The 72,089-nt window shown below is 37.3% G+C and overlaps 1 protein-coding gene across 1 annotated transcript; it reads left to right on the top strand.

Annotated features, from left to right (window-relative positions):
• The first annotated feature begins 26,085 nt into the window (after positions 1 to 26,085).
• LOC149777509 (small integral membrane protein 14-like) lies at positions 26,086 to 52,523 on the top strand. The gene is made up of 5 exons (XM_089942091.1): positions 26,086 to 26,166; positions 36,360 to 36,463; positions 42,787 to 42,835; positions 45,402 to 45,547; positions 49,428 to 52,523. The coding sequence occupies exons 2-5, from the start codon at positions 36,392 to 36,394 to the stop codon at positions 49,467 to 49,469; spliced, it is 309 nt and encodes a 102-aa protein (XP_089798217.1). The 5' UTR covers positions 26,086 to 26,166; positions 36,360 to 36,391; the 3' UTR covers positions 49,470 to 52,523.
• The last annotated feature ends 19,566 nt before the right edge of the window (positions 52,524 to 72,089 follow it).

Genomic DNA, 72,089 nt, shown 5'->3' with positions numbered 1-72,089 from the left:
TGAAAGGACGTCCATAAAGCATATTCACTGCTAGCCTCTAGGAGGCCAAAATAATATCAAGCGCATGCCTTAAATGTATATACATCGCAAGCCTTTGTTATGTATATTTAATCTGTTTTGTTTGCTAGGAAGTTTTTCTCCATGATTCAATGTTAAGTAAAAGTTATTTTTGGACTTAATCTTCTCCAAAATCAAGTTCACCAGGAACCTGGCTAAAGACAATGATGTTTTTGTTTTGTAAACATAATCAATACTTTAAAAGTGGTTATTGATTAAGATCATTATCTTGGTCTGTGTAAAGGACATTATGTTTACAATGTTCTTTATTATAATTTTAGTATCAGACCTGGTCTAATTATAGCTTGGATTGTTCTGGAAATGAACGTTTGTTCTACATTCTTTTGTGCCTTAATTTTTTATATGATCTTTTTAACTTGAGAAATTATTCATTCCTGAAATAAATGTCGTAATGTTGTTTTCAGTATTTAATTTGGGCTGGAATTTATTTATTTAAATTATTTATTCACTGGAAATACATAGTGATCATCAATAATATTCTTGTACAAACAATAATACGGACAACAACAAGCAGTCGTCCTCATTTCAGGCACATCTACACTTTGACAAACATGGTAAGAATTCGACATTATCGTCGTCATGATTATAATAAAAGAAAAACGCTTGCTTCAACATTAAGTATACAAATAACAACATCCGAGCAAGGCTCATACATTATTGTGCCATTACTTTGACGATTTCAATAACTTGCATTGTTAGCATGTCTGTATCAAGTGGCATGGCACCTGATTAGCTTAAGTTAGACCACTTTACGAAAGAATGGTACGGCTGGTAGAAACAATTACGGACCTGTTAGTATGCTAATCATTGTGTCGAAGATTCTAGAAAGAGCAACTTGAAAACTTAACAAAAATAACTTATTTTATGGACTACATATAGGTCTTATTAGAATGTAATTTATTGATACACTTTTATACACTTTTAATCCATCGTTTTGATCATAAAATGGTCGAAAAGAAATAATGTTTCTACACTAAAATGATCATATTTGTCTTATAAAAGGCTTTGATACAGTAAATACTGATACATTGTGTACAAATATATTACGATTAGGAGCTACGTCTGTTGATACGATTAGGAGCTACGTCTATTGATACGATTAGGAGCTACGTCTATTGATATGATTATGAGCTAAGTCTATTGATACGATTAGCAGCTACGTCTATTGATACGACTAGGAGCTAAGTTTATTGATTGGTTTCAATCGTATCGAAGAAATAAGCAACACATTCTCAGCATTAACGATATATAATCCAGACTTTGGATAATATTCTGGTGTGCCACAGGGTACTATTATTGGACCTTTTCTTTTCTGTGTTATGTGAATAATACAGTGACCAGCATAGCTCTAATTGTGTTTTTCTTACATGCAGGTAACAGTGCTATCATACTTTCACATCACAATCCTGATTACCTTTCAGGAAAACGTGGGAAAGAACTAGGCTTGCAATCATTTTGCTCACTGTCAAACAACTACCATTAGACTTCAGAGGGTATGAACTTGATAGCGTGTGGATAAAACAAATGGAGGGATAAATAAAAAAGTTTAGAATAAATCCTGCGCATATATTTGTACAATTTTAAAAAAGAAAATTTTATGAGAAAGGTCCATATTAGATGACAAAAGATTTGGAAAATTAATGACCATCAATATTTTGTCATTGTGAGCATTACATTTAATTATGTTACACCATGTGTTATTTCTGGCGACATCATGAGTGAGTAGAACCTATCGACCAATTTTATCAATGACGTATCAGATATAGATCTTTTCAAATCGGCTCTTACATCAAACTTAGTAAAATAAAGCAAATGAAGAGAGCAGATTTTAATTATATCTTACAATAATGAAAAAGTTGTAGTGATATTATGACATTATGAAATCAGTTTTTGTAAGCTTATTTGAACATGTATATTTCATTCGTAATGCACTCTGAACTCAAATCTTAATCCCTCAAGGCGATATTAGATATAAATTTGTATAAAACATTGACGGATCATGCTTGGTGGATAATGTATTTGTATCTTTGTATTGCAAGTGTTTATTATGTATGCATTTATGTACTGTGTTAATGCTACTTGTGTTATTTGCTAATCCTATCCTTCCAAATGTATAATGTGTGTGTGTGTGTGTGTGTGTGTGTGTGTGTGATTTGGGTTTTTCAACGTAGCTTTTTTCATTTCTTTTGTCAAATCACTCCAATGTCTACAGAGTGGCAGTTTATAGTGATGTCTAGCACTGGGGATCATGCCGCACACTTGTAACATCATGTCCGACCCAGTCACATTATCCTGGCACTTGGCCGACCAGTCCTAACACTAACCTCTAAATGCTGAGCACCAAGAGAGGCAACTGCTGGTACCGTCTTTATAAGAATATGGTATTACTCGGCAGGGGTTCGAACCCTCGACCCCCGCATCCGATGCGCACGCTGTAACCACTCAGGGCACCAGAGTGGACCACTATGATAATAATAATAATAATAATAATAACAATAATAATAATAATAATAATAAGAAGAAGAAGAAGAAGAAGAAAAAGAAGAACAAGAACAAGAATGCAATTATTATTTTATTTTCATAATTATTATTATTTTTATTATTATTATTGGCACGACTGCGTTCGAACACCGAAGTGATGTCGGTGCTCATCAGGGAGATGCTCTTCGCTGATGACGCGGCTCTTGTGACCCACACCAAGGATACCCTCCAGAGACTGGGAGACCGTTTCGTTGATGCCTGCAAGCAGTTCGGGCTAACCAGCAGCCTGAAAAAGACAAACGTCAGCGCGCACGATGCCACCACTGCCACATCCATCAAAATCGACGGTGTCACCCTGGAAGCAGTCAACAATTTTACTTACCTGGGAACAACCATCAGCAGCACTCTCTTGCCCGATGTGGAGCTGGACAGATAGCTTGGAAAGACAGACACCATCATGGCCCGACTAACAAAGAGGTTGTGGAAAAACAACGCGCTGACAGAGCACACTAAGATCCAAGCCTATTAAGCCTGCGTTCTCAGCACCCTCCTATATGGAAGTGAGACCTGGAGCACATAGAGGAGGCAAGAGCGCTAGCTCAACTCCTTCCATATACAGTGCCTAAAACGTATCCTGAAAATCGGCTGGCAAGACCGCGAAACCCCCCCCCCCCCCAGTTCATATACACACAGCAAGATCCTGCAGCGTGCATGTATCCCCAGCATATACTACCTGCTGAGCAAACACCGCCTTCGATGGCTGGGATACGTCCGATGCATGGAGGATGTGAGGCTGCCAAAGGACATCCTGTATGGATACCTGACCTTTGGCACCATATGAGTCGGCCGCCCCTTACTCCGTTTCAAGGTTGTATGCAAGAAGGACATGCAGGCATGCGACATTTCACCCGACGGCTGGGAAGTGCAGGCCGAGGACTGAGGCACCTGGAGACTGATGCTTCGCAAGGGCACATCAGTCGCTGATGTAAGGAGAGGCCAGCTAGCAGCAGAGAAGCGTGACAGAAAGAAAAGTGTGGCAGCAGCCCCAATAGGGACTATCACTCGCGCATTTGCTTGAACTGCCACAGCAGACGATGTCAAACACCCAGAGACAGACGAAACTCCAAGGGCGCTAATCGCATGATCTCCTGAGACTAAGTCGTCATTGATGATGAGGAGGAGGAGGAGGAAGAGGAGGATGAGGATGATTATTATTATTATTATTATTATTATTATTATTATTAGGCCTTGTGCAAAATTGCAATAGTTTACTTAATTTTATTGAGAAATGATGCAAATACTAATAAAGAAAAAAGGGCAAATGCAGTCAAAATATTGTATGTATGTATGTATCTATGTATGTACCTATGTATGGATGTATGTATGCATCCATGCATGTATGCACGCACGCATGCATCCATGCATGTATGCATGCTTGTATGTACGTACACACGCACGTACGTACGTGCGTACGCATGTATGAATGAAGGTATTGATGCTTTTGTTAGACTAATGTAAGTAGTGAAGGGGGATACCCTACGTACAATGGGAATTAGCATTACAGAACCCCTTGGGACAATCTACGTACAATGGAAATTTAACATGGCGAAAAATCGTGGGTCAATCTACGTACAAGGGGAATTTAACATGGGAATAAATCGTGGGACAATCTACGTACAAGGGGAATTTAACATGGGAATAAATCGTGGGACAATCTACGTACAAGGGGAATTTAACATGGGAATAAATCGTGGGTCACTTTACGTACAAGGGGAATTTAACATGGGATCTTTTTTTTTTAAATTTTAAAAAAAGGGGTAGGCAATTGAAAGGCTATCTCTTTTCGAGAAATATGGGGGCCCTGAAAAGGGCCTTTGGGTTTTCTTCTTCTTCTAATTTCTTCTTTTTCTCCACCAAGTTCTTATTTTATCTCCTACACTCTTCTTCCCTTTCTTTTTTTTCTTCTCCTCCTCTTCTTTCTTCCTCTTCTCATTTTCTTCTTCTTTTTCAATTTTTTCGTTCCATTTTGTGACGATCGTGGATAAATACCTATGTATCTATAATCAGCTGAAATTCCTATGAAATCCCACTATCTATTTATAGCTCCAACTTGTGGGTTTTTCCTTTGGAAAATCCCACTATCTTTTTATAGCCTCAGCTTGAGTGACGTTCCTGTTTATGAATTCTAGTATATATGTATAGTTACAAAATGTGGAAATCCCCAAGTCGATATTTATAGTCTCGAAATTTCCAGCGTCAGTGACGTCACTGTACTGAACACTAGGGATAAATATCAACAGTGTTGCAAGTGGCTGACCTGAATAAGCGCTACTGTAGGTAGGTAGGTAGAGTGTATCTGATAGGGATAAAGTGAGTTTTATACGGACAAACAGAGACCAATAGACACACACAACGTACGCGCGCAGACACACACACACACACACACAAACACACAAACACACACACAACGTACGCGCGCCGACATACTCACACACACACACACACACATACTCACACACACACACACACACAGAAACACACAACGTACGCGCGCAGACATACTCACACACACACATAAACACACACACTATAAAATAGATAAAATTAGTAACTACTTACAATATCAACTTCTGTGACGATCGTGGATAAATACCTATGTATCTATAATCAGCTGAAATTCCTATGAAATCCCACTATCTATTTATAGCTCCAACTTGTGGGTTTTTCCTTTGGAAAATCCCACTATCTTTTTATAGCCTCAGCTTGAGTGACGTTCCTGTTTATGAATTCTAGTATATATGTATAGCTACAAAATGTGGAAATCCCCAAGTCGATATTTATAGTCTCGAAATTTCCAGCGTCAGTGACGTCACTGTACTGAACACTAGGGATAAATATCAACAGTGTTGCAAGTGGCTGACCTGAATACGCGCTACTGTAGGTAGGTAGGTAGAGTGTATCTGATAGGGATAAAGTGAGTTTTATACGGACAAACAGAGACCAATAGACACACACAACGTACGCGCGCAGACACACACACACACACACACAAACACACAAACACACACACAACGTACGCGCGCCGACATACTCACACACACACACACATACTCACACACACACACACACACAGAAACACACAACGTACGCGCGCAGACATACTCACACACACACATAAACACACACACTATAAAATAGATAAAATTAGTAACTACTTACAATATCAACTTCTGTGACGATCGTGGATAAATACCTATGTATCTATAATCAGCTGAAATTCCTATGAAATCCCACTATCTATTTATAGCTCCAACTTGTGGGTTTTTCCTTTGGAAAATCCCACTATCTTTTTATAGCCTCAGCTTGAGTGACGTTCCTGTTTATGAATTCTAGTATATATGTATAGCTACAAAATGTGGAAATCCCCAAGTCGATATTTATAGTCTCGAAATTTCCAGCGTCAGTGACGTCACTGTACTGAACACTAGGGATAAATATCAACAGTGTTGCAAGTGGCTGACCTGAATGCACGCTACTGCAGGTAGGTAGGTAGAGTGTATCTGATAGGGATAAAGTGAGTTTTATACGGACAAATAGAGACCAATACACACACCCACACAACGTACGCGCGCAGACATACGCACACACACACACATACACACATACACATACAGAGGGAAGAGGAAAAAACAAACCCCAAATATACTATCAACACAGAAGGGAGATGATACAAACCCCAAATAAACTATCCACACAAACGTACGCGAACGCATACAAACCCCAAATATACTATCAACACAGAAGGGAGATGATACAAACCCCAAATAAACTATCCACACAAACGTACGCGAACGCATACAAACTCCAAATATACTATCAACACAGAGTGAAGAAGTAAAAGTTTTTTGAAAGCACCTAAGCCCTCACCTGCAATGACCAACTCTGCCAAACACCTACACCCCACCCACCCCCACTCCCAACACTACAAAACCCATTTAACCCGTTATTTTATGGCATCAGTGTGTGATTTAGGAAACATCAAGACACAAAATAATGGAGGAATAGACTGACTATTGTTTACCGACTTGCATGCCTAAAGAGCGTGCGTGAAGGAAAACATCCTTCCATTTCAATTCTAACTAAAACATGATCCAGAGGGATAGAGATAGGTGAAAGGGCACAATTTCATAAAGTGTGAGTAGAAAACAAAACACGCCATCCTTATTATACAATGTCAAGACCAAGAGACACTTACGTGTTCTTTCTGGTCTATTCTCTTTTAGAAGGTAGTATGAAATTTCACATCAGGGCCAACGCATCGGCTCACATTGTCAATTTTTCCATTTCCATGTCTTTACTGGCACAAGTTCTTCATCATCTTCAATTTCTTCTTCTTCTGAATCCCTCTTCTCTGTTTCGTCTTGTTTTTGTTTATTCTCTTTTCTCGTAGGGCACTCTGAATTCCAGTGTCCTTCCTCCTGACAACGATATTAGGTATCTTGACTTTTGTCTCTCTTTCTTAGACGAAGCAGGTATTCTGGAGACAAATACCCATTTACCTTTGCAGATATAGCAAACTTCATTAGCACTTACACACTTTCGTATGACTCTTATCAAATCAACGACCAAAAGAGTAAGTTTTGTTGCCACTTTCGCATGTGAATTATGCTTTCGTATGACTTTTAGCAAATATTTGACCAGCAGGTCGATCTGTGCTGACTCTTCCATCTTTGATCGTTTGAGAGCGAAATGAATACTCTGACGCTAAGACACTCTCCTTATATACAGAGACCTGCTGCGTATGAAACCTAGTCAAATGTAATTTTGCAATAAGATGAAACGATTTCATTGAGGAAGTAAAAGGCAATGATGTACCGTATCGCCTCACACAAAACCTGAAGTGTTGGTTCAAATCCGTGTCAGCGATTTCGAAGACGACATAACTGGGCTTTAATCAATGCTCTCCATTTCTGCCACAAAACCACGAGTCCTGATTCACGCCAAAAGAAATTTCGTTCGGTCCATAAAAAATAGTATCACATCCGAGAAACGCAAAAACGAACTTCCAGAAAACTGAGAACGACAGCTTACACCTACAACGTGAAATGTATGAGTTCAAGTAGTGCGTAAAACTTAGTCAAATTAAATTTTTATAGTCAAGACGAAACGATCTCTTTTCGAAGAAGAAAGCAGACACCAAGCGACAATATCGATCCGTGTCACACAACACTTTTCAAAATGTATATGATCAGAGGTTTGTTCTAGCGATCTGCACGGTTAAATTAAATGTTGATGTATTTTGCAATAAGACGGACAATGGTCGCCCATGGAACCATTGTTCGTGCATTAGTTTAATTTTTTAAAATATTTTTTTTATATAAATCGCCTATAGGATAGACCCAGTAAAGCATGGCCATTCTCGTCACTGTGTGAATAGCTGCTCAAGTCAATTTGAAGTGAACGCGGTAAGAAAATAAGTATAGCCAATGAAATGGCTTACAACGGGTGATGCATTGTTTTGTTCTAGGACTGTGTGGCATAATAATCCCTATGTTCTTGCGTTGTTACCATTACAGTGCAGACAGACTGAAATGTGAACTTACAAGCCCTCTTTGTGTGTGTGTGTTGTACCATTTCTTCTTACCACATCAAAAGACTGAGCGTCACAGTATTGGTTCGCGTTTTCAAGCTGACCATTTTTTTTAAATCTCACTTAAACATTTTAACATAAACACTCACACTCACATCGGTAGAGTCAGAACAGACGTGTTACAGTACTGAGGGGCATGTTATCTTTTTTTTTCAAACTAATAAATTTGGGGTTTATATGAAGTAAAGAACCGAAAGTACAGTGAAACTCAAGGATGATGACCCAATCTGTCTGTCTATTGATGCGTGTATTTACTTAAGAAGAAATATGACCTCTAAAACACAAAGAGATACGGCAAGCATGATTAGAATGAACATAACGATGTTTTCCTTCACGTCCGTGTAATTTAGAGTTTCAATCCTCTTTGAAAACAAACTGGGTCTCCTTTTGTAGGGCTTGAAATAATAAAAAACCTGAAAAAATCTTAAGCACTTTGCTATAGATAATTTCATCAACAGACTAAACAACATAAATGCCGTTACAACACTAGAAAGCCTTAAATCTTCTATCAAAAAGAAATGTATCAAAAAATTAAAGATTAACGATAACTAACCAATGAAACCGAATTTAACAAAGGCAGTGACATGTGAAGAAATGTCTCTCACTTTGGAAAGGTAGGCGAATGTACTCTGTCATGCACCATCAACTTGAAAAAAAATTATAAACAGAGAGAAACCTGAATTCAAAATTCAGTTGTTTTTTTTCTTCAAAATTGTTTCGTTTCTTTTTTCTTTTTTTGGAACAAATCTAAGCACTAATATAGAGTGGAAAAGGGAAAATGCACATACAAGCTTTGATATTTCTGAAAAAATGAGGGAATATTCCTAACGTTCATAACCACCTATGGACTTGGACTTGTCTGTGACTTATCCACAAAACAAGATGTACATATTTCTGGTCAAGCTGCAAGTGTGTGCGTGTTTTTGAAAATGGTAAAAATGGGATATACAATTTTCTCGTGATACTTATAAAGTGAAGAGTCTGTGCAAGTGTCAAAAGCCAAAGTCATATAAGTTTTGTATTTTGTACGGCTTGTAAAGATTTCCACTTTAGAAAATGTGAAGTATCACAAGTTATTATCACAAACAGAAGTGGAACATAGGGGTTTGCAAGAAAGAAAATAACCCAGACAGTTGGTGTCATCAAGAGTGCTAGAGACGGTACCCGAACTTGCTTGCTTGCTTACTTGAATTAAAGTGATTTTCGCCCTAATGGAGCATATATCACTGGTTTAATAACGCACCGCGTGATTTTTAATTACTCCTAGGGAAGGAAAGAGAGCCTCATCTCCCAGGCTTTTATGTACTCACAGACTACTTTTAAATTTAGCCACTCAGGTGTAGGACTAACTAGTCCTTAACAACCTGACTGAAAGGCTTTAAACATGAGTGGGAATAGTCTCACCACACACTCATATTTCTGTCCGAGCGTGGTAAAGGAGGAAAAAGGTGCTCAAAAAGACAGCCATGGGTGTTAAGTACTCAACAAAACGCTAGCCCGTACTTATTTCAAATCAAGTCCCGTTTTTGCTAATGGACAGTAAAAAGTACCAATAATGTGTTAACCACTTGTGCAATTAGTTCAAATCTAACGAGTCTGTTAAATTTCCTACTTCCTAACATATCTATCTAATATTAGTACTTAGTGTACATAAAAATAGCCATACTGATCTTATTTAAATTATTATGTCTAAGAGACATATACCAGTTTGGTCACTGTTAGGTTTAAAAAGTTAAATTTGTTGCGGTGTTCCAATGGGTCAAGTTTGTTTCGAGAATAGTTTAGTCAAGGAGGGATACCAAGCCAAATATGGTTCCCTATTTAATAAAAAGCAATCTTTTGGAGCCCTAAAAAAGTTTGTTTTTTCTATTAGAAGGTAACACGTCTCTCTTTTGCTTTCACGTTCTTTCCTGCACTCCTAGTCTCATGATTCTTGATATCAGGAAATGCGTAGCCATGATGGACGGCAATGTAAGCAGCGGCTTCTACCAGTTGACTGAGGGGGTATCCAGTGTAGGTTTGTCTGTAGAATTGGGGAAGAACTCTGACCCTAATCCCCATTGAGAAGGTCTTGGTTTAAAGGTGTCTAGAGATTTGTAGGCAACGTATTGTAAAGCTCTAATAAACTGCCCTGATTTGTTGACGTCATACAATGCTTGATCTAGTCCCATTTCGGTGTACTTCTCAACGAGGGTCAGCGTCCCCCTCTTCCTCCTCAACCGCCTCAATTTCCTCTTCTGGTTCTGATACTAATTCTTTAGTTGAGGTAGATAGTTTTAAATCCGCTGCTATGGCGTCTGTCGCTGTTATTGTTGTTGTGGTTGTTCTTTCAGCTGAGATTGCCTGTAGTATCGGAGTGAGAAAAGAACGTTGTTGTTGTTGTAGGGTTTAACGCCATTTTTCAGCACGCGATAGGCTATACATGGCGGCCAGCATTAATGGTGGAGGAAGAACCCGGGAAAAACCCGGAAAGAACCACCGACCCACGAGAAGCTACTGGCAAGTTTTCTCACATACCCACATTAGCCGAATCCGAGACTCGAACCCACGCAGACAAAGGTGAGATGACAGTGATCCGTAACGGAGAGCGCTTTAGACCACTCGGCCACTCTGGGCCCCAGAAAAGAACGTAGTGCCTCCGATAATTACATTTGAGTTTGCCATACCGTTTGTCTAACATAATTGGCCCTTTGTTTTGCCACCACTCTTTCCGGGTCAGGTTGTTTGTTAGGTATAGTCGGCTGTTGACTAGATGTTATTTGTGTTCTCGAGGTGGGTGGAGTGCTAACTGGCTAGGTCTGCATTTCTTGCTCCCGCTACTGTTGCGTATATTTCTTCCCTCCACACCGAGTTCTGGGCCTAATTCTTTTAATTTCGTTGTACCCTAACTTACATTATCCATATTATCACCAACAAAAAAAACAAAAACGCACAAACCTAAAAGAAACACTCACTCACTTTTTTACAGAACATTACTATTTTTAAAATTTTGATAAGCGACGGAAACGAAGGACTTAGAGTCGCACTTTCTAACCAAGATAAAGAAATCATGTGCTGATAGACTCACTTCTGTATTTTTTCTTCTAACTGACTAACATATCATAGGCAATGGAATGTTATTTCTTTTCGAGAGTATGGGGTAGCCCTGAAATTTTTTTTTTGGAACTTGAAGCTATGGCGATCGCTTAGGTTATAAGATGGCGGCCTCCTCTGATGAGAGGCTTTCTCATAGGATAAGGTCTGCTTCTTCGGAAAAGAGAAGAAGAACTCTTTGGTGTCGATACAACTGTTGACAAAGCCTCTGTTAGGTTCATGCTGCTGCTGTTGCTGCTCTCTCTGCTGTTTATGAAGTCTGTACTTCTCCATCCATTCTTCTTTCTCCTTCTTGAATTCCTCCTTGAAGAGCTCTTCTTTCAGGTCTTCAGTGACTTTTAGCATTCTCACATTTTCTATCTCTTCTGGCTTCGGTATCAGACTGTGTCTGACCCTATGTAAATTCACGTAGGCTTCGTTTAGCTTAGCTAGTTTGGAGCACATCTTCGTAGGAGGATGAGTTAACAATGGATGGGCAGACTGGAAACTTCCCCGGTTCTTAAAGTCAAAGCGCGGACGTGAAGGAAAACATTACTACACGGTTTTCTAGCCGGAACGTTCAAATAGTGTTATGGGAGGGATAGAGAGAAGTCAAAGAGCATGAATCAAGATTCCTATAGCCAAATAAACCACAAAGGCATTTTTTTCTTCAAAACACAACATTTTTTATTCATACTAACAAACAACTCTAACATTTTTTTAACAATAATCCAACACTATAACATCAAACATTTTTTTCAAATACCAAACATTTTTTTTCAATTCACACTCTACTTTAAACAGGGCTGACAACGTTGTGAATGAAATTGTGATTTCCACTGTCGGAAGTCATTAGGCCATTGATGGACACTACGTTTTCTAGTTAGAGACAAAAGATAAGCATACTGGTCACAAAACCATCGATGTACTTTCACATCGTTTCTAGAAGAATGACGAGCATCAAAATGAGTCACTAAATGTTCTAAAGAATAGCCCAGGCTGCAATCATGCAGAAAAAACACACACAGTACTGTCCACACACCAAGGAATATGTGCCTTGTTATTTCACATTATTGAATCGTGTGGTCTATGCATTTCTTCTCATAAAGTCAATGATATCGTCTTCCAAAGGGGGCAGTCCATAGGAATCAAAGTATTCCACACATCCTTCTTGAGGAAAGTGACGGCTACCCAGTGGGTTCCTGGGAGATGACTGTCGTCCGTGTTGATCACATAAGCTTGATGGTTTTGAGGTGTGCAATGAGGGAGTTCATCTTTAGCACAGACGACAAGATTCCAAGAAGCAGTGTACAAACTGTGGTTCAAAAGGTAATAAAGTTCTCAGGTATCCATTTTTTTTTTTTTTTTTCTTCTTCACAGGTAATGATAAGTGGTCAATTCGATCCTGACTTTTTGCTTGAAAATGTCTGACGAATAAACGGTTATTCGTTCTGTTTCCTCACTCTGATTCAGGAGAGCTTCGATGCGATGGATCTCTTGTGTGGTTAATGGTGGACAAGAATGTTCACGCAAGTCTTTATACCACTGGTGCAACACGTCTTTGTTCGAGATGAGACTCCAAGCTTCGTCCAGATACTCGTCCAATTTTTCTTCTTGACTTAACATCAGGCATTTATCGTGTTGAATTTGACTGGGATGATCGTTTTGACATCCATAACAATTTTTCTTGATCAATTCCTTAATTTTTTTCTGTCAAGACTATAGCATAACAGGAAACTAAATGTGGTTCTTGTTCTGGCCATCTAGACTTCATCATGATGACTTCTTCGTCTTTGTCTTGGGATTCTCCTTCCTCAGGGATCTTCACATTCCATGTCCAAAGAATCCCTACTATACAAACATTGATAAAAATCCTCCATGACTTCTAATAGTCTAGAATGACTTCTCTCAAACTGTTGGTTTATATCGTATTGTCCAATTCAGCATACAGGATGACGTTCACCGTATTATCTGCGCGTAGATTTTCTGCAAACTGAAATTCCACACGCATCTGGCCGGATTTTATAGGGTGGAAATGTCCCTCCTCGCTGTCTTGACTTACAATTCGTTAGAGAACCGTTTTCGAAAATGGAGTTTCACTGTAACTTTCCCTTTGGAGAATGGAATATTTTGTCCCAGATCTCCTTTTATAGCAATGTTGACAGTGTCTAAATACGACTTACTGACGGGCAAATAGTGAGGATGTACAAATTCACGGTGTACGTGATAGGTGTTTGCACCTTCCTGGTCATTGTTTGTGGTACTATCCACTTTGAAAGGAATGACACGCAGTAACGGAACAGAGGTGTGTCCCACCACGTTGTACTCCACCACATCGGAATACACAAAGATCAAATTAAGTCCTTGGTTCAGTTCTACCGGGTTTCCAAAAGCTCTGTAAAAATCCATATTACTTTTGATCTTGGGGCTCATATTGTTTGCGACCATTTCTGCATGTCCGCCCAAAATTTCAAACAAACTACCATTGAACCTGAGGGACAATGTGTCCGTATCTTGAAATTTGATCACGAGACGATGAGCCACTTTATTGTACTCAATCTTCACACTTTTTTTGGCTCTGTTCAGTGCTTTGCCAAAGGCTAAGTTGAACCTGTCCGCAATAGTGTCCACCAAATGTTCACCACTAAAATAATAACCTGAAGGAATTTTCAAGGTGTAGATAATGAAGGCTGGATTGCTGGCTGGTCTTGTGTCCCCTAAAAACCCTATTTTGTTGATTTCTTCCTCCAATAGGGCATTCAGGATTTCCACCTCGAAAGTGTCTTGCTTTTCGGTGATGTTTTTGATTTGTGTTGGGTGAATGATTTCCACTAAAGCCACTTCCCAATGGGCTTCGTGATCTAACTGGATGGTCTGAGGTAATTTGACCGTGTAACAGCATAACGTGTTCTTGGGAAACACCTCCATGGAACTGTCACTGGGTAAGGTTAAGTAAAATTGGTTCTTATTGCTCATAATTCCAGAGTTTTGTGGCTCTCCGAGGCGATACTGGAAGTTAGAGGAGTGTCTCCGCCCAAAATGGGGTTGTTGTTGGAGTGGTGACTGGCACTGACACTGGACACAAGGTTCCCGTGGTTCCCGTTCGAGGAGAATTTCAGGGAGGGATTAGGAAGCAGGTAACCGATGTAACTGCTCAATACAATGGTCCACAAGTGTTTGTCTCCTTGTTGCAAACTCAAATTGGCAATGGCTGCACCGATGACACAATACACCACGAAGGTTTGGCAGAAAAACACGATTTGCGTTTTAGGCACACGTTTTCCATACCACACCCACAAGGGTTGTGTTTGTAAATCTTGCAGAGAAGAATTGGGTGAAGGAGTGATCGCAGTAGCTGAATCTGTGTGAAAGGGCATGATGGTCACTTCTTTTTATAGTGCGAAGCGTCGATGCAAGAATGAAAACTGGGTGGATATCCTTTCCAACGTACTTTGACTTCTTTGACACGTCGTTTGCCCACTTTACGGTTTCTGCGTTTGACAATGCCTTTGATGTCGTACACGTCGTCTTTTTTGGTGACACGACTTGATTTGAAATAAGTACGGGCTAGCGTTTTGTTGAGTACTTAACACCCATGGCTGTCTTTTTGAGCACCTTTTTCCTCCTTTACAACGCTCGGACAGAAATATGAGTGTGTGGTGAGACTATTCCCACTCATGTTTAAAGCCTTTCAGTCAGGTTGTTAAGGACTAGTTAGTCCTACACCTGAGTGGCTAAATTTAAAAGTAGTCTGTGAGTACATAAAAGCCTGGATGAGGCTCTCTTTCCTTCCCTAGGAGTAATTAAAAATCACGCGGTGCGTTATTAAACCAGTGATATATGCTCCATTAGGGCGAAAATCACTTTAATTCAAGTAAGCAAGCAAGCAAGTTCGGGTACCGTCTCTAGCACTCTTGATGACACCAACTGTCTGGGTTATTTTCTTTCTTGCAAGCCCCTATGTTCCACTTCTGTTTGTGATAATAACTTGTGATACTTCACATTTTCTAAAGTGGAAATCTTTACAAGCCGTACAAAATACAAAACTTATATGACTTTGGCTTTTGACACTTGCACAGACTCTTCACTTTATAAGTATCACGAGAAAATTGTATATCCCATTTTTACCATTTTCAAAAACACGCACACACTTGCAGCTTGACCAGAAATATGTACATCTTGTTTTGTGGATAAGTCACAGACAAGTCCAAGTCCATAGGTGGTTATGAACGTTAGGAATATTCCCTCATTTTTTCAGAAATATCAAAGCTTGTATGTGCATTTTCCCTTTTCCACTCTATATTAGTGCTTAGATTTGTTCCAAAAAAAGAAAAAAGAAACGAAACAATTTTGAAGAAAAAAAACAACTGAATTTTGAATTCAGGTTTCTCTCTGTTTATAATTTTTTTTCAAGTTGATGGTGCATGACAGAGTACATTCGCCTACCTTTCCAAAGTGAGAGACATTTCTTCACATGTCACTGCCTTTGTTAAATTCGGTTTCATTGGTTAGTTATCGTTAATCTTTAATTTTTTGATACATTTCTTTTTGATAGAAGATTTAAGGCTTTCTAGTGTTGTAACGGCATTTATGTTGTTTAGTCTGTTGATGAAATTATCTATAGCAAAGTGCTTAAGATTTTTTCAGGTTTTTTATTATTTCAAGCCCTACAAAAGGAGACCCAGTTTGTTTTCAAAGAGGATTGAAACTCTAAATTACACGGACGTGAAGGAAAACATCGTTATGTTCATTCTAATCATGCTTGCCGTATCTCTTTGTGTTTTAGAGGTCATATTTCTTCTTAAGTAAATACACGCATCAATAGACAGACAGATTGGGTCATCATCCTTGAGTTTCACTGTACTTTCGGTTCTTTACTTCATACAAACCCCAAATTTATTAGTTTGAAAAAAAAAGATAACATGCCCCTCAGTACTGTAACACGTCTGTTCTGACTCTACCGATGTGAGTGTGAGTGTTTATGTTAAAATGTTTAAGTGAGATTTAAAAAAAATGGTCAGCTTGAAAACGCGAACCAATACTGTGACGCTCAGTCTTTTGATGTGGTAAGAAGAAATGGTACAACACACACACACAAAGAGGGCTTGTAAGTTCACATTTCAGTCTGTCTGCACTGTAATGGTAACAACGCAAGAACATAGGGATTATTATGCCACACAGTCCTAGAACAAAACAATGCATCACCCGTTGTAAGCCATTTCATTGGCTATACTTATTTTCTTACCGCGTTCACTTCAAATTGACTTGAGCAGCTATTCACACAGTGACGAGAATGGCCATGCTTTACTGGGTCTATCCTATAGGCGATTTATATAAAAAAAATATTTTAAAAAATTAAACTAATGCACGAACAATGGTTCCATGGGCGACCATTGTCCGTCTTATTGCAAAATACATCAACATTTAATTTAACCGTGCAGATCGCTAGAACAAACCTCTGATCATATACATTTTGAAAAGTGTTGTGTGACACGGATCGATATTGTCGCTTGGTGTCTGCTTTCTTCTTCGAAAAGAGATCGTTTCGTCTTGACTATAAAAATTTAATTTGACTAAGTTTTACGCACTACTTGAACTCATACATTTCACGTTGTAGGTGTAAGCCGTCGTTCTCAGTTTTCTGGAAGTTCGTTTTTGCGTTTCTCGGATGTGATACTATTTTTTATGGACCGAACGAAATTTCTTTTGGCGTGAATCAGGACTCGTGGTTTTGTGGCAGAAATGGAGAGCATTGATTAAAGCCCAGTTATGTCGTCTTCGAAATCGCTGACACGGATTTGAACTAACACTTCAGGTTTTGTGTGAGGCGATACGGTACATCATTGCCTTTTACTTCCTCAATGAAATCGTTTCATCTTATTGCAAAATTACATTTGACTAGGTTTCATACGCAGCAGGTCTCTGTATATAAGGAGAGTGTCTTAGCGTCAGAGTATTCATTTCGCTCTCAAACGATCAAAGATGGAAGAGTCAGCACAGATCGACCTGCTGGTCAAATATTTGCTAAAAGTCATACGAAAGCATAATTCACATGCGAAAGTGGCAACAAAACTTACTCTTTTGGTCGTTGATTTGATAAGAGTCATACGAAAGTGTGTAAGTGCTAATGAAGTTTGCTATATCTGCAAAGGTAAATGGGTATTTGTCTCCAGAATACCTGCTTCGTCTAAGAAAGAGAGACAAAAGTCAAGATACCTAATATCGTTGTCAGGAGGAAGGACACTGGAATTCAGAGTGCCCTACGAGAAAAGAGAATAAACAAAAACAAGACGAAACAGAGAAGAGGGATTCAGAAGAAGAAGAAATTGAAGATGATGAAGAACTTGTGCCAGTAAAGACATGGAAATGGAAAAATTGACAATGTGAGCCGATGCGTTGGCCCTGATGTGAAATTTCATACTACCTTCTAAAAGAGAATAGACCAGAAAGAACACGTAAGTGTCTCTTGGTCTTGACATTGTATAATAAGGATGGCGTGTTTTGTTTTCTACTCACACTTTATGAAATTGTGCCCTTTCACCTATCTCTATCCCTCTGGATCATGTTTTAGTTAGAATTGAAATGGAAGGATGTTTTCCTTCACGCACGCTCTTTAGGCATGCAAGTCGGTAAACAATAGTCAGTCTATTCCTCCATTATTTTGTGTCTTGATGTTTCCTAAATCACACACTGATGCCATAAAATAACGGGTTAAATGGGTTTTGTAGTGTTGGGAGTGGGGGTGGGTGGGGTGTAGGTGTTTGGCAGAGTTGGTCATTGCAGGTGAGGGCTTAGGTGCTTTCAAAAAACTTTTACTTCTTCACTCTGTGTTGATAGTATATTTGGAGTTTGTATGCGTTCGCGTACGTTTGTGTGGATAGTTTATTTGGGGTTTGTATCATCTCCCTTCTGTGTTGATAGTATATTTGGGGTTTGTATGCGTTCGCGTACGTTTGTGTGGATAGTTTATTTGGGGTTTGTATCATCTCCCTTCTGTGTTGATAGTATATTTGGGGTTTGTTTTTTCCTCTTCCCTCTGTATGTGTATGTGTGTATGTGTGTGTGTGTGCGTATGTCTGCGCGCGTACGTTGTGTGGGTGTGTGTATTGGTCTCTATTTGTCCGTATAAAACTCACTTTATCCCTATCAGATACACTCTACCTACCTACCTGCAGTAGCGTGCATTCAGGTCAGCCACTTGCAACACTGTTGATATTTATCCCTAGTGTTCAGTACAGTGACGTCACTGACGCTGGAAATTTCGAGACTATAAATATCGACTTGGGGATTTCCACATTTTGTAGCTATACATATATACTAGAATTCATAAACAGGAACGTCACTCAAGCTGAGGCTATAAAAAGATAGTGGGATTTTCCAAAGGAAAAACCCACAAGTTGGAGCTATAAATAGATAGTGGGATTTCATAGGAATTTCAGCTGATTATAGATACATAGGTATTTATCCACGATCGTCACAGAAGTTGATATTGTAAGTAGTTACTAATTTTATCTATTTTATAGTGTGTGTGTTTATGTGTGTGTGTGAGTATGTCTGCGCGCGTACGTTGTGTGTTTCTGTGTGTGTGTGTGTGTGTGTGTGTGAGTATGTGTGTGTGTGTGTGTGTGTGAGTATGTCGGCGCGCGTACGTTGTGTGTGTGTTTGTGTGTTTGTGTGTGTGTGTCTGCGCGCGTACCTTGTGTGTGTCTATTGGTCTCTGTTTGTCCGTATAAAACTCACTTTATCCCTATCAGATACACTCTACCTACCTACCTACAGTAGCGCGTATTCAGGTCAGCCACTTGCAACACTGTTGATATTTATCCCTAGTGTTCAGTACAGTGACGTCACTGACGCTGGAAATTTCGAGACTATAAATATCGACTTGGGGATTTCCACATTTTGTAGCTATACATATATACTAGAATTCATAAACAGGAACGTCACTCAAGCTGAGGCTATAAAAAGATAGTGGGATTTTCCAAAGGAAAAACCCACAAGTTGGAGCTATAAATAGATAGTGGGATTTCATAGGAATTTCAGCTGATTATAGATACATAGGTATTTATCCACGATCGTCACAAAATGGAACGAAAAAATTGAAAAAGAAGAAGAAAATGAGAAGAGGAAGAAAGAAGAGGAGGAGAAGAAAAAAAAGAAAGGGAAGAAGAGTGTAGGAGATAAAATAAGAACTTGGTGGAGAAAAAGAAGAAATTAGAAGAAGAAGAAAACCCAAAGGCCCTTTTCAGGGCCCCCATATTTCTCGAAAAGAGATAGCCTTTCAATTGCCTACCCCTTTTTTTAAAATTTAAAAAAAATAAGATCCCATGTTAAATTCCCCTTGTACGTAAAGTGACCCACGATTTATTCCCATGTTAAATTCCCCTTGTACGTAGATTGTCCCACGATTTATTCCCATGTTAAATTCCCCTTGTACGTAGATTGTCCCACGATTTATTCCCATGTTAAATTCCCTTTGTACGTAGATTGACCCACGATTTTTCGCCATGTTAAATTTCCATTGTACGTAGATTGTCCCAAGGGGTTCTGTAATGCTAATTCCCATTGTACGTAGGGTATCCCCCTTCACTACTAATGTATAATTTATCTTTATCCTGCATATTGTATTAAAAAATATTTTGTATAAAAACTAAAATTGAAACTGCGTTAAATCCGAACGATATATGACTTTAATTACCGACAATACCATATATCAATATTATTCGTCCATATTCTAGTGGTGTTATCTCGTTATTAGGATGAAATATATTTTAACAATCTTTGTTTAAAGCACCGTATTTTATTTTATTGGTCTAAGTAGATTTATAAATTTGGTATTTTAATTTTGTACGCTATGTTAACAGTACTAGAAAAACGCATGCTTGAGGATGAAACTGGATTCCTTGTATTATATTTCTCTATATTTAATGTATTATTTTCTCAACCTGCATTTTAAATATGAGTCATGCATCAGGTGCATCGATTCATTCATTAAGTTCCAAGGTTTAGTTGTATTATTAACACGAGTAAACATCATTTGATCCGACAAGGACATGAGTGTTAGTGAGAGGCCATGCTCACATAAATCTTGTTTAGCTAGTGTAGCCATTGTACCCGTGTTTACTTATAGAGTGTTTAGAGTGATTTAAGAATGCCAGGATGATTCATTCAATCCTCACATTACATTCTGTCTGATGCGTTTAGCATGCTATATCAGATAATCATCATTACGAATAATCATGGATTGTTAGTAATATCCCAAATATTAGAATCTATGCTAAAAATAATTCATTTCTTTAATTTAATCATTCGTTGGAATTACAGTGCTCAAAATATTTAAAGACTATTTGGATATTTAATAGCTGTCAAGGAAATACTGTTGTTTCATTACGGAGTTAATGTGAGTTCATTTAACGATATTTTGGAATTATAACATAGTAATTCTTCTGTTTTGTTGATACGTTACTGCAATACATACTCTTGTTCGGAATACCATTGGAACTCATTCGGATTACTTGATACTCCTGGTATTCTTAGAACATTTAGAACTTTGGTATTTCATTGGCCATAGTGTAAACTTAAATCTTTTTCATCGTATATTTGGGAAATAAATTATATATTCAGTTATACAAACCTTGTTTTTTTTGTTCTTTCTTGCTATTTATTTAAAAACGAGGGAGTGGTAACACCGGTCAAGTCAATACAATATCATATGTCAATCTCATACGTTTTTATTCTGCTAATCTGGTGGGCCTCGTAATAATTATGATAAGAACATCATAACATAAAGAAAATGGCTCTGCTATCTCTATTGAATGATAAAATATATTTTATTTTAAATTTGCTTAAAGAAACGCATGTTAGTTATTCCTTGAATTCATAATGTATTATTTACTTATATGCAAATTAAAAACAGTGAATTGTGTGATGCCGTTATAAATATACATCATATTATCACGTCTTTTTAATGATTTGTTTGATTATTACGCATTTAATTAATTTATAGCAAACAATACAGTGAGATCATCAGACCATCACTGTTTGCAAAACCTGTTTGATCAATTAAAGTAAACGTGTTGTCATGTGCCGATTTAAGGAATTCTAGAATACAAAATTTAGATTTGGCTTTGAATAACTTAGTGATCATTGGTTACGTGGGATTGTAATTATGTCATATATGCATTAATTAATACAATCTCTTTACAGTAAGCAAACTTTCAATGGATTAAATATGAGCTTTAGATTAATTAACATTTGCAATATTTTTAAGTTCGGAATGAAAATACAATAAATTGTTTGACTGTTTATGGATGGTACTCGCAATATAAAAATTATAAGATAATACTAAATACGTTTAAATTAATTAATTAATTAATTTGTATTACTGATGAATAAATCTTTGTACAAGATTTATTTCCTAAATATAATGAGAAGAAGATTTGCATGAGACATCGATAAAATCTATGGGTCAATTTATATGCATTACTGTTTGATAGTCTTGAATATCGGACATAAAGCTACAAGCTTTATTGTAAATTTTGAGCGGTTTTAGAAATTCTAAATGCAATAGTATTTGTGTATTGTGTTATAATTTCGGCTACAAATTGAAAAAGAGTTGAAAATACATCGGTTTACATTCTCCTACTATGCTTATGAAAACAGCAATAGCTACTAAAATAAATCAGGTGTGCATGTTGTATTCTTTTTCTTATAATATTTCATATGATCCAAATCAGCCTGGCATTAATCTGAATCCGGCCTTAATTTGGTCCCAATCAGCTATAGTCATTATGGTCCGAATTAGCCAGCATTTGCATAAGGCAGGTCAGATATAGAAATAATGGTGTGCCTGACAATATTAGAATGTCTTTCACATCTTAATGAAAGATATAATTATGGCGTAATATGTAGGAGGATAGTATAGTTGTCTCTCTCATCCATAAAATTCAGAGTTACTTCAAATGTAACATAAGATTTTCACAGCTATCTATGGCAGAATGACTACTACTGTGACTGGAGGAATTGTGACTGACATTTCAAGGCGACCATTATTGTTACTGATATCTGTATATCTCAACGAAGGATTGAAAAGATGATAGCTAATACAATTGCTGAGTAAAACAGTTGTTTATCAACCTGTTGCAACTACATATGTCCAATCGGTGCTCCAGTGACACAGTACATCACAATGACCTGACAGAAAATGACTTGCTGATGCCGAGACTACTCAGGCCATAGCAGACACGGTCCACCAATGTTCTCGGAACAAAATGAAGTCGGACAACCGAAATCGGCCCATTCCACTGATATATTATTATCTTCTCTTCACCCACCAGTCGGCAGTTGGATGTCCGCACGGTAAGAGTGGCAACAATGCATAAATTGTCGGTATTGATATGGAAATCCCAACATAAAAGAGAAGCAAAGCTAAAAATGCTAGAAATACAGTATATCAGTAATTCAATTCGGGAAAACTTTTAGCCAAAAAACTTAAATTTACTACATTTTCTTAAACAGGAGCGCAAGGCCACCCGCGCCTGCTAACGATCAACAGGAAAATTGTATTTATTGCCGCATTTGTTAGTTCCGCTTTACTAATACTTTACCATGTGGTAATCCTATCAAAACCATCCCTGCCGATTAAAAAGGTTAATCTCCTAATACTGTTTGTTGAGGGATTAGATTAGGGGTGAGCAATACATAAAGAACTCAGACCCAAGTAAACGTGTTTACCTACACAATTGTATTAATCTTAATTTGCAATCAACTATCATATAGTTTATTAAAGGACATTAATAAGGCATGTACCAACTCCTACCCTCAATTATAAACAAAGGTCAATCACACAATACAAGCTATATACAGATAACATTTAAAAGTCCAGAATTATGTTGCAATTTACAGCCACAACAGAAAAAAACATATAATCATCCAACGTCACAACCACTGTACCCGAGTGAAAATCCCACTGTATTGTCGTTTAACGTTAAGAGAGTAAGCTTTGTTATCTTGATTGAAGACAGAATTATTTTGCTCACATTTACTGTGTGAATATATATATTACGTGTATGATTTGTTATACTGAATTAAGACAGAATTATATTACTTAGATTGATGGTGCGAATGTACACCAAGCACCACAGAACATACACAGTAAAGACCTGGCGTTATCTGAGAAGTCTGCTACTTTCAACCTCTTAATCGACTTTGGGGTGTCAACTCGTTTATCATAAAATAAAAGGAAAGTTTGTTCTGAGTCAATCAATGAAGAATAATTATCCATTGGGTAATAATACTGGAGTTTTCCACCCACCAGATTCACCAACATTCATTCGATAGTTTCTATTTGAGATGAAGGAGTATTGTAAAAATTTTAACACCGACGACTAACAGAAATGAAATTAAAGGAAATCCGTTGCAAAAAATGAGTATATTTCGCAGATCATGCATGCGAGTGCTGTACGAATAGCTTTATGTAAATTTATACACGGCAGCCTTGCGAACTGTCTTCGTGGTGAGGTACACAACTATAGTGCCAGTAGTGTTTTTTCAGGTAAGGTGCTCTGCAACCGTGCAAATAGTGTCGATCTTGATGTTTAGGAAAATATCCTCCGCACCACACCAACTGTTATTTATTGCTTTTATTTACTGCTTTTGTAGTTCTTTAAGGAATGAGCTCAGAGTCTGTCTAAAATTCTCATGACACGCTAAATTACCGCCAAACACCCCAAAACATATCTCAAACACCTTCAACAATCCATAATACGTATATATAATTAAGTAAAAGCAACACCCCACCCCATCCTTGATGATTTTTATTTTTTTCTTGACAAAATTAGTTTACTTACTGCATTGTCTAATTACTGAGTGAGATCGGTAAAGTTTTTTTTCTTTCCATTTGTAGGCAATCGGGAACGAAATCTTCCGGTCTTATTAAAGGCCAAGCAAGATATTTTATAATATTAGAAATGTACAGAAATTACTCCTTTTATTAAAAGGAAATTATATATAAATACAGAAATTACTCCTTTTATTAAAAGGAAATTATATATAAATACATTTAATGTTCACGTCCGACAAATTTACGATAACTTATTGAAATATTTTAACCTCTCTCTCTCTCTCTCTCTCTCATGTTAGATAATGACGCAAGTATTCCTGAAAATTAAATGTGAAAAAATTCAAAGTAAATCATTTTTATACGATAATGAGTTCGAAAGCCGTTATGAATAACTTGAGACATTAATACAAGAAACGCACACCAACTTGCAGCAATACAGAAGCCTACACTTCAAAATTTTGTGTTCGAATCGAATCGGTAAAACATTAAAAACAAAAACTGTACCAAAAATAATAAGTCCCTTTTGAAAATTTACGTTGACTCGAAGCCTAAATAAACTTCAGATTTGATAAACAAACTTTACAGAGTCACAGAGCTGCACTTCATGGATTACATAAGTTCTCTACAAAACACACGAAATTATGAATTTGACCAAGGAAGAACGCATCTACCGCGTACATGCCACAGTCTGGTGCTGCAAGTTTGAAGAAGAAATAGACGAACCCTCCCAAACTTTCTAGTGGATTCAAAACGTAGGTACAATTTGAAATTCATATCATCAAAAAAGAGAAATTTCATCACTAAAGCCAATGAACAGCATGGCAAGTAGTGAATGGGGGGCGATATATGGACAACGGGACTTTCATGTTAAAGGTATCGTGGCCCTATACGGACACAACTTATACGAACAATGGGACATCCATGTTAAAAAGTGCCGCGGCCCTATACGGACAAGAACAGGAGTGGGACATTATACGGACAAGGGAAATTTAACATAGGGAATGTATAGTGACAATGTATTTGGCCTGTCTACGGACAATATGAATTAGAGAGGGGTGACCTCACGGTACTGAACACTAGGGAAACCATGACAAAAATGTTGCAAGGGACCGACCTCAATCGGGCAGAGCATTGTTGCAAGGGACTTGGTTAGAGACAGGGTTAGAGACATAGACAGAGGCATAGACATACATATATTTATCGACATAAATATATCAAGCACCTATACAATCGACTAAACATTTTAGGCAAGAGAGAATGGACATCTTTTCGAGACAGTGGAGGGGCCCTGAAAAAGGCCTTTGGTTTTATTTGATTAACACTATTCAGTTAGCATAGAGTGTATTACACGGGTCTTCTTATCGTTCTCAAGCTTCGCTTGACATCTGGACCATAGATTAAGACTCACTTCATACAGCCTTGTCTCTCCACATAGATCCTTCGTTTCCTAACGCCGTGTCTCTGATCTTGGAAACTGTCCATGATACTTTGAGGTCGATCCCTCTAATCTCCATTTGTATATGCGGCCGACACAAGTATTTAATTGTCCTCGTAAATGAAACTTTCAAATCGCAACAGCATCAGGACACTGCATTTTTATCCAAAAATGGTTTGTTTCTCCATACGTTTGTCCACTCGGGACAAATTACTCTTTAATTGTGCCATTTGATTTTATTCTTAAGATTACATGGCACAGTTAATTGTTGGAGATGTATCTGTATACTTGTATGTATGATATATATGTTCTTTAATGTTTATAATATTTTTACTTTATAATTATATTTTAATTTAGAGGTATGGACTTTGTAGTTTGAAATAAAGAATTTTTCTTATCTTATTCCGTGGCCATTCTCGGCCTCATGAACCTAGCTTGCACCTTAAACATTTCTTCATCTTTTTCGACAGACGTTTATAAAATGTTCAATTAAATACAAGCGTCTCTATAACTTATTCTTATGATACGGGCACTTCTTAAGTCATTACGTGTCTCTTGTTTTGTAAACATAGCAGGAAGTGCTGCTCACTCCAAGACGTATTCATCCAGGTAAGTAAATGATTTAAGTGTTTGCTCTTTAAAAGTGTATGTGCCTCAAAAAATACAAGTTTGCAGGCTTTCTCACAGGCAGTACTTTTCCACTTCAATGTTTTGCACGAATAAGTTGTCTGCCAGATGGGCTGGCTGTGATAAGCAATAAAGTTATGTAAGGTTACTGCGTTTTCTAACATTACATGTTTGGATGTTCGTGTGTTTTAGCATAGAAGACCAAAAATGATATCTTTAAAAACTGTCGGCAATACGAATTAGCTTAACAAGGTGGGAGGGTTTGGCATAGCCATATTCACGTCAAGTATCCAGGGTTTTAATGCACTTAATCATTTACTTGCACAGAGATTATTCCACGGTGTACGAATCGTGCCAAATGTGTTCGAATTCGCGCAGTTGGGGTGGTAAAAAATGTCAGAATATCGGAGTACTTTGAAATGTCAAAATATTAGATTGGTAAGAAATGTCAGAATATTTGGGTGATAAGAAATATTGGAGAAAAAAAAAATGTAGGCAATGGCGTTTGTAGGCAAGTGGGTGCTATATAAATATTCATCCATTTATGAATGCCTTTCAAAACATTTTTACAAATCATAACTTGCCTCATAGAATGAATTATAATCACACATCTGCCATGATAGCATAACTATCATGGCAGATGCATGATTATTATGACAGTGATATAATTTCAATGACCTTTGGTTAGTCTGGCAATGTAAGACATCCATCCTGATATTTATGATGTTGGGGTGCAATGCATTACTACCAGCACAAACTGTTGTGTAGTGCCTCCCCTAAAGACCAAATTTTTAAGAATATCTCACAAACTTGGCAGTCCATATTGACACCATTTCCCAGATTACAGTATATGGGCTGTTTCACAAATATTTCAGTTGGTTTGAAATTCTAAAACATGTAACTGTAGCCAAAGAATGCTGAAATCAATTGAAATAGGGGTAGGTTTTTGTAATAAAATAGAATGCACACCAGTGGACTGCTGTGTTTTGTTTAACAAACATACCCCTGTAATTTGCTTTTGGTACTTTTTGATCTTTTTTGGTTTAATATTTTTTTTTATTTGCATTTGTATAGATACATAAATAGATTGTTCAACATTTCATATGAATAATCAACATTTCATATGAATATTTATTTACAGTACATTTAATCAATGATTTTGGAAAATTTAGCATTTTAAAAATTGGACATTTTCCCATCCATGCTATTGTCTGTTAAAGACCCATTGTTGTACTGATCATGGATGTCCTCATCATGGCTCATAGTGGATGAATTAAGTTTGATTGTCCCCCCCCCCTTTCCATCTTGCAAGTTCTAACAGTGTGATTATGTAACAGTGGACATCTACATTGTGTTGAACATAACTACAGTATACAGTATAGAATACTCTTTTTAAGCTGTACACATTGCTTTTTTAATATTTGAAGACCCTCACTAAAGCACATGTATTACTATAGATGAATGATATATTTCCAGACAAAGAATCTCATGAGAAAATTTAGGTGTTTAATTTGATTTTAATAACCATGACTAAGAGACTGAGTGAACGATTAAGTTAAAAATAAAGAAAACATAACATGTAAGTATTAGCATTTGGAAGAAGATGGAAATGACATTGAAGCAATATGGAACACAACAGTTCAACTAATAAAATACAGAAAACAAGAAACATGCAATGATTATTTGTACTGATTACATTAGCCCTTTTACTTTACTCTTTAGCACAATGAAATACAGGTGCCTGTTTGCTAGTACAGCCTCTGTATAATTGGTAGGGTACAAACTATCCCCCTAGGATAAAATCTCAACAGCAATATTAAAGAAAGTATATAATCCCCACTCTCACTCTAAGTTTAGCCCTTTTAAAACTTTTTAGACCATGGCAAATATACGTTTTTGTGTCAGCTTGAGCCCTTCGAAAATTTGTGTTGGCTTCCAGTAGATAAAAGACTTATAGTGAGCAGGTTACATGTTAGGTATAAATAGATATGAGATTAAGATGCCTAATGATTGTTTTGATCTAAAGACTAATCACACTTAAATGTGCTTTGCCACCTTGCTTAAATAAGTACAGAGTTTACTATATTTGACCATTATTGTTGTATTTTGAAAGCTAAGCCATAATTGTATTTGATAAACATGACATTCCTTAATTAAAAAAAATGTGAGATACATTGATGAGCTGTTAGATGTTTTCTTTTTTTCCCCTTGCCCATTTCCCAATAGGCTTGTATATTTGTGATGGCATAAAAACTTAGACTGGGGGAGGGGATAATGTCCTATCCTTAATTTTTCTGGGATAATTTTGTCCTTTGTCCATAGTTGGTATTATATGTTCTTCCAGTTCATTTGATAAGTACATGTTGTACAATATCTTTTTTATGAACTATTAGTAAAATATTCTGTTCGTAATAATTAAAGTTTCTAGTATTCCACTAACCTGTTAAATTTTACCCAATTATTGTTTTTGCTAGTGACTTCTTTTCATATGCTACATGGGGGCTGAAGTTGGCAACAGGACATAAAAAAAAATATGACTTCACACTGACTATTAGATCAATAGAATAATCTGCACACTACCTGTTGACCTGTATATTTATAATATGGCCTAAAACTGTTATAAAATATTAAAATAATGATACCATAGGTGATGATTGAAATACAAGCTGCTGTCTTAAGCAAATTAAGTTGTGATTGAACTTCTAGTTACTAGTATTATTGTTTTCATTAAATAGTCTTTATTTTGTGTTTGTCTTGTGTTGTTACATACTGTCAGTGTGATACACATGCAAGTGCAATTATTGCAGTATTACTTTTAATCTTTTCAGTTTATCTATTTAGCTGTTTAGATTGCAGTAAGAAAGTTAAAATCCCAGCCTCCCTCCTGAAACCATCCCAAACATTTTTTTTTAGCCCCTATCCTCATTGTAGTTTAAAGTCCAGATTAGTTTTTCACAAAAATAATATCATAATATGACCAGTCGTCAGCCATTGACCCAGGTATATTAAGTGCTCTGTCGGGGCCCCGAGTGGCCGAGTGGTCTAAAGCACTCACCGTTATGGATCACTGCCATCTCACCATGTGAGTTCGAGTCTCAGGCTCGGCTTACGTGGGTACGTGAGAAAGCCTGCCAGTAGCTTCTCGTGGGTTGGTGGTTCTTCCCGGGGTTTTCCAGGGTTCTTCCTCCACCAATTATACAGGCCGCCATGTATAGCCTATCTTGTGCTGAAAAATGGCGTTAAACCCTACAACAACAACAACAACATAAGTGCTCTGTCATGAATGACCACCTGCTAAACATGACCAGCAACCATGGTTTAACACAAAATAAGTAATTCAGCACTAATTCAATGACCACATCACAATAAGATAAACATCACTGACCTTTATTTAATCCTTTGGAAGGGTCAGCAGGTAGTATGCAGATTATTCTAAGCAACACTGCTGTGAATGACCACACTACAGAAATGTAGATAAACTTGCTGGCCTTTTTATTTAATCCTTTGTAAACATGACCACTTGTGAGTTTGTTCCCAACAAAACAAAAGCGAAGTTTGGCTAACAGGTTTCTAAAACCTGCTAGTCACATATATGTATTAAATGGTAAAGACTATACCAGACTAAATTACATCACTAACAATCATTGTAGTGCCATAGTCATGTAAATGCCTATTGTAATTAATTATTTGTTCTTCAAAGCAGTGAAAGATGTACATAGTGTATTGTTTCCTTATCTTTTGCAAAAACTGCAAACCATGATGATGACATGATTAGAAATTTTAATGACACCAGTGTAGCTAGTCTTCAGATATAAATGTGAATTTTTGTATGAACCATGGATAAAGTTACAAAATTGCATTTTCTCTTTTATTGGGTCAATATATGATGCCACATTGTTCTTATTGACAAACACAATTATATCCTGCGTATATCATTTTATATTTTTAATGCTGTTAAACAGAAAACAATTCTGGTAAAAAAAGAACAGTTCTGGTAAAAAAATGTTTCCACCTCTTGCACCTGAAAGTATTCAACTCAACATTTTCCTTTATATCACTTATATAAATTGTCATAAGTTTTGTAGAGCCCATACCGTATTTACCGCATATGTTGGGACACGATAAAATAATTATTTTTTTTCCTGTCCCAGAACTTATGGTGAAACATTTTTTTCACTTTGGTCATATGTCCCAAGACTTAAGAAACGAAATAGATTTGTATTGCATTTGTGCTCCCCCCCCCCCCCAACTGCACGTCGCAATAAAATAGATAAATAAAACGCTTAATTGATAATAAAATGAAAGAAACTAACCTTGTGTTGTTATCATTTATTCCTTTTTTCAACATGAGCATTAAAGAATAAAACATTTACACAAAATCCATATAAGTAGCATAGGCTTCCATACTGTAGCGTATATCAATTATGTCCGATGCCACACACCATGTTGTTCATTGACATGAACACTGAGAAACAATTGTGTGTGGTTGTGCTCAGAGGTCTGAACATGTTATCCGACTGAAAACTGCAGCCAACAAAATCACATACAAGAGGGAAATAGTCAACTGATATCTTGAAGACGCCATTCACGCATGACACGGTGTTGGGTGCAAAATAATCAAGATTGAATTATATCCAGGTCTACTGTATGACAATATCCCGCAAAAATAAAAAATCATCATTTGAAAACACATTCACTTGAGTGCAAGTGACAGTCTTTTCACCAGCTAGGGTTACATAATTATCCTTACTATAACAAGCACACATAAGCCCAGGTGGTGAATAAACGCGACTGGCAGCAAGCAGTTAACTCCTTCTTTGAACTTACCGACAGGACATCAGAGACAAAAGGTTATTTTTTATTACAAAGCAGGCGATCTCAGAAGCCGACCCCGGTTACTTTATTTTGTAAAGGATATCAATACAAAGGTTATTTTATTGCAAAGAAAGCCGACATCAGAAGTTGACTGTGGATTCTGTGAAGTGAGCCGACTTTTTTTTTTTTTTTGATTATACAAAGACGGCCGAGATATGGAAGCATCCTTGGGTTCTTTTCAACTGTATTCACGGGAATTTTGAAAATAAATTGAAACAATGGAACAAATTTTAAAGTGACACAATATAGTGCTTTGTGCACATATGTCGATGACCCAGCGTCACCCAGAATATTTGGAGAAAATAAAATCATGTGATGAATTCGTTAAGGCCAGAAGAGAACTATACTGTATGCCAGTATCTTGTAAATAAAAATCATTATTTTAAAACACATTCACTTGAGTGCAAATGACAATCTTTTCGCCAGCGTGGGTTACATAAATATCATTAATATTTACCCGCAGACATCAGTGCACCTTTGTATTAATTATTACTAAAGATGCCAAGCACATATTAGCCCTGCTGGTAAATAAACACAACTGGCAGCCAGCAGTAAACTTCTTTGAACTTGCCAACAGGACATCAAAGACAAAGGTTGTTTTTGTTACAACGCAAGCAGACGTAGGAAGCCGACTTTGGACTCGGAAGCCGACTTTGGACTCGGAAGCCGAAATTTTTTAAAAATATATCAATACAAAGGTTATTTTATTGTAAAGCAAGCTGACCTCAGATGCTGACTACTGGATTCTTTTAAGTATGCCGATTTATTTTTTTAGCTTTGAATATACGAAGACGGCCGAAATATGGAAGCTAACTTTGGTTCCTTTTCAACAGTATTCACAAAACGTTTGACAATAAAGTAAAACAATGGAACAGTTTTTAAAGTTGCACAATATAGTGCTTCGTGCGCGAACATCGATGACCCAGCATCATCCAGAAGATTTGGAGAAAATAAAATCACGTGATGAATTCGTGATGGCCAGAAGAGAAACAGATCATTCGCCGACAATATGATCATTAACATGGATGAAACTCTAGTGTACTTTGATCGCATTCCTGGATGGACTGACGATAAGATGGGCATCAAAAGCGTGAGAATTAGCAAGACTAGTGCAGATTTGAACAAAATCTTCCTTTTGTTCTTGCAGTTTCCACTTCAGGTGGTGTGTTGCCTCCAACAATTTTTCACGGTATGAGAAAGTTAAAAAAGTATTCATGTACCAAAATAATAGAGCGTACATGTGCAGGAGAAGGGTTGTGTTGATGAGATGCTGCTGCAGTGGATTAAAGAGTTTTATCTCAAGTACAGTTTTATATTTAAAAAATAAAATTTCAGTTGGATTGCAATTTCCGACATGTAATTTTCGAATGATTTAAAAGGTGTCCCACAACTTACGACTCGAAAAAAACAATGTGTCCCAGAACATACAGTGCACAAAAAAATTACTTTTAAAATTAATTTATTGTGTCCCAACAAATACGGTGTCCCAACATATGCGGTAAATACGGTAGTCATGGAAAGTGAGATATTGCAGTCACTTTTTTGATGATAGCAATGGTGATATCAACAATATAATAAAGTTTTATTTATGTAAATTAATTTGTTATTATTTATTAAAACCATTGGTATATTCTCATTGCACTTGGTATGATTCATTTTGAAACTTAGACTGTGTCACAAGTCATTCTACAACACTATTGCTGCTGTGATTTTAAACTCATGGTCACTCAGAGCATTTTTAGTTTTTAGTTAAGGCTTTTGCTCATATTCCTAATTCTCTCTCATAAATTTTCTTTACATCCCGTCTATGACCTGCACTCACACCAATTGGATCTCAAGCTCAAAGTGACTCATTGTTGCTGAAAATTTGCCATAAGGTTTTGTATTAAGCTTTTAATTTATTTTGACCTAAAATAATAATATGCTTGTTTCTGATTTCATACTAGAAGAAAATGGTTATGTCAGTTGGAATAAGATTTTTCAACTTCTCAGTATTTCTTAGCAAAAAGATGATGTCCTACAGTATCTAAGTTTATATCTGCACTATATATAATTACTGAAATAATTTGCATGCATCTGATATGACTTCAGTAGTATAAATTTGAAGCAGATCACCATTATTGTATTTAATTGAAAGATAGTCATAATTGAGTCATACTCTTTTGACTTAGTTAAGTAAAAATAATGGGAGGAATATGAAGCATGTACAGAACATAATGTTTAGTACAAACGAAATGAAATTCAGACCGACCCAACCTTATGAAAGTTATGAATTCTTTTCCCTGTGTTTTTATCATTTGAAAAATGTATTTGAGTGGCAGACAAAAAATTATGGCAGCATCATTCAGGAAAACAGAAATGGGGCTATATTTACTGGTCTGTTTTCTATTGTCAGTCTGTTTGCACATATTTGTTGTCACCACTCCTAAACTACTTTTAGGAATGCCATAGAATATCAGTTTATATGACGAGTACATGTTGCACAATACTTTGTTACCAAATGGTATTCCAATATTGTTTTTGTAATAATTTAAGTTTCTACTATTTGACTTGTTACATTTTTACCCAATTATCCTTTATACTACTGACTTGTTTCATATGCTGTGTGAGAGCTGAAACACAGATAGCGACAGAACATTAAAAAAATATGACTTCACACTGCCTAGTAGATCAAGTAACGTTCCTTCTATTTTTGGTTTATTATAAGCTCTAAAACTGTTATAAAATACCAAAATAATGATACCATAGATGATTATTGTGATGATGATTAAATAATCATCTTTTGAAATCCAGCTGAAATATGAACTATTATGCAAATTAAGTTGTGAAAGAACTATTAATGTTTTAATTCAATAGTCTCTATTTTGTGTATGTTATATGTGGTTACATGTTGTCATTTGTATGTTATATGTAGTTACATGTTGTCATTTGTATGTTATATGTAGTTACATGTTGTCATTTGTATGTTATATGTGGTTACATGTTGTCATTGTGGTATGCATACAGGTGCAATTATTGCAGCAATACTGTTCAGTTTATTATGCTGTTTAGACTGCATTAAGAAAGGTAAAATACCAGCCTCCCTCCTCAAAGAATCCCGAACAATTTTGTTAGTCCCTAACCTCATTGTTGTTCAAAGTCCAGATTAGTTTTTCCAAAATATAATACAATAAAAAAGGATGTGTTTAGAACAACCTTCGCTATGAACTTGTAATTTTTGACCACAGTCATCATGCACTGATTAGTTTCTCATGCACACTGTCATTAATGACCACCTGCTGAATATGACCAACAACCATGGTTTTACACAAAATACGTAATTCAACACTAATTGAATAGCCTCATAGCAAAAACTGAGATAAAACATCACTGACCTTTATTTAATCCTTTGTAACTTCCTTGAAGGGTCAGCAGGTAGTGTGCAGATTATTTTAAACAGTACTGCTGTGAATGATCACGCCACAATAACTTAGATAAACACGCTGCCCTTTTTATTTAATCCTTTGTAAACATGTCACTTGTGAGTTTGTTCTGAACAAAACAAAAGTTGAGTTTGGCTACCAGTTTTCTAAAACCTATAGGTCATGCATGTGGCATTAAATGGTAAGGACTATACCAAACGTGACTAAAAATCATTGTACTACCATAGTCATATAAACTCTTATGTTTAGTCATTTGTTCTTCACAGGGAGCAGTGAAAGATGTACATAGTAAAAATTCAATGTTTTTGTATTGTTTCTTTATCTTTTCATTTATTTAGGCCTAATATAATAATATACTTGTTTTCGATTTCATGTTGAAAGAACTATTTAGATTCGGTTGGAATAAAAAAAAAATCACCAATCACAGCTGCCACAGTGGCATTCTTAAAAATCTTTCTATTGCTACTCCTCCTGAACAGAGACTCATATTTATAGATGTCTGGTTAATTCCAAATGATCTCATGTCTGGTATGGCTACCATAATGGCCATCTTGAAAATCTTGTTATTGCTACTAATTCTGAACCAACATCAACCTGCTGATCCTCAGGAATTTCATTTAATATTGCCGTAAGCTTTTCACCAAAAGTTTCCTATATGAAAGTGGTAGTGATCTGCTCTCCAATGTTGCCACAAAGAGGCAAGGGAGCAGCATGTGGCTCAGTGCATAGCATGCAAGACCTGTAACCTAATAGGTTTTAGTTTGAATCCAAAACATTGGACCAACCTGGGTCAGCTACCATGGTATATCCTTGGAAAAAGCACTTGCCTCCAATTGCCTTGGCCCTGAATTACCTATTGTGTTGCTGTGCCATAAGACATGAAGAAGAAAAAAACAAATTCACCACAGAGGCCATCTTGAAAATGTTGTCACTACTTCTGAATGGATGGTCATAACACATGGTTTTACTAAAAGACTTGTGATGTCTGGTTGGTTTTAATGGTGCTATTCAGACAATCAATATGCCTGTCCCAGTGGCCATCTTTAAATTCTTGTCACCACTATTCATCCTGAATGAATGGTCATATTAGTGTTGGTTTTTCACTGAAAGACTTTGAATAATGTCATGTTGGCCATAAATAAAATGGTGCCAATCCAACTTTTAATAAGACTGCTACAATGGTCATCTTGAAAATCTTCTTGTCACTACATTTATAAGATGGCTAGCCATATCAACATTGTGTTTTCTCCAATAGACTTCTTAACAATATCTACTGGGTACTAAAATGGTGCCAATCTGATGTTGAATGTGGCTTCCATGGCATCCGTCTTGAAAATCTTACCTATCCTCCAAAACGGAATGTCGTAACAGAATGGGGTTTGCACCAGATGACTTCTTTTTTTAATACCTTGTTTGGCCTAAAAAAGTTGACGTCCGCTATAATTTGAAACTTTCTTAATCACTGAATAATAACAACGATGGTTTCAACACTCTGCAGTTAAAAGGAAGAAACATTCTTTTATTAAATTCCAGGAATTTCTGTTCAGCCAGTAGAGCATCACTACCTATGAGAAACTTCTATTCTTTTTGGCCTTGCATTTCCAAAACATGTTTATGAATTTTTTTAGAGACAAAATTTGTTTTGTGACATGCTTGCTCAACAGCAGCCTCCCATACTTCATTTTTATGGTAGAATTAGGCAGTGTGCCCTCATTTTCTTCTATAATTACAAGATTTGCAGAATAGTATATAATAAGGTGTACAGTTTATCCCATTTCTCTACTACATCATGTAACATTTTTACTTGAATGTCCTTTTTGCATGCTTTTTTTCTTTGTTTATGAATTTCAATTGACACTCTTGAATATATTTTTTCAGATTTGCACTCGGGCAATAATCAAGCAGTAACCATGGCAGACGGATTTGATCCATGTGAATGTGTATGGAACCATGAAAATGCAATGCAGAGGCTCATTAATCTGGTAAGAAATCGGGCGATGTAGATTAATATGGTGAAGAAATACATTTTGAAAATAATTTTGGCAAAACTAACTTCGCTTGACTAATTTTTAACTATTTTCCCCATTTTTGAGGCACCTGAGATTTGACTATTTGTCTTCCAGACAGGACTACTTTTCCTGCATGTGAGTTGGTCAGATTTGATCCGTGAGCAATTACTAACTGGAGAAGACTAGGGACTTAGAAATCTGGAAAAGGAATGCTATGCTGAAAGAAAATGTACACGTCATGTAAATAATGTTCCGAAGCAAAAGCAACTTTTATTGGTACTGTCATTGACTGTCACAACATTAAGTCATGTTGCTAGCCAGTTTGGGTTTGTCTTGTGACTCCGTTATTTCCATGACAGTCACATTTTGGTGGCAATTAAGTAATGCTATATTGCAATCCAGTGAATGAATTTGCATCAAGTCTTCTTTCAGGTCTACCTTTTAATATTTTATTTCTTTTAGAACTTTCTTTTGTGTCCTTTTGGGGTGCTTTTTTGTGAATCTCTTTGGAGATATCTAAACTTAATCAGCACTGTATAGCCAGTATTGTGCTGGTAATGGTTCATCCAAATTATGGATAATTGATAAATACTAAAAGTGGGAGAGAAAGATGGTAAAGACTTCATCCAAGTGTTAAGCACAGAACTTTCAGTTTTCACAGCAATCCAAATTTTGACTTTAAGGTACTTTACTTTACAACTTCTTGAGTCAGTGGTTCTTCCAGAGTTCTTCCACCATATATACTGGCTGCTGTGTATAGCCCATCTTGTGCTGAAAAAGGGGTTTTAAAATCCCACAAAATCTACAATACACACTTGCATTCCAGGGTGAAAATGGGACAAATCCAAAGCATCTTTATTTGGAGCAGAAATGGAGTAAAAATATCAGAATTGAACTTATCTTGCATGGTTCAGGAGGTCATCAGACTTTCAGCCTTTGGTTCATTGTGGCAGTTCATTCGGGGCATGATCAGTTTACATGCTTGTTGACTTCATGAATCGGGTGAAATAGTAGTTGAATTTTTATGATATGAATTAATATCAAGAAATAATTACCCAAACTATATTTTAAATATTGTGTTCTTTAATGTTGAATGATACTTAAAAGTTGCTTGACTTAATATTAGTTCTTTCTTCTGTTGGGACTTAGTTTTATGTGTCACATAATGTGATTTAACCAATGAAAAATGTTTTGTTACAAAGACTGGGTAAAAATATCATGATGTACATTACATGTATGGCTCTTCCTTTTTTGTCTATGTGTGCTACATATAATATTTCAAAATGTTACTGTAATTTACATGTGCACACAGTTGACACTGTGGCCCCAGGGAAATGGGTAATTTTTTTTTACCAATCATGGACCTTCTTGCTGGGGCCCTTGGGAAATGGGTGAAATTTGTACCCCATTTAGGCCTCTGGGAAATGGGCGGAATTTATGCCCCTGATACAGGTGATTGAGGTGTCAGCAAGAAAAATGGTGCTTTTTTAAAATTTTCATGTGGTGGTTTTTGGGGTGATAGCGAACAGATGGAAAGACAAACAGACTATGTCTGCTTCAATATTTCTGTATCCCTATATTGGATGCTCAAGCCTGGGTATCAAAAACACAGTGATGGCAACAGTTCTAGTTTTGACCAGCATCAAGGATAAGGCAGAGAAGCTTGACACATTTATTCTTCTTGGTGTGTTAAATTTTGGTCAATGTTCATGAAATTCTGCTTGGACGACAATGAGTTTCAGTCATCTGGTGTAAATGGGCTTGGAGAATTGTTGTCCATTGACTGATTAATAAGCATGGAGTTTCGTCTGTATTGATTTACTTTCTATTATGTATTCATTGACAATTCAGACTGACATTCATGTAGAAATGGTATTGGTGTAACACAATAGTTACAACCTTGCTTGTGAACCAGCCTTCTGCTAACATGCTACAAAAATACATGAAAGTTGCATAAATATGTAGCAGTGCTGTAGTGATTTCAAATTTTAAAGAACGAAGAATGCCATCATAAATTCATTCATCTTTTTGGAAGTATCTGAAGGATGTAATTATGAATAGAAAGAAAAGAATGATTGTACTTGGTACATTTACATTTTTGGGTCATATATCTGATCAATATCTTGAACAAAGACCCTGGCTGCATTTGACTTGATTATTGATATTTAGGATCTACTGTATTTTAAATTGCGTTTAAAAATTAATAGATCACCATGTCACCACAGTATATATGTATTGATCTGTGGAGATCAGGAGAGTTTTGGGTTTGTTGTAAAAATAAATTATGTATAGAGAGGTACATGTACATATAAAAATGAAAGTAGTTATGCCAGGTGAAGTTTTGTTATTGTCATGTACATGCAGAGTTTCAGATGGTTTTGCACCTGGACAATAGTACTAAGGCTTGTTTAGAATTCAACACAGTTCTAAAAATCTCAGAGCATGATAGTGATAGCATTTCGGTGGATGACTTCTATTGAAAATTAATTCTTTTTGATGGATGACTTCTATTGAAAATTAATTATTTTTGGTGGATGACTTCTATTGAAAATTAATTCTTTTTGGTGCCTGTAATACAGAATATGTTATTGTGAATTAGATGCAATTTGTCACCATTTTGCCTAAATAAATTCAAATACATATTCAGTCTTGTATTATATTCAGTTTACCATTTAATTCTTAGAAAGTATTTAAAAAAAACAGGACTTGTTCATTACATGACTTAGAGGATACATTCTTTCAGAGTATAAAAAACATGACTCCTTCTTTACCTAGAGGATACATTCTTGCAAGGTATAAAAAACAGGACTCATTCATTACCTAGAGGATACATTCTTACAAAGTATAAAAAAACTAGACTTCTTTATTACCTAGAAGATACATTATTAATGTAACTTGTATCAATTATTTCGTTCTTAAGACATATTTTACCATACATATGTTTCAGCTGACATTAGCTATTAACCTGTTCGTTTCGAATATTAAACTTAAAATAATCTACTGAAGTCGACTAATTATGGTGATTACTTATAAGTATTATTAAAATTTTCTCACAAAATTTAATTATATCTGCCATACTTATAAAATTGTTGTTTGAGTAAAACTCATGTTGGCTCAAGACATTTACTTCTTTAGTTAACATTTTAAAAAATAATATTCATTTTAAAATTTGAATGGAATATAAATATTATTTAGAATCCCAATATGATGAAAATGAAATTCAAAATAATATGTATTGATTTTTGAGGCATGGAATTTTGTTATACTGATGAATGATTTTCCCTGATAATGGGAAAAAATGTGTGCATGTTAAATGCTTGACTTTTTAGGTTTACAGACATCTGTTTTACATTGTAGCATATGTGTGTCATTAGCATGGAAATATTAATTAATATCATGTTGGACAGACACAGCATATGTAGTTATTAAAACAAAGCACTTCATTATGTCAATCACCAAAACAACTGAAGCTGTGACCTAGTATATAACAGCTGACAACATTGCAACATTTTGACATAATGCTTTTTGATTATGCATTATGACCATAATGTACAGTAATACTGACATTAAGTTTTGTTGTTATGCAACATTGTCATAAAAAAGAATTATCTTCTTTATTGATGCAATTTTTTTATACATTTCTAAAAAATCAATTTCTTATCAATTAATTAAGGACGCTGCAGTGCACATCATCAGTTGAGATGCCATTTTCATACCAACTGCTTTGTAAACTATTGCCATTGGTGAGCAACTGCCTTGCTTTTAAAGTGTACTGCCATTGGTGAGCAACTGCCTTGCTTGTAAAGTGTACTGCCATTGGTCAGCACCTGCCTTGCTTGTAAAGTGTACTGCTATTGGTGAGCAACTGCCATTGGTCAGCAACTGCCTTGCTTGTAAAGTGTACTGACATTGGTCAGCACCTGCCTTGCTTGTAAAGTGTACTGCTATTGGTCAGCAGGTGATGATTCAGGGAATCAGAAGCAAGTTAATCATACTGGCTAGTGGCAGTAGTTTACACTGCATCAAACCCACACATGGGCTGTATTGATTCAGGAAGATATTGTAATATTGGTCAACCTGTCTACACTCCCGACCAGTAAATAGGTCAAAAGTGTAAATAATTAGCTGTTATCCAAGGCTAATGTTTCTCTGAAGGACTATTATATGATTTTTCTACTGTTCATAAACCAGAAGAACATATGGGATGGTCTTTATCCATCTATTAGCACTAGTTTGCTATTACTCCTGCTCCTAAACTACTCAGAAGATCACCTTGAAACTTTACACACATGGACATCCGATATAGCCACCACATTAGTCACCTTGAAAATATTTTTATCCCTATTTCTTCTGAATGGATGGTCATATCAACATGAGGTTCTCACTAAAAGACTTATTATAAATCTTTGTTCCTAACTGAAAATTGTGCCAATTAGACATCCTGAAAATCTTGATATTGTTATCATTATTCCTTCTAAATGAATGGTTGTATCAGCATTAGGTTTTACTTGAATACTTCTTATGATGTCTATTTGGTCCTAAATGAAACAGTGCTGATCTGTCATCCAGTATGGCCACCACAGCAGTCTCTTGAAAATCTTGATATCTCTACTCCTGTGATGGAAATTCATGTGTTCATGGGATTTCACTAAAAGACTTCTTAAATACCTATGGTACCAATCTGAGGTCCAATATGGAAAGTCTTTTATCACTACTCCTCCTGAACGGAAAGTCAAATTAACATGGTATTTTTGCCAGAAGAATTATGATGTCTACTTCAAAATGAAAATGGTGCCAGTCTGATGTTTAATATAGCTGCCACTGTGGCCATCTTGAAAATATTATTAGTACTTCTCGTGAGTGAATGGTCATGAAGTATAAGGTTTTCACAACAGACTTCTTTTAATGTATTAAAAATTCTAAATTAAAATGGTTTTGATCTGAAAATCAGTATGTGACCATCTTGAAAATTTTGTTTTCTATCTCTTAAATAAAATGTTTTTTTGACATTAGGTTATTATCAGAAGAGGTCCTAATTAATGGCTGTCTTGAAAATATTGTTATCTCTACTCCTCACAAATGGATGGTATATCAATTTCATGTTTTAACCATTAGACTTCTAATGCTACCTAGCGAGGCCAGAATGAAAATGGTGCAAGTCATATGTCCAGTATATATAGCCTATAATGTGCAGTAAAATGGCATTTAACCCAAAACAACAGTAATATAATTTCAGACCAGATTGTTGGTCTCTTTACACTGTCAGCTTATTGGCATTTCAAATCAAACAGATGCTCGCAGTATGACAGACTGCTCACTGTCCTTTTTTGGTTTCTAGAGCAGTCCATTTCAGTAAAAACTGTGTCACCTATGTCAGATATGTGCAGGATTTAGTTTTAATATTTTTAAAAAAAAATTGCATAAATATATAGGATGAACTCTTGAATACATGTGCTTAAGTAGGTGTAACTCCTAAATTTATGGAATTAAGTTTTCAAAGATGGTCAATTAAATTACATCTAGTTGCTTGAAAACAAAGACTCTCCCATGCAGATAGGGTGACTGTGTTACTAAAGAAACTCCAGTTTGATTCAGAACACCAACAAGTTAACAGTGGTATGGACCCCATTGTGACAATCAGATTATAAATTATCAATTGATGAATTAAAACGTTTGTGCATGTTTTATAACATTAGTGATTTTTGTTTTTATAATCAGTAATGTGGTATAAATAAGGAGGAAGGTGTGCTAGTACTCTAATTAAAAGAAAAAAAGTCTAATCTTGAATTTCTTGAATTGGTTTTTTTTCATTAGAGCATCAGTCCCTTCAAGGTACTCTAGTTTTTTTGTTTTTGGTGTGGGGATTCTTTGTAAATTGTTTCTGTCAATATTTCAACTTCTCCAGCTAGATGAATCTAAATTGGCAATCCCTCACAATGACTGCAGTTACGTCCACATCTGGCCTTGTATGACCATTCACTTTGCCTAATTCTAAATCAATCAAAATACCAAAAGAACACTGCTATTTTTTGTACTAGTTCCATCTAATACTAAATGGGAATAAAATGGTTACTGTTCCACGAGCATGAATGTGTAAAATCTATATACTGTGTACCTCAATATTATTGCATACTTTAACTTGAAATGATTTAATGGGTATGTTTAAACTTTTTTTTAGAATGTTTGGTATGCACTGACTTGTATATATTACTATAATTATTATTATTATTGTTATTATTATTTTGTAGTTGTTGTTGCATGCTCAGTTTTACAAGTTGCCATTTTTATATTTACAGCTGAGGAGCTCACAGGATGCCTGCACAGACACAAACTGTTTCAATGAATGTGAGTATTGTTTCTTTTTGTTTGCCTCTATTTTTAATAAAGTAGTACATGATGGAGTATGTTCATTTTTTCTGACTTGCTTTCTGGAAAAAGTTGATGGCATTGAACTGTTGAAGTGAGGCGTATCTTGCCATATCTTTTATTATTGATTTCCTTCTTGGACTTTCATACATACTATTCAATGACCAAATTAATTCTTACGTTTTTTTATCACCTGAGCAGTGCTGACTGAACTAGTTTCATTTCTCTGCATTAATCACACATCACCAGTCATTTGTCTATATTACAGTGTACATACTCAGAAGTCTGTATTTCTGTACAGGTTTTGATCCAAAACTCACTTTAAAGGCCTACATGATGAAGATCTTTGATGAGTTTATTGATGAATATTAGTGAGGCCTTGTGACTGGTTTGTTGAACCTGTTACGTTTAAAGTTTGTCTTTCTGATCAGCTTTTCATCTAATTCAGCATAAGTTTTTATCATCAAAATCGTGGGTGAGTTTGATCATGTGCAACATCAGCATATAACTGAGGGTTTCTCATGCTAACTTTGGTGAGCAATATCAGGCCGTTTTGGGGCCTCTCCTCATTTAAAAAAAAAAAAGAAAGGGTATTCCAATGTAGTAAAAGGACTTGTACACTTTTTGGTAAAATCTTAATTCATAGAAAATCTCTTGATAATTTAAAACTTAAGTGTCTTTACATATTAAATGAATTGAACATGTTGAAAGATCTTGTATTTGTAATGTGGAATATTAACTGTATCACTGTTACCAAATTGTTTATTACTGGTATTTCACTCACAATCCTTTCTTTATTGAAAATTCGTTTACTCAACTGACATGAAGGTAATATCCTACTATAAATCGTCATTCAAACATTAATGTGCTACATAAATACAAGCTTTTACATACTATAATATACTCACATACAAGTCAGATTCAACCAAAAAATGTACATTCCCATATCTGCCATTGGTAAGTTTGTAAAAGCCATGTAAGTAAAACTTTCACTTATATCTTAATTGCATGTTTTACCTTGAAATCTAAATTACCTATTGTTTTCCTTTTTGTATAACTAATACAAGAATCTGATCAGCTACTGTGAAATCTCAAGATTGAGGCCTTGAAAATTTGAAATCTCCATGAATCCTGATATACAGGTATTTTTCTTGTCCCAGAATTTTGCTTCCTTTAACAAAGTTAAGAATGAAATGCTGGAGTAATAAACTTATTTAAAATTGATATGTTTTACGTAACATCGAGTCCATAGCTATCCACAAAAAAATGTATACATGATGTGTAGGTTGGAGTGCGTATTTTGTGCTTGTCGTAGTTGAATCTATATCCCCAAGTAAGGTTCATTACATTGAAATGTATGGGAGAGGAATATCCCCATGCATGGGTCATTACATTGAAATGCATGGGAGAGGAATATCCCCATGCATGGGTCATTACATTGAAATGTATGGGAGAGGTATATCCCCATGTATGGGTCATTACATTGAAATATATGGGAGAGATATATCCCCATGCATGGGTCATTACATTGAAATGTATGGGAGAGGAAGATCTCCATGTATGGGTCATTACATTGAAATGTATGGCAGAAAAAGATCTCCATGGTTAGAGCATCTGCCCTGGATGCGGAAGGTCGTGGGTTTTTTAACCCCAGCTGAGTCGTACCAAAAATTTCTAAAAATGGTACTAACAGCTGCCTTGCTAGGCGCTCAGCATTAAAAGGTTAATGTTAGGACTGGACAGCCTGTTGTCAGGATAATTTGACTGGGTGCTACATGTCTGCTGCATGATGCCCCAGTGCTAGACATAACTATAAACTGCCACACTGCAGACATAGCAGTGATGATATACCTGGAAAATTGTTAAAGCCACATTAAAAATCTAAATCACACACACACAGTACTACAGTAAACACACAGTATGTGCAAGATGAACAAATTCTGGAGTTGTTTTTTTTATAAATGTGATTTCTTTTTGAAGCAAATTATACAAAGCTTGAAGTATTTTCGAATATGATAGTCTCTACATGTATAATAGATGCTATCCATGATTGAAGAATGGCCATTCTGTGAAATGATCAGTTTGTCCAGATATTTCCATGGATTTCAGCACCTAAACAGTGGCCAGTTTAGAGACTTGCAGTGATTTTCCCAGTTGGTGGAGAGACCAAGAACATATGGCGAATCTAGTACAACCAGATCCCATTCAACATCGACATAATCTGACATTATTGTTGACTATAAAAATCATAGTGTAGTATTACTAAGCCTCTTTTCCTTTTATTAATTTGTGAACAGCTTGTAATGAAGTATTTATTACTCCAAAAATAACTCATATACATAATAATCATGGAAAACATATTGCATTAGCTAATCTTAATTGGAAAAAGGTACATCATATTGAGTTGCAGAGTAAACATTTTAAAGAAATATATTACATGTACCTTAAGTCAATATACAGGACACTGCTGAAAAGAAACTCTGATTTTTCAACTCTGTGTACTAGTGGTATGACACCTTTTTATCACGTCTCTACCACATTTTAGTGCCAGGCCAGAATGCATCCCCAGATGGTGGGTTCAGTACAATGATGATGATGATGCTGGGGTGGTTAGTTGTGGCCACAGCACTATACCTGTTCCGACCACGAAGCTTGAGGGACCGTGGTGACATGAAACCATCTGGTAACAATGTAAGAACTTTAATCCTAAAAATCTATCAAGAGCTATATTGTTGCTTACTTAGGACAAAGACAGTCTTTGTCAAAGTGGTATTTAGTATAAAAGTGTATAATGAAGCAGGAAACACAATATATTAATGATAATTTAAAGTATTACAGAAAAATTGTCATTAAAATAGTGAATTAACTGATTTTTTCATGGAAGTATACTTTATTTACTTGCTTATAAGATGAGCCCATCTGCAAAATTGAATAGACCCAGATCTGCCATTGCATAATGCAGTGAGAACAAAAGCGGCATGCACTGTATGCAACATATCTAGATTAGGTGTTAGCGGTTGATGTAAGAAGCTTTATTCTCCATGTGGCTTACCTAGCAGCAGGCATGTGCAGCTTTCTCCAGGGCACAGGTTATATAATCAACTTTTAAAGCCACACCTTATGATGTAAATAGATAAAATAAGATCATGTGTCATGGGATTAATGCTTGCATGCTTGCAATACAATATGATGAGATTAGTGGATTGTTTTCTTACATAAATGTTTTTCAACAAGTATATTACATACCAAGAACAGTCTTAATTTTGTCACAATGTGTCTGAAATACCTTTAGTTTTTTTCTTTTGTCATTTTTATGTATATTGCAATAAAATGGCCCTACATTGGTGTGTAATTAGGCCTCATTTATAATTCTTACTGAACTGGATGGTTTTCTTTTTTGGTCTTGAATCAAGTAGCCTCACAACATGCTTATCATTTTCAAGCTTGTTACTCTTTTTTTTCATTGGGTACCAGATTTTGTTACCAGTAATTTACTGCTGTGCAAACAGTAGGATTACTTCCAAACTTGCCCATTTCACTAGCTGAAACCATGACAACAAATGAATTCACAGTAAAGCAAAGTGAATATTTACTTTCACACACACACACACCATTTAGATGTTTAACATTAGGATGTAGTACTTCTAATGTAGAAACAATAAGACTACTCTTTAGTCTAGTCTATGATCACAGATGATGTCCGGGTCTTGCTGATCTTCAGATGTACAGAGACAAGTGCACTCAGGCAGAATTTCAAAAGTATGATACAGGGTCATGAGATAGACATATCTAAAGTCTTTTCATTATTTTGTATAACTCACATTAACTGCAAACAGTATGTATCCAGTTCTTTAGTCCCACAGTATAGTCCCCAACAATGAACAGTGTACACCCACAATTTCAGTCCAAAACTAATCAATACATATCAGGGCTCGAAATTAGTGGTAGTCCGCTAGCCCGAGGCTAGCAGATTTCCTGTCGGACTAGTAACTTTCATAATGTTAATAGTCCAATGGTATGCAAGTTTCAGTTATCAATAGTCAGCATTTGTTTACGCCATTCCCTAATAAAGACTTGACTTAGCAGATGTTCTATAGAATCAAAGCAGTGGCCATTGTAAACACAGTCATAAAATATTAGCATGAGAAGATGAAGTCAATTTCTGCCTGGGAAAGGTGCGTTTCTATAACAAGAATCCATCCGATTTAGTGCATTTCACTTAACAGCACAAGTTATGGTCCCGTCATTAACAAAGGAAGTTTGGTAATTGATCCTAATTAATCTGATAACGAAGTAAATGAAAACATGACATGGTATCACACTTTATTCACTCAACCACAGTAACAAACTACAAAGCGGTATACCACACAAAAGAACATGGCAAAAACTATTCAAAGAAATTAGTTTGCACGTTTGTTTAAGGTTCTTTTTTTTTTTGTTGCTCGCTACCCAAACGTTCCAACAGTCACAAATAGGAAACTACATATTTTACATTTCCATCGAAATAATTATAAGAATTAGATCAGTTTATTACGATTACGTTATTGACACATCCTTTCCATACAACTACTTTTTCTATGATGATAAGAACAGTTTTTATATTTTTCCCTTACAAGAATGAACAAATAATTGAATACACATGGAGATATTCAAGCATAATGCCGTACATTTGTTGGGAATTAAAATCTCTGAGCATGGGCATCTAAGATTTGAAAATGTTCTGCTTTATTATTAATTTCAACAATACATTGAGGTTCGAGTAATTATGAACAATTACCAAACTTACGACTTATGATGCCGTAATTGGAGCTGTTGAATACAATGCACCAAGTGTCAGATGGCTTAGTTCGATGGGAACACACCTTTTCCAAGCTGAAACTAACACTATCTTCTGATGCTAATATTTTATAACAGTGTTTACAATAGCCACTGCTTTGATCATGCAGAACATCCGCTGAAGTATTTGTTAGGGAGATGCCATTTAATGGGAGGGGAGGCAAAGACATGTGTTTCTTGCTCTTTCTTATATAAAGAACACTGTGCCATTTCTTTTTTTGCTTTAAATAATTCGCGTCAGCTATACTATAACATCTCGTATTTCAAAACAAGGCACAATTCCCTCCTTATAAGACAGGCAAAATGTGGCATTTAATAGGTGTTCAGCCACCGGAAAAAAGCAAAAGTTGAATGAGAATGATGAGGAATAATTCTTATGATGGGAAAAACGTAATGGAAAATTTCAGAAGAAATGGACAAAAGACAGGGAATGGCTGAATTATGACGAGGAAAGGAACGTTACGTGGTGTAACTAGTGTACGCAATTCGCAAAAACACACAGAAAACATCCAGTTTTGTTGCAGGTTGTTCGAACTTTAAATTTGAATCGGTAAACATACATGAAATCTGTGTGACTTTTGTGAACAGGACTAGTAAAGTTCTCTTTATACTAGTCCTTCTGGCTACAAAGAAATTTGTGTTAAATTCGAGCCCTGCATATCCGGATCTTTAGTCCCAAAGTATAGTCCCCAACAATGAACAGTGTAGACCCAGGTCTCTAGTCCCACATTGAACAATATTAACTTAGCTGTTTAGTCCCATAATGAAAAGTGTAGACTGAAATTTTTAGTCCCTCAGTGAATGGTATATAGATCCAGACTTTTAGTCCCATGGTAAATGGTATAGATCCAGATTTTTAGTCTTAAATGCACAGTATAGGTCCAGATTTTTTCCCCACAATCAACATGATAGATCCAGATTTGTATTCTTACAATGAACATGATAGATCCAGATTTGTATTCCCCCAAAGAACATGATAGATCCAGATTTGTATTCCCCCAATGAACATGATAGATCCAGATTTGTATTCTTACAATGAGCATGATAGATCCAGATTTGTATTCCCCCAAAGAACATGATAGATCAAGATTTGTATTCCCCCAATGAACATGATAGATCAAGATTTGTATTCCCCCAATGAACATGATAGATGCAGATTTGTATTCCCCCAATGAACATGATAGATCCTGATTTGTATTCCCCAATGAACATGATAGATCTGTTTTTTGTATTCCCCCAATGAACATGATAAATCCAGATTTGTATTCCCCAACAAACATGATAGATCCAGATTTGTATTCCCCCGATGAACATGATTAATCCAGATTTATTTTCCCCCAATGAACATGATAAATCCAGATTTTTATTCCCCAAATGAACAATATAGACGCATATTTTTAGTTCCACATTGAACAAGTTTAGATCCCAATAATTTTGGTCTCCACTCTTCGCTTTAGATTGTCAGTAGAATTACCACTAGACCCATGTCTGTCTTCATGCAATGTGCCCAAAATTTGGCAGCTCAGCTGTTTGCTATAGAACATTATTAGAATGAATAGTAGAAATGCAGAGCTGTAGGAACACTCTGTACTCACAATTTAGGGTCAGCCTAGATACCTGCTTTATATTGTCTGTAGAATGAACATTATTAACCCAAAGCCTTCACTGTTTGCAGTTGGATGTGTATTATTCATTACATCTGGAATATGTAAAATGTGTTTTATTTCTTTTATAGGGAGGGAACAATCCACCACCCCCAGTTCCTCCAGTTCACTGATGCATAAAGGCTGTGATGTAGACTGCTGAAGGATATAAATGACACTGATCTTTCTGGCATATGATCTTTATATTGACACAGGCGTTCCCTCAGTCCTGGAAAGCTGTCTTGCCTGTGGAGCTTTATAAAAGTTGTATTTCATGTATCTTATTTTTAAAATACACAGATATATATTTCAAACCTAATTTGAAGAAGAAAAAAAATATTTAGTGCCTGCCTTGACTTTATCTTTTTTGTGTATGTATACATAAACTTGTGTCAGAGATGATAATTTTATTTAAGCAAAACATCATCTTGTGATTATCCAGAAATTGAAACTACTCACCAAGTTAAAACCATTTCTGATGATTCCCATTTTTTGAAGAGCAAATTTGTCATCCAAAGTTTTTAATCTTGGCACTTGAAAGATGTGTTAAAGTAATTGGAAAAGTAACCATCAATGACTATATTTGGAATGTATTTCACTTCATATAGGTGCCATGCAGATGATCTATCATGATTGAAATTTTTTTAGGAATGCAGACTTTGGGTTTTGTTACAGTTCCTATCTACCTTCTTTCAAATGCTGTAACAATTTTGTGATTAAGTATCTTAAATAAGTAACTGCGAATGTAGAAAAAGAGATTTTTAATACAGAATTTTACGGTCACAAATTTTCAAACCTTATTTTCTTTTAATCAGGCAACCCTTTAAAAAGTAAAAGCCTTAATGATTCACACAAATCTAATATCCATAGGAGATGTCAATTGTTTGGTATGTTGTTTGGGGGTATTTGTTTTTTACAGGTTTGACATATATATTTTGCTGTATTAACATCACTTTTGGGTTTTGGTTGTAATAACATCATTTTCCATCATCTTTTTCTTTCAGTTTTCTTGCATTTGAAAAAGAGATTTTCATATCAAACCTTGTATTTAATTATTGAAAGAAATGTTTTAAAAGTTTAAAATTGGTAAGAAGATGATTTCATGATTTAATCAGATTTTAAAATGGTTTGCTTTCAGCTTAGAAAAAAAGGCAGATCAGAAATATGTCATTCAGATCTATAAAGTGAAATCCAGATTGATAATGTACAACATCAGTAGAACTATCCATTGCTTTATAGCCTTGAACAAGTAAATATTAAACCTACATGACAAATTTCTCTAGAGTGAAAGCATTATCAGGCAACATACTAATGACAACTTTAGCAATGACATTTATATATTTCACAATATAAAATATTTTATTGCTGAAGTATATAGGGTATCGATTTTCATCCATGGTTGATCCCATGTCTATCATTGCCATTACTTTTGGGGCTACCACAGAGCTAGACTGGGTCGCATGTATATCATTACCATTACTTTTGGGGCAACCACAGAACTAGACAGGGTCCCATGTATATCATTGCCATTACTTTTGGGGCAACCACAGAACTAGACTGGGCAACCATAGAAATCTGGCAAGCAAGCAGATTTTAAAAGCAGGATGTTCAGGGAAAACCAAGAATTTACAATAAAGTGAAAAAAAATTGTGATCTTTAAGATCAATATTATATTATCTTTTTGTCACAAATTATCTTTTCCACATCTCTAATTTGTATCACATAGTGATTTTGTTATTCAGAATATTTCCTGTATAAAAAATGTGCAATTGAAATGTTGTTATCAGCTTTTGCATTTAGGTTCAAAGGCTGTGGAGTAAAGCTTGTACAAGTTATAACAAGTTGAGTTTGCTAAAAGTTGGTTGAGTATATTAGCATGCATATGTAAATGACCTAATTAGATTTGGCTGGAATATTGGTACTCTGTAAATGACCTAATTAGATTTGGCTGGAATATTGGTACTCTGTAACTGACCTAATTAGATTTGGCTGGAATATTGGTACTCTTTAAATGACCTAATTAGATTTGGCTGGAACATTGGTACTCTGTAAATGACCTAATTAGATTTGGCTGGAATATTGGTACTCTGTAAATGACCTAATTAGATTTGGCTGGAATATTGGTACTCTGTAAATGACCTAATTAGATTTGGCTGGAATATTAGTACTCTGTAAATGACCTAATTAGATTTGGCTGGAATATTGGTACTCTGTAAATGACCTAATTAGATTTGGCTAGGATATTGGTATGCTCTGTACATGACCTAATTAGATTCGGCTTACATATTGGTATGCTCTGTAAATGACCTAATTAGATTTGGCTAGCATATTGGTATTCATATTTCAATCACATAAATAGATTTTCAGGCAGTTACAGCTTTTTTTTGGAAAACATCTTCCCTCACATTCTTGAAGATTTGAACCTAAACATTTTTAACTAAATTAATCCTGTCTGCGCAGTCAAGTAAAAGCCACATCACATGGAAATATAGGCATAAAGTACATGACCTGATTCAATTCGTTTACCATTATTCCTTTTATTTCTTCATGTCTTAAACATTTGTTAAATTTAATAACAAACTTTTTAATGAAAACCTTGTTAGCACAATTAAGTAAAAATAATTTTAGTTAAACAATAAAAATTTGGTATACATGTTTTGATGCACATGTGGAATAGCTGACTTCATCTTTATGCAGTTATAGCAATATTTCACATTTTTCTAAAGTTTTTAATTTTTTGACATTTTGATCTGCGTTTATTGTAATGTATGTACAATTTTGCATGGAAAAAAGCATTTATCCAGAAACATATTAGCCATGGTTTTCTGTGATTTATATTTACATCTAAAAAATCATGATTTTACAGGATGTACAATATTTTGTGTAGAATTTGGCTTTAAAAAAATATTTTAGTAAAAATTCAAGGAGAGGCTTCAAACTTTCACTTAATAGGATTCTTGATGTTGGTTGTCATTTATTAGGTACCTGAATATCTAGTCAATTAAAGAACCTATATATGTTGTGAATTCTGCTTGTTTGATTCTCTGCCCCTATCAGTTATTGGTCTTTTTCTTTTGTCATACACTTATGTTGGCATGGGTCTTTTAGTCTATTTCTTTAAATCATGCTCATTTGTTTGATTACAATTTAATGTTAATCTTTTTCTCTGCAATAAAATTTCTGTTAAATTAGGTGTCATTGTTATTTTATGGCAGTTTAGCAAAATTAAGAGGCAGGTTGTACCCCTTACTTTTGTCATTGCATCGCATCAGTTGGTTGCCATTTAAAGGCATATACACCATATAGGGGCACACATAATGAGGTGATTACCTCAAGACAGACCATGTAGCTGGCCTGACCTGGCCTGGACAGGTAGAATTCAGACCTTTCTGGTCACAAGTCTGGCATGCTGACCCCTGTGCCACTGCAGATCCTACATAAATAGCAGTGACCTAGCTTGTACTCATAATACATTATATTAAATTTTGCTTGTGTTGCTGCGTCACTTTAAATAAATATAACAAAAATGAGGTAAGAGACTGCATCTTTACTTTACATATATCCTTATCAAAGCATTGTAACACTTTTTGTAATATTTAACTGGGCCTGAATGAAAATAAAATATCTGACCATCAGCATATCACAACTTTGAAGGAGTTTTGAGAACTGAACTGAATTGAGCTTGGGGTCAGGTCAAAAGTTCCTGCATGCATTTTTAAGCTGTATTAAGCATATAAACAGAGTCTTGAATATATGCCAGTGAATTTTGTTCAAACCTTTAATTCGATTGCATTCCAGTGAAAAAGCTGATCATCAGCAATGTTACATGTATATTGATTTTAAGGTAATATGGTCTGTACCTAGGATTTTTAGCTGCACTGGCTTATACGAACAGGTATGAATGAATTTTTATCATTCAAAACAATTTATAGTTATATTTAAAGAAACCCTTGAATGATAGCACTATATAAGCGGTGTCTTTTTCACAAAACCTGTCATTTTAAGGTTTCACCAAACTTATGGCGAGTTATTTTTGAACAAACTAAACTCACTACAGTTTTTGGTATTTTCTTTCAAATAAGAAACAATAAAATTTCAAGCACATTGCAAAAAGTTGTCATTTTTCTTCTTTTTGATTTTTAATTCTTCAGAAGAATACCTTCATCTTCTATTGCTTCAACTTGTCTTGCTCTGAAATTCTTGCTGGCATGGGTTTGTCTATTCTGAATTCTACTCCTTTTATCCTTTCTTCACTTTCTTGGAACACAAAGACCAAGACCCTTTTCTTGACAATGCTAACATTTATATTTACCTTTGCATTTGGATCTGTTTTCTTCTGTCAATGAAGTTCCTTTTCTTTGTTGATCTGGACATCGTGTTGTCTTATGCACTTTATCTTAACCTTAACTGTGAGAGAAGCAGACAGGAGTTTTCTAGAAGTCGTATTATCACTGTGATCAGTTGTCTCTTCCATTGTCACAGACTGAAACTGAGTGGGCATTTTCTCTTAGGTAGGGACTTCTGTATATATATATATATATATATATATATATATATATATATAATTTTGTGATGTATATTTGATTTAATTTAGTTGTTTGTTTGTTTTAAATGTATTTTGTTTATTCCATTACATGCTATTGTGATGTAACTTTTATTTACTGGAATAGAGTTCAGTTCTGACTGATTTTTTCTTTCTTTCTCAAAGTAAACAACTAATAATAGAAACTTTGTATCTAATGCTGACCTAGTTTCTGACCTTGGTTCAGAACCAGTAAGAGTTGTAGTAAACAACTATTTTGTTTATTCTTTCTCAGAGTAAGATTCACAAAGTGGAATCAAGGCCATACTTGGAGTATGTAAAAAAATAACATGTAGCAATTGTTATAAATTATGGTTTGTCCAGAGGATTGACCCACATCTGTGCATATGTTTTCCATTGTAGTCAGATTTATTACTGATGTTTTGAGAAAGAATAGTCATTATTGCCTTAACACTTGAGAAGTTACAGTGTTTAATATTGTGACCAGTTTTGGGCTAATTATTTTGTTTTCTTCAATTTATTTGAATTTCAAGTATGTTTTCCCTGGAAATACTAGTACTCTAAATTAATTCTTGGACAAAGACAATATCAAAATTTACACAGAATTCAAAAACTGGAATATTATTGTCTCTGATTCAACAAAGAACTGTTGACACAGTATGACGCTGACCATATCATATGCCATCGCCTTCCATTTTGGATTTCATCAGGATTGAAATCAGTTTCTTTATGACCTCTTATTACTAGGACTTCTTTTTTTTTCATTCTTGAATTACTTTTGGATTTGACTCGTAAAACCATAAGTTCTTTTTCACAGTTTTACCTTGTTTTTCTTGGCAAATAAATTATTTGTTAAATTTTGCAAAGCTTGTTGTCTTCACTTTTTTCTTGTTACTTTTGTAAGAGCCTAAACACTTAACACACACACACACACACATATATATGTCATGGCTGTTTAGCATCTTGACCAGGTATTCCTGAAGAACAAAAAAATTGATTAGAAGCTCTACCTGCAGATGAAAAATTGTGAGTTAAGGGGTTTGTTATGATTGATATCTTATGTCAGAAATTCAAAAACATACCATGCTTGCAAATTATTGATAGTGTATACCAGCAGTGGCCGAAATGTTGTACCCATAAGAAAAAGTCACACATTTGTCCAGGAAAGAAACGATGTTGATTTGTGATTGAGTTGGATCACTATTTCATCCCTGTCAAAACTGTAGCATGATTACAAGGGAACGTAGAAAGGTATTTCTTCACTCCTATAGTCTTTCTGATTTTGCTGAGTGGATTTTAGATGCCATGGTTGACACCTGGAACAAGATCTCTCATTACAGCCCCTGACATTCATGTGCTACAGTCATTGTTCACAATGTCAGGATATGACAAGCAGTCTTTTTAATCATCGTTCAAAGCAAGGAATAAAATATCTACAAGTAACCACAAATAGAGTCAAAATCATATACAAGAAAGTGGGAAATGTACCGTTTCAATATTGGGTTATTTATATATAACTTTGAGAAAAATTACTAAAATATTATGGATGGCAGATATGACTAAAGGTTATTCTCTTGTTTTCTAATACTTTTTTGATTAGCAGAAAATCAACACATCATCCTCCTGTATGTGCTTGAAGTCGATTGCAGTATCCATGACTCCAGTGCAGGCTACATGAGAGCAACTGGAGCAAATTATTCCAAGCACAATCTATAGCTTTGATAACTTTGGGTTTGATATATGTGTTTCACATCAACTTTTATGCTAATTTTAACACTGCAAGAACTACGGATTGTCGGGGCGTGCTGTTATGTGGCAAGTCTTGAAGGACAGGACAGGCTGAAGTTACGTCGATTAATAGACTTGCGTAAGCATGATGCCGATTTTTAGCAATTCCACGCTAGTGTAGTAGCAACTAAGTACAACATCTTCCACGGCGTTTACCACCTTTATCTCCTGGTCGCGTGCTATAATTTGAATTTCCGCTTTTCCAGCACCTGCGCTTCCAGATTGCGAAGTTGGTCATAGCAGTCGATAATGCAAGGTGATTGTCCCTGCCATTCCAGCAGGACAGCAGAAGGATGCAATTTTTTTTACGTGTCTGGCAGTATCGTTATAGCGGCAGTGGGGCCGCCCACGTTTGATATAGCGGAAGTGTTATGCCCTATCAGCAGCAGAGGGGGCGAATCGGACATTTTGTCCAATCGTTATTTTGCTTAATTATTACTTTCTGCACTCAACGATCTAGTGTCGTCAGCGCCTGGTAAAAAAAAAAACGACGACGTCGTTGGGGGATCGTCCAAACGTCATTTGGTTTAATTAACACCTTCTGCGCGTCGATCCCCAGCGTCGTCAGCGTCCGGTAAGCACATCGACGACCGCGTCGATGTCATCGCCCCCTCTGCTGCTATGATCTTACAAACAGAGTGATCACTAACTCCTCCTCTTGCAGATCAATTAGGTTATTTGACTGATCGGTAATTCTAAAATTAATTCTCGTTAAAAACCGATCATGGCATCGCATATAGACCGGATTAATCGGACTCTCAACGATTAAAAATCCCGGAGGGGCTGTTGGTGAAAATGAATAAAGGATATATCCCTGTTGAGCCTGATTTGATTGCTTGGTATCCACCTGGTAACTTCCTTCGATAGCATCACACACTAAATTAATCGCTATCACCGATGCAATATTTACGTTGTATGGAGCAATATGCCTACCACCATCTCCGTTATCGTGTCTGAGGATAGTTGATGGGGGGGTGTCCGCGGGTGGATTCTTAGGCCATCCTAGTATGGTTCTTATTGAACTGTTATAAATATCAACCATATACCCCGGTGTGCTTATTTCAATCGTCGACGATAATGTCGGTTCATGAACCGTAATAGCGATTTTTGATTCCTTTCCTGTGATCGATTTTATCCTGCGTTGAAATTCCTTATTGATTTGTTCTATTTGGTATGACCCAGTTGGTATTGTAACCTCATTCCAGTCTGGGGTCCCATCGGGCTTATTTGTCCATGCAAAAACCAGCGAGTTATTAGGTTGTTGTCCGTTAAATGCGTCCGCTCGGATATTAGGCCAACTGTGATATACTCGCAATTTTGCCAGTGCTATTTCCTTCACTGGAACCGGCGACGGGAAGTTCACACTGAATTCTGGCTTCGTTGACGTTATTGATATCATATTTGTTTGTACCGGAGTGGTGTTCTCCGCGATCCGCTGAAGTAATTGAAACCCTTCGGGGTTCAGCGACATTATTATTATTTGTTGTCTTTAGTGTCTAATTTCAACAACCAGGTGGTTCCGGCTTCCAGTTGAAAATCCTCGATTTTTGACATCGCGGAGCTATATAACTGGACCATCGTGGAGAATTCAACATCGGATACGAACAAATTATCAATCGATAACGAGATCAACCCGGATAATTTCGAGTATGCGTCGGATACTATTTGATGTTTTACTGTATACTCGTTGAGTTTTTTCTGAAAACACGATGATATCTTCCTAGTGATTGCGTTGGCGACTCCAGCAATTGTTGTCATCGCGGAGACGGCGATTGGAACAGCGATCGGGGCTATCGTGGTCACCGTGGATAAAATAACACCGGTACCGGCTACTATACCCGACACCGAGTACACGACCGCGTCGATGGTGGTTATTTTTCTGCGGTATTTTTTTATTTTTACGCGGTATTGTTCGGAAAGCGTTTTCAAATTCGCGGAGAATTCTTTTGCGGTATCGAATCGATATTGATGTGACGTCGGTGATACCTCTGATTCAATTACCCTGGTGGTCATTTTTATTTTAAAAGAGCTAGTGTTTTTAATTACTTAGATTCGCTACAAATTCCACATACCATGTAATGTTTGCCCCGGCTAGATTTCTATCAACGGCATAAATTGTGAACGGTTCAGTTGCGTCCTTGTCTATAATTGTTGATATTGTATTGTTAAACCCGGATGAACTCGACGATAATATATTAAACTGCATCATTGAAACCAGTGTCAATCGATAAATGCCCTTAACAGTTGCGGTGATATTTACTGTATTCTGTGTAGGAGTCCAAGCGAATGATCCATGCCGAATCGTGTATACTGTGTTGACGGTGTTCTCGTGAGGGATTTTTATTTTTTCGAGTTGCTTTGTCATTTTAGGTAGTCTGTCTTTAATCGCCGCAACATCAGTTTTAATCGTTCCTATTTCCTGTATATGCGTGTCCACATCTTTTTTGTTCGCTGCAACCCTAGTAATGAGTGTATTTATTTCCTGTATATGCGTGTCTATACTTTTTTTGTTCGCTATAACATTAATTTTGAGTATTTCTATTTCCCCTTCATGCACGTCTATACTTTTTTTGCTCGCTATAGCATTAACGTTGATTGTTTCTATTCTCTGTCCATGCGCGTCCACATTATTTATGATCGTTGTAACATTAGTAATGAGTGTATTTATTTCCCGTTCATGCACGTCTATACTCCTTTTGTTCGTTGCAACATTAGTGTTGATTGTTTTTATTTCCTGTCCATACGCAGTGATATCATTTATAGTTATTGTAATCTCATCCGGTTTGACATTTTTTTTACCAAAGAATTTATCAACGGCGTTATCGATCCTGTTAACATTTTTTCGTAACGAGGTAAATTGGCCCGACAGCGTCGTAAACTCCAAAATAGTATTTTTTATTGTTGCAAGATTCGGTTCGGTTACCGTCGGGGTTCCAAAAAAACTAGCGGTAGTGAGTTGTATATCGGTCACCGATCTATCTAACCTTGTAAAACCGTCTTGGACTAATGTTACCCTATCCGTCACCGTCGACAGATGTTCACCCGGTTTGAGTCGTCCGTCGACGGTATACAACGCGATAGTGCCCTCGCCGGCATCACGCTGTCGTGTTAAAACATCATTCAGTGACACATTACCGGATTTCAATTTACCCTGGCGGTCTTGAAATACAACTATTTCGCCCGGGTCAACACTTGTTAGATTCAACATATCAGCGATTTCATCCTCAATTAGTTTTTTTATGTCGGCGGCGGTCGTTTCCGTGGATTCTTTCAGCGCCGAAACCGGTCGCCCCCAGATATCAATCATTATTATTGTAAATGTTATTCTCTAAAATCCGTTGAGCTTCTACGACCCCACTAGTGTATTCGTTTACAACCACATGAGGTGGTTTTCGCGATGATGAAATCGCCGCAAGTACGTTCAATACCTCACGGCCACATATCGGTGGGTCACTTAATCGCTGTGTTGGCAGCGTGGAATAAAAAACCCGGGCTGAACACGCCCGGATATACCGCATGAACTCTTTCGGCGGGGCTAACCCGTATGAATCAAAATAGACGATCGCACGCGGATCAATCGCGTATGCAACCCAATGAGTTCCCGCTCCGGAGGACCCATCGAGGTTAATTATACCGGTTTCAATATTCCTTGGTACCGCCGGTAATTGATCCCTCATAAAAACACCTCTGAAGTTTTTTATCGCTAGCGCGTTTGCGGCGTCTATTAAATCAAAATTAGACATTGGAGTCATAGACTCAGGAGTCATAGACTCCCGAGTCAATAAACGGTTCCCGGTAGTCTTAGACCCTTTCCCGAGTACCATGAATACGGGGTTCCCGGTAGTCTTAGACCCTTTCCGGCCACGGGTCGTTTTTTTTTGTAGCCTTTCCCGGTTGCCTTCTTCAATGCCATTCCCGCCGCGGTACCAACGGCTCCTAACGCCGCCGCCTTAGCCACTGCTGGTGCGGCCGCGGCAATCAACGCTGGAATCGCAGCTAACAGCGGAAATATCCCACCGGTCTTTTCCATGTTTTTAATTGCTGCGGCTGAAAAATCTATTTGAACACCCTTTTTATTCTTCATCGCATCATTGAAATGTTTTATTTGACGCGCCGTCAACGATATCTTATGATTACCACCCGCCATCTGTGACGGCTTCAGCGTTATTGTGGTCCCGCATTGTTTAGCCGACTTTGATCGTAATTTCTTGACTTGACCATCAGTCAACTCTACACTGACGACACTATACGACATTTTATTGTAAACGCGTTTTGTGCTTTCAATTACATGTTTTCCACTGGCGCATCAACGATTCTCATTCGTCCACCAACACCTTCTAGCAGCATTGATTTATCGCTGAGAATGACAGCAACCGCTCTATAATTAACACCACCCGGGGCTATACGAGCTCTGAAGTGTATATCAACGACGGATTGTCTCGTTAAATCAAGATGTTCAAGCGAAAAATAATAAATCGGATACAGGTTTTTAAAATCAAGTTGTGATATTTGCAAACCAGTGTCGACGTTTTGATCACGACCCATATACGACAGCAATCGATGATACACACGTGCGATATGGTTGTCGCCGTAATTAAGCTGTATATCCTCGGATGGTTCCTGTTGTCCGTTTATTCTCAGCGAAACATCCCTGACTCCTAATTGATCAAATATCATATGGCTGTGTTCTTGACTACCCAATCGATTCCTATTCTGCAGCGCTATGAATATATGACGCGGGGCTGAAACACCCTGTTTTGATGCCAGGTGCCATGTAAACGTATCGGCGACGTTATCCTCTTTAGCATCAGTTGTTACCGCTAGCCAACTCAACAGCGATTTCCCTCCCTGTTCCATAAATGCTAACAATCGTGCTTCCGTGGTAACTGATGGAGTCAGCACCGGCATCCACAATGCCATTTTAGTTAAAACAACCTTACCGGCAGCGACGTCAGCAGCATGCCATATTGCATTGTTATCATCGCCCCTTCGCGTCAGGGCAATTGTATGCTTAGCCCCATAGATAACTTTTCTGACATTTCTGCAGAATCCAAATATATGATGGAGTGGAATCGCGCATGAAAACTTTCGGCGTGGTCCTTGCAACATTCCTACTCGTGCTGCGAATCCTAGATTGTAATTATCGTTAAGACTTTTTATAACAGTGAAATTAGCGCCTGGTTTTGCTCTGCGATCTGGATTGGTTGCTTCATCCTGGTCAATTGTGGTATTTTCTTTTATTAGCACGTTAACGTACTGAAAATGGTCAGCGTTATTAGTGGTGTCCTTTGCGAACATTATAGATGGGCCCGCCGATCTTGTATAATCATCCGAGTATCTCGCCAACCCAATTATCGTCGTTGCAACATCAACCTCGCGTTCTATTGATTCAATTTCTCGCCCGTCAATAAGATATCTAGCGCTCTCAAATAACGCCATGATACCGTTGTTGACGAAGCCAACTCGAACACGATGGTCATCTGCGTATGGTGCATTATCGGCGGCATTTGTCACGAGTTCTCCCTCAATTTCGATAAACGCTTCACACGGCAGAAAGTATTTACTGGTATCTTGGACCTGAAGTTCAATTCGCGATCGTAGGTCAGGTTGCGCTGCATAATAAGAATAATATTGATAATCGCGGACAGAATCATCCCTGTGCACTGGGGCGTCCATATCAAACGCGGGATCAGCGGTTCGCGCAAACATTCTATTATTTATCATGTTGATGTTTTCAATTGCGATTTTTTCGTCGTAAATTCTTTGAATTTAAACCACTCCCCGCTATCGCGTTCATGAGCGCGTTGGTTGCCGCATCGGCGGATGGCGAAGTCGCCAACGACTGAGTCGTCGCCAACGACTCTAATTTTTCTTCCACGGCGTTATTTATTACTTTACTGACATTTGCAGGCATCACTGTCGTTGATGGCATTACCGATGGTTTCTGTTTTTTTTCTCCTGGATTTCACCAACGACATTAGTTTGTCCCGCGCGGCTGAAAGCGCCTTTCCGGCAACATCTCCAATAGCACTAATTCCCTTATCACGAATAACATCAATAGCCTTCATCCCTAATTGTTTGGCTAACGGCGCTACTTTTGGAGCCATTCTTGTAAATAACCCCGCAATGGTGCTACCCAGACCATCTCCATAGTACGCGCGGTAAACAGGCAATCGCGAGTTTACCACGTAGACGAGTACTGGTTTATCATGGTTGTAGTGTATGATCATCCTTATTAAAAACACCAGTTTTCCAATTAATCATCCACGAGTTCGTCTATGAGCGTTCGATATGCATTAATGTCCATAATACCGCCTGCAAATAAACGCTTGCAAATATCAGCGGCCTCATTGATTATTTCCGGAGAGTTATTTCCGGCTCGTTTTCCTCCAATTAGTACCTCTAGCCGTGATATATCACTGAGAACACTACCAGGGCAGGTAACGCCGTAGGATTCTTTACCAACAGAGTATCCTTTTCCTTTTTTTGGTGTTATACTCTTAACTTCCTTGTGGAATTCATCGTAATCGGGATCACCACGATGTGGTAATGCTTCTTTATGTTTACTCGCTAAATACACTATTCTTGCCCAGTCCTTTAACGACTTTATATTTTTCTCGTAACCGCTATTGATATGCTTCTTATCTCGTATGCTCTTAGCAAAATTGTTGGCAGCAAAATTAATTAATTCTTCCCTGTTGCTGAAGCCTCTAATTTTATCTATTGTGCTCTTCTTGAGTACAATACGGGGTATATTCCCCTCTTTTTCTTCCGGTATTTCTTCTTCTGGTATTTCCTCTTCTGGTATTTCTTCTTCCGGTTCTTTCGCAGTAGCACCTAGTTCTTCTTCATCGGCCATTGTAACATAGGGTTCTTGTGGTTCGGTTATAGCGAGTGGTGGCGGCCTCCGTGTTGTAGCAGCCGCTATTTTTGCAGGAAGTGTTTCTAAAGACCTTTTTGTTTGTTCGGTCTGAGCCGCTATCTTTTCAAGCGCACCAAGAACGGGTACAGTTGCCGCCGTAACATCTTTGGTCGCTTTAGTTACCGGGGCAAATAGTTGTTCGCTTCCAACAGTAAAATCGGTTTGTAGTTGCTGCCGCGTTTGAAGTTGTTCTCGGACCCTGTCTCGTAACGGTATAAAGTTTTTAAGCGCTGCTAGCCGCTCTCTGGCTAGCCGAGTAGTAAGTGATTCGCCTACCATTATTGCAATTGCGAAGCAATTTCTAATTTCTCGCCGGAGTTTTCGTCTATAATCCTTCTAATGTTTTTGATCTTACTAGAAATCTCCCGGCGTCGTTCATAAACACGTCCGAGTTTTTTTCGTATTATTTCAACGGCAGTAAATAGTCCAATGAATGCATTTGCGTCATTGTGGTACAAGTTTTCATTAATCGTATGTTGTAATCGTTTTATAAAAAAGTACTCGCGGGCCAGGGTAAAACGCCCCCGTTTCGATTGTTCGTTAATAATTTCATAATCGGATAATATTTTTTCACTGTCGAGACCATCAGATAATTCAATTCCTTGATTTTTTAATTTTGAAATCTCGGCTAATATATTATTGATGTCTTCGATATTCATTATTCTTATAAAACATCTTGTTTCTAATATCAAAAATATTAATAAAAAAAAAATGAAACCCCCGTGTATCAATTCCGAGGTGTTCATACTTTGTTTTCTTCCGGAACGGACAATTTATTGTCAGCGCCGGTGGCCTTGTCAGCGCCATAGGCGCCGGTGACTTCGTCACTCGCTGATATTTACATATGAAAATCGAATTCTGTGTCCGGTCCTTTTTGAGATCGCTGTTTGATATACTCGTTCTGCAACAAATCGTACTGAGGCCCTACAAATGTCGAAATATTTTCCTGCCGCATGCATGGAGTGAAATGTTTTTTCCTCGTGCGTTGATGTATTAAACGATTTGACACCTCTTGCTTGATTTGAACACTTACCAGTTTGGCCTTTTTTAATATTTTCGCTCTGAGAGATAGCTTGCAGATTACACAGTCTGTTATCTTGACAATTAGAATTAATGTGATCAATAACGAGGCCATCTTTGATCAATCCGTTAAACGCTTCATATACCACCCTGTGAACAAAATACGTCTTCTTTCCAGCACTAAATTGCAAATACCCCCGATTATTCACGGTACCAACCGGCTTCTTCAGTTTGCGGTTTCTAACAATGCCGTCGCGAGATGCCTCGTAACTGACGAGCACAGGATGCGGCTGAAATTCTTGGTCCATTTGTATAATAATACTATTTGTCTAATTTATTATTTGGTTTAATTATAAATCTTTCAACGTAGTCTTGGGGGGTTTTGATGACGAAGTCTGCGGTAGGGTCAATGACGGCGTTTTTAATTCGCTTGTCATAATAGCGTTTTAGTTCCCTGTATCGCTTTCCGCCACAATTAATACATAACTGTGATTTTCCTCTTACACCAACGTGGCAAACCAAGCACGGGAGAGGGCCAAGAGAACCATTACGAACGCTTTGTAAATGATACCCGCAGAATTCACCTCTACATGATTTATTGCACGGGGTTATCGACCCAATCATCAACCATTTGCAGTGATTCATTATACTATATTCTTTCATTTAAATACTTGTTTTAATTATATGGATGAGTTTGAGAGATTGGCAGCAATTAAGCCCCGGAAAAATATTAAATTCAATCTCGATAGAGTCCTCAAGGACACACCAAAAGCGTTAATAAACGATAAAACCCTGTTGAATAAAATACGCGATTGTATCAATGAATTCAAGCGTGATGGCGCATCTCACAGTTGGTCAACATTTCGAATTGATGGCATTGTTGATGCTACCATGAACGACAACCGCGCAGCAACGATAATATCACAACTTGACGGTAAAAGATATTTCTTCAGAGTAAAATTCATTGTCCGGGTGAAATCAGGCGATTGGATCATACGTGATAAATTTGAACCGGTTCTCAGCGACAAGAAAACAGTCATTGTCAGCCGCGACTCCAAGCCGGGGTTGTTAACCGGAATTGACAGACCATACTATGAACGAGCGTATCCTGAAACAGCAGTTGTTTATGGAATATACCCGTTAAATAAGAAACCTGATATCGGAAAACTGAAACCGATGAAACAGTCAACCGGGATAAATTGTGTAGCAGAACGAATAATAGAGCATTTTACAAATGCGTGTCGAGGAAACAAATTGACTGATTTACGACGTAGCAAAATCAACCAGTGGGAACTAACCGTAAAAGAGCGTGGAGCAACCATCAGCGACATAGCGAGATTAGAAACATCGCTGAGATTTCCAATAACCGTTACAACGATAACCGGTGAAGTATTATACGAATCGAAGTATAAATCGAAGGGAGCCCCAATCAAAATTATTGATCATAACGAACACGCATGGACGCCCGCGATCACAATATTTCCACGGGATAGAACAGTAAAGTATATACCCGAAGAATTCCTGGGAGAACAATTCTCCAGGGATGGTTTTCTCGCGGAGAGGAAACTATTTGATGCTATTGCCTACTTGTGTAAAAACGACCCTGTATCAGTGTGGTTACTTCGCAGCGCTGAAAACGATGCGGATACCTTTGATCAGTTTGTAAGACCAAACGGTGAATTATACCGCACTGAAGCGTTTCACAACAAGATGAAAAAAACCGCCATAGAATTTGAGGAGCATGATGAACAACTGCTAACAAATTGTTTTACGATTCCATCGGTTGTAGCTCATGTTGCAGCAAGGAAAAATGCGTGGAGACCAACGCGCAAGGAATTTTTACCAGATGTACAATCCAGTTGTTTGGAATACTATCACGGTGGACTATGGAACACTGAATACAACCGCGACGCTATGATCTCGGTTGATATGGTTGCCTGTTATCCAGCGAGTTTTCTCGGGTATGGATCCGCCGCTGAGTATTTCAAACGATTTGGACACCCCAGACATGAAATGACTCGTGTTGCTATTAATGGACCACTGCCTGATTTTGATTTAACCGGATTCGCTCGCATAGTATCATTTGAATTCGCGGCAGGACTTCATCGCTGTTGTTATATTTGGATCGGTAGACACATAGCTGAAAAGAAGTGGTTGCCAATAGCGCTGCTACGGTATATGATTGATTGTAGCATGCTAGTTTCGTTGATTGTCAGTGACGCGATTATATCATACCGGGCGCAGACTGAAGTCTGGTTACCAGAACCAGAGCGTCTAGATAGCATAATTGATGAATCCAGAAAACACATTGATGCCGACGAGGAATATATCATCGAATGGTCCAAAAAGATATTCAACCAACGAAACCGCGAGGCAAAAGATCTCGGTAGAAGAATAATTGGTAAGTTCACACAAGGTGGAAAAAACTGCGACTACAAACGATATTGCTCACGGCTGATTATAGATGACGCAGAATATGATTTCGTAATCAAGGACGCAGTGGCAAAAAATAGATATGTGAACTGCAAAACAGCTTTCTTGTCCAATGGAACAAGGTTGGGTACAGTTGTTTCCTACAGCGATGGAGACAGCCCGGCATACCCGCATTTGAGGGCGTCTATGCTGGGTTATGCCGCTATTAATTTATTCTCGATGATAAATAGATTTCCTGACACCGCGGTTAGAGTAGCCGTTGATTCGTTTTATATAGACGTAGCGTATAAGGGAAACGTAACCGAGTTTACTAGTCCGGACGAGAGTTGGGGTACATGGAGAATTAAAGAAGAAATACGACGCGATTATTCCCCGTCAGCAAATGTCATCGTTGAGAACAATTACCTACGCGGTGATAAATTGTCAGAATGGTCTAATGCACCATCGTGTTCTGATCCAATTTGTAGACATAAAACAGTTTATTTAAGCGGCTGTGGCGGGTCAGGAAAGACGACTCGGGCAATTGAATTATTTCAAACGCGGGCAAGTATAATCGTGCTTACACCGACCCATAGACTAGCGCGAGAGATAAAACAACGAAATGTTGACGCCGTTACTTATCACAGCTTTTTTCGATACAGCGGCGGTGAGTGGACTCCTGATCGAATGGGTGAAAAATTTATTCCCGACATTATCATCTGGGATGAGATATGTACTGTTTCGTTAGATACTTTACAAATGTTTCTTGAGTGGTTGCTGCGCGCGAATACAGCGGTAATCATGTGTGGGGACCATGGCCAACCACCACCATTTGTCGGCGAGGGTCCACATGATTGGTTGAGCGGGTTCGTAGACTATTATGAAGAAACCGATACTGATTACCGAGCACTTGATGAACAACTGCGCGAGGTTAAAAAATTAATCAGATTACAGCCGGATAGAGTTCAATGTGAAATAATCCGCGAGGTGATTCCGGAAACGCCGTTAAATGAATTCTGGGAAACATGGAGACCGAATGATTTGATTGTAGCGAGTAGAAAGATAGTCAGAGACACACTTCAGCGGAGGTTGTTTGCGTTGCATAAGGAAAAGTTTCCAACGCGTCCAGTGCCGTTGTGTTATAGACCCGCTGACACACGGCGGCAGAACATTGAAGTTGAAATTCCAGGCCGGACAGAAAAACAAATTCTCGTGCTGAATGATATCGTGCTCGTTGATATCAGCGTCGTCGAGGACGCGCTACGTGCTGATAAATCCCCGTGGACGCTAGGATACGCAACAACAATACATTCCTCGCAGGGACTAACCATCACGGACACAATTGTTTGGATAGTTGATAATCGCATCGAATGGTCGAATCTAGTCTATCTTGCAGTGTCCAGAGTACGAAGGATAAATCAGCTTCGAAGAATTGTTATTGACGGAGCCGGTGACGGAGTCACTGACGAAGCCGGCGACAAAGTCACCATCGATGCAAGCGTCATTGATAGAAAACTCTCGGGTTACCGCCAACAGGATAAAAAAAAACAGCGGCGTTTTGATATTGATGCCGAATTAATAATCTCGCTACGACAACAACAGAATAATCACTGCGCGAGTTGCAATTGTATAATGAGTTGGCGTTATTCGGATAAAGACACTCGCCAATTTACCGTGGATAGGATCGATAACAGTCTCGGTCATGTCAAAAACAATGTGAGGTTGACCTGTCTTGAGTGCAATAGACGCAACGGCGCTAGTTAAGACCACGTGGGGGTAATTGAGTATCGTTAGGTATCACTTGTAGTTGCTCGCGTGTAAATCCGCGCTGAGGAGCAGTTGAATCCAGTCTGTAGATCGGTGGTCTACCAGTTGATCGTGTTATCGTTGATATGTTATGTGTGGTAACACTCCAAATAGGATCGGTAGCCCTTTTTTTACCGCCTTCAAGCTCTCCTGGTTCATATAGATATCTAACAGTGACATCGCCAAGAATCGGCTTAGAAACGCTATTTATTTTTAATTTTCCGGGTATATACTCGTATTTAATCGCGTCGCTGGGCTTCATGTTGATTACTCGGGTAATCTCGTTATTTAACGCTGCAATTACACCTGGCAACCTTTTAACCCATTCACGAGATCGTTTTTCTTGGATGAATTCCTTCGCGTATTGATATCCAAATAACCGTTCAGCGAGAGTCCGATTGAATCGTTCAACAATTGCCTGATCACGATGTAGCGCAGTATGACCTCGTCGTATCGCGACGCTATGATGTTTCAGCGTTGATAAAACAGCGCCGCGAAATTCACTACCGGGATCAACTTGTAATAGATTTGGCCAGCGCAGAGGGCCTCTTCGATAAATTCTTTCAAACGCAGCGGCTACTTCAGTTGCCGACTTTGTTTTTAACGGCTCCGCTTGTTTGTATCGACTCGCAACATCAACTACGGTTAGCGCGTATTTGTAACCGTTGTCATGCGGCAGAAATAGTATATCAGCCTGATGAACTTCATTAGGTACGCTGACATCAAAGCGCGAGAAGTTGATTTGTTTAGGCGGTGGTAGATAGATTTGCCATATAGCCTGTTTGGATAACCAATTAGCCGCAGTGGTCTTTGTTACCTTTGCAGCGCTTGCAAGCTTACCAATTGCGGCCTTCCCCTTCCAGTATCCTCTCGGGGAATAATAGATGGAATCCATGTTGTTATTATAAACGTTAGCGTTTTCAATTACCAGCGCGAGAAGCTCCGCTTCCAATCATTAATTTACCTTTCATAGCCGATTTTACCAACCATGAAGCCAATTTTTCTTTGACGGATTTATCAGGAATAGCATTTAACGCGTGAATTAATTTTACGTCCGCGATATGACGCTGTTGCAGATCGCTACTTTTGTAAGCAACATCATGAGCATGACACGCCTTATCGATAGCGTTTATTGGATACTCACCGGGTTTGGGCTGATTTTGATCATCGAGTCTAATATCTAATCGTGTTCCGGGGCCACAGTAGTTATATCCTGGGAGGTGTTTTTCTCCTGGATACTTTGCCCACGGTGTTCCGGGGAGTTTTGACAATTTGGCTGCGATGTCACCTCCTCGCTTTTTTTTAAAACATCTCCGGGTCTAATAGAAATAAATCTAAATTTCTTTGTACCGCATTGTACACACTTACCAGTAAGCGCCGATCTGTTATTTCTTGTTGTAGCGGTTGTCATATCATTTGTGCCAGTACGTACTCTACACTTCACACAATATAGATCCATAATTTATGTATAGAAATATGAATATAATTGATTTTTCGGCGACTAAAACAAGAGAACCAGTTAAGCATGTTGCAGCGTTACCAAACTCGATCCGGATGATTATCATCGGACCATCTGGATCCGGCAAGACGCAATTGTTACTCAATTTAATAATGAGATGGATGAAGTGGGATAAGTTGTATTTGGTTGCTCCTAGCGTAGATGATCAACGATGCTACGAGGTGTTGAAAGATTTCAACGAGAATGCATCAGCGATCGCTAAAAAAAATGTTATTGAGTTTATTACAGATATCAATGATGCACCGGGTATTGATGATATTGATGGCGACGTTAACAATCTAGTCGTGTACGATGATGTTATGTTAGACAATCAAAAGAACCCAGCTAGGATATTTTCCAGAGGCAGGCATAAAAACACTGACGTGATATATGTCACTCAACGATACACTCAGATTCCAAAAGTAATCAGAGATAACTGCAATATTCTTGCTGTATTCAACGGCGTTGATACACACACGCTACGAAATATTTGGCAGACATGGTGCGGCGGTGACATGGACTTTAATGTTTTTCGAAACTTTTTTAGTCATGCTCAGTCGACCCCACATGGATTTGTAACGATAAATTTACATGATCCTCGGACACGATATCGTATCGGACTTGACCAAATATTCGGTTAGTTGTAAATAATTTTCATTGTAAATAACCACTTAGCAGCAGAGGGGGCGATGACATCGACGCGGTCGTCGATGTGCTTACCGGACGCTGACGACGCTGGGGATCGACGCGCAGAAGGTGTTAATTAAACCAAATGACGTTTGGACGATCCCCCAACGACGTCGTCGTTTTTTTTTTTACCAGGCGCTGACGACACTAGATCGTTGAGTGCAGAAAGTAATAATTAAGCAAAATAACGATTGGACAAAATGTCCGATTCGCCCCCTCTGCTGCTCTATCTCAGCGTGGATCAGGAATGGTATTGCGCTGGCAATGATCACCATATTTTGTAAGGGGTGTAGATCCCTATTGTAAATGTTTTCTTTACCTCCAATGTTGGAATGTTTCGTCTTGGGCTTCATAGGAATGCTTCCTCATGTACTCTTTATTTCGTGTTTCCTTAGGGGCTCTGTATTTCATATCTCTGGTTGGGACCGGAGTTCTCGCGTCTGGGACGCATATTAATATACTGTATTGGTATACTGGTACTACCAGGGGATATATGGGAGTTTCAGGCAGACTTGATTGGCAATTAGACCAATATCCGGTCAAGTGGCATAAATAAGTAGTGCTAAATGGAACTGGCACTTTACTAGAACCCATGCTTATGATACTCCGCAAGCACAATTTGGACGAGTATGATTTAGGTATATAGGCCGACATGGAGCTAATACAGCCAGAGCTCTAGACAGCGCCACGTTTTCACCAGTGCGATTAGAATGCCAAAATGGGAGAATAGATGGAAAAGCCAAACGAGCTTGAAAAGTTCCTGACCCAGGATAGCCATGAAAGCGATAGGCCCCAGTCTATGGGGCGGAGAGAAAGGAAAATATAATGGGCTACATAAAATATAAGTAGCGGAATGGCCAGATGAGCTGTTTGTTGTGGGTGCCCAAGATGACTTGCTTCTTTGAAACTTGTTTGGGCACCTGATTGTGTGGCGCGCCTTGAGACATTGGACACCAGCTAGTCTTTCTTCCTTTTGCGACCTAGATGGTTCTGCAAATGACTGGAGATAGCATATTGTCCATACTCCCAGCGCGCTCGGCGGTGATAGGCTCCCAACGGTCTTAGCATGTGTGCGGAAGACCCCACTCCCCCCCCCCCATGTCGTTTCTGAGAACCGGTAGCATATGTGATCTCCGGCGAGCATATTAATCGTACTTTCGCATACGGTTATTTTCGTAAAATCTGCATACGCAAGTAACTCTTTTGCGTTAATTTCAGGATTTTGATAGTCCTACTGCAGCAGATTTTCTTGCACCACAGGGCGTCGTTTAGCAGCCTGTGCGACTTCAAGAAGCGTTAGTGTTTATGCGAGCACACGGAGAGGATTCCACGACATATTTAATCTGCCACTGCAAAATTATTTCGTACAACTCTACAATTAGCCACAGAGGAACCTCGTTGTGATGAACCAGCCAAACACTGTGTAGCCACACGTGTCTGAACATATTTGCACTTGCCAAGAATCGTCTCAAGCCCAATAGTGGTCAATATGATTATTGGCTCGCTTTGCTTGCTGTATTTTGCCCAGTTCTAAGCACAGTATGAATTCCGTTGCCACCTTTAACTGCCCTGTTCTCGTACGGGCTCTGTTATTCCAGTATATGGACAGACGTTGTTTACGGCCCTATTTTTGCACGCCCTAGCTACAACATAGTTCCTCTATGGAGAGGAAAGTTCATTTTTTTTAGCATTTTTCACATCTGTGCGAAAATAGAGAAGCATGCCTCTTGTATCCGGACAAGAACGACCAGGCATTGCAGCTCCACTTCTCTTTTCTCTCCGGTTCTACGGATACGCCATGTCGCTGTCAACAATATTTCTTGATTTCGCGTGGAAGGTGTCGATGCATGGTGCATCTACCGCTACTCGGTACTGTCGCTTTCCACAATGATAATGTGGCATTTTTTTTCTCTCTTTGTGATGTAATGGCCCTTGCTAAAAATGCACTGTAAAAAAGGTTGCCTCTGATTTTTTAACTTTTCCCCGCCATATCCCTAGGGTGGAATAAAGTTTGGGTTTAAAACATCAATGTTAACTCTCCTACCCTATCATGATGATTTTACTCACTTTTCTCAAAG

This window comes from Sinohyriopsis cumingii, chromosome 18 (assembly GCF_028554795.1).
Source record: "Sinohyriopsis cumingii isolate HCF-2022 chromosome 18, ASM2855479v2, whole genome shotgun sequence".
NCBI classification, from domain to species: Eukaryota; Metazoa; Mollusca; class Bivalvia; order Unionida; family Unionidae; genus Sinohyriopsis; species Sinohyriopsis cumingii.
The sequence above is the reverse complement of the archived record's forward strand: the minus strand, read 5'-3'. Positions and strand labels throughout refer to the sequence as shown.

What these genes read in the sequence shown, in the direction of transcription:
- LOC149777509 (XM_089942091.1), top strand. Translation starts at nt 36,392, where the DNA reads ATGGCAGACGGATTTGATCCATGTGAATGTGTATGGAACCATGAAAAT. An exon ending in TGCAGAGGCTCATTAATCTG is followed by an intron (nt 36,464 to 42,786) that starts GTAAGAAATCGG and finishes TTATATTTACAG; the next exon opens with CTGAGGAGCTCACAGGATGC. An exon ending in TGAAACCATCTGGTAACAAT is followed by an intron (nt 45,548 to 49,427) that starts GTAAGAACTTTA and finishes TTTCTTTTATAG; the next exon opens with GGAGGGAACAATCCACCACC.